This window comes from Enhydra lutris, unplaced genomic scaffold (assembly GCF_002288905.1).
Source record: "Enhydra lutris kenyoni isolate GAN:26980312 unplaced genomic scaffold, ASM228890v2 scaffoldscaffold24, whole genome shotgun sequence".
NCBI classification, from domain to species: domain Eukaryota; kingdom Metazoa; phylum Chordata; class Mammalia; order Carnivora; family Mustelidae; genus Enhydra; species Enhydra lutris.
In genome coordinates, this window is record NW_019154108.1 from 5607446 (window position 1) to 5678361 (window position 70916).

Consider the following 70916-nt stretch of genomic DNA (forward strand, 5'->3'; position numbering starts at 1 on the left):
CAGGACCCCTGCCTGTATAAATCATGTTGCTAGCATAGAGCACCTGGGGTAGCCCAAGGTCCTAGATAAACACTCTTATCAGGTGGGATAGTCCAAGGGCCTGGAGGTTATCTCCCAGGAGCTGGCCACAGGCCAAACCTTTCTTTGAAATGTGCAGGGTTTAGATAACCCAGACCTGCTAAGTTAATTCTTCACTGCACAGTGACCCAGTACTAGTGCAGCACCAGGGGTACTCAGATTGTGGTTTTTAAACAGTACTTTTCACAAAAGAAATCAGGGCTCTCTGGATAAATTTCTTAGTTCAGGTCTAGGGCAGGAATAATGTACAAGGCAAGCTTAGAACTTTTCATATTGTGATACCAGAGAGTAAGGAAGGTATCAAAGACCATTGGAATTGTGTCAGTACCATTCAGAAATCTATCTTTCAATGGCCAAAGAGGATGATTTGAGCAACAATAAAGATAACTACTAAAGTAGATTAAAACACATAAAAATGTGTGTATCTATTATTTATACTGGTATTAAAATAACTAAAACTCATTGGTCAACTTTGGAAGACACTAGGAGCAATGCAAATCGTTAATGTGAAAACAGATAAATGAAACATTTCTCTCTCTTTCCTAAATGATCAATGAAACCAGATAGTTGATGTGGGGGTGAATAGGGAAGGACTTCTCTTTGTGTAAGTATTTCAACTAAAAAGGGGTGGGGGGAGAATGTCACTATTTTTCAAATACTACTACACTACTAGATTTAGGCAATGATCATCACCCCTAAAAAGAGAGAGAGAGAGAGAGAGAGAGAGAGAGAGAGAAAACAAGAGATTGTTCCTTCTATTACAAGTACAAATACCACCAGTAAAGCAGGTCTGAGAAAAACAGAAGAACCAAAATGTGACCAAGCTTCTACCAGTTTACAGGTGACACAGGAGACAAAGGAACACATTAAGGGACACTCATGAATGCAGCCATGCAATCAGTAAAATCCAGACTATGAGATAATGCAATATAATTATGAGAAATTAGTACCATGGAGCTGGCTTTTCAACCAAAAACTTGCAGAATATAAAGAAAGAATGTGAATAATAGAAGAAGCATATCAACAAATCAGAATATCCTAATAGATCTCTAAGAAATTAGAATATCTTCATTTGTAGCCTAACTCAAACTACAAAAGTGAAAAACAAAACTGAAGCATTTATAACACAGTTGGGAAATTGTGAACAATGATTATATGATGATATTAAGAAATTAATTGATTTTTAGGTGTGATGAAATTGTGTTCTTTTTAAAGGACTCCTCATCTTTCAGAGATACATAATGGAATCTTTATAAATTAAAATGATATGATATTTGGGATTTGCTTCAGACTAACCTGCTGGGAGGTACAGGGAATGGTGGAAATAGAGATGAAACAAAATTGGTCATACTTGTATTGATATTTGTTCAATCAGGGTGAGAGGTACCTTATATATTCTACTTTTACATGTTTGAACATTTCTATAATAAAAAACAAAACCTCTGTATCAAATAACAAGATAGCCCCATTATTTTGATTGAAAAAAGGAATAATAGGCAATCTCATTCATTCATTCATTCATTCATCCAACAAATTATTATCAACTCTTGCCAGACAACATAAAAACAGTGATGAACAGAAGAGAAATAAAAATTCCCTGTCTCCATGGAGCACACATTCTAATGATGGGAAAAGACTATCATAAAAAAAAAAAAATGAGTGAGGTGAACAAAGTATGCCAGATGCTTCTAACTGCAACAGTGGCCTGTAAATCAGGCTAGGGAGCTAGAGAATGTGGGGGAACAGTAATTTTGAAGAAGTTGTCCCCAAGAAGATGACTTTTTTCCCCTTGTTTTTAAGTACTTATTTTAATTCCAGTTAACTACAGTGTTAAAATTAGTTTCAGGTGTACAGTATAGTGATTCAACAATTCCGCTCATCACCTGGTGCCCACACAAGTGTACCCCTCAATCCCTATCACCTATTTTGCCCATCCCCTGCCCACCTCTCCTCTGGTAACCATCAATTTGTTCTCTATGAGTCTGCTTCTTGATTTGTCCTTTTTTCCCTTTGTTCATTTATTTCTGAAATAAATTTCACATATGAATGAAATCAGATGGTATTGTCTTTCTCTGACTTATTTTGCTTAGCATTATACTCCCTAGCTCCACTCATATCATTGTAAATGGCAAGATTTCATTCTTTTTCACAGCTGATTGATATTCCATTTATGTACATACCACTTCTTTATCCATTCATTAACTGGTGGACACTTGGCTGGTTCCATATCTTGGCTATTGTAAATAATGCTGCTATAAACATCAGGGGGCATGTATCCCTATGAATTAGTGTTTTTGTATTCTTTGGGTAAATATCCAATACCAGAAGTGCAGCTCCTGGGTCATAGGGTAGCTCTATTTTTAACTTGAGGAACCTCTATACTGTCTACCACAGAGGCTGCACCAGCTTGCATTCCCAGCAGCAGAGCATGAGGGTTCCTTTTTCTGCTCATCCTCGCCAATACCTGCTGTTTCTTATTTGTTGATTTTAGCCATTCTGACAGGTGTGAAGTGATATCTCATAGTGGTTGTGATTTGCGTTTCCCTGATGATGAGTGATGTTGAGCATCTTTTCAGGTGTCTGTTGGCCGTCTGGATGTCTTCTCTGGGAAAATGCCTGTTCATGTCTTCTGCCCATTTTAATCAGATTATTTGTGTTTTGGGATTTTGGGTTATAACAGATATTTATGTATTTTGAATACTAACCCTTTATTGGATATGTCATTTGCAAATATCTTCTCCCATTCAGTAAGTTGCCTTGCAGTTTTGTTGGTCGTTTCCTTTGCTGTGCAGAAGCTTTTTATTTTGATAAAGTCCCAATAGTTTATTTTTGCCTTTATTTCCCTTGCACCAGGAGACATAACTAGAAAGAAGTTGCTAAGGCTGATGTCAAAGAGGTTCCTGCTTGTGTTCTTTGCTAAGATTTTTATGGCTTCAGGTCTCACATTTAGGTCTTTAATCCATTTTGAATTTATTCTTGTATATGATTGTTGAGGGTTTTTAACATGAATGGATGTTGTACTTCGTCAAATGCCTTTTCTGTGTCTATTGAAATGATCATACAATTCTTATCCCTTCTCTTACTGATGTGCTGTATCATGTTGACTGATTTGTAAATATTGAACCACACTTCAACCCAGGAATAAATCCCATTTGATCATGATAAGTTTTTAAATGTATTGTTGGATTCAGTTGGCTAGTATTTTGTCAAGGACTTTTGCATCTATATTTATGTTCTACACAAAGGATTCACAATAGGCACGTTTTGGTTTCAAAAAGAAAAGAAAACTTAATATTATTACTATTACAGAAGCCTAATAAAATCAGAGGAGGAAAGGAATCTATACAAGATGAAGTAACAGTACGCAATGAGAAAGAAGCAAAGTTACATCAAACCCGGTACTTGCGACATCAAACCTCCTCAGCTGGGGAGGCGCCATGGAAACAGCCAGGCTGGAGTCCTGACTGAGAAGCCTGGGCAGAGCGTCCTCCTCTCAGGTGAGACTTGTACCTGACCATCCCCATAAGGGCCACGTTTATAGGGCAAATAACAGGTTTTGAAATTAAACATTTGCTTCCCAACATGCAGTTTGGAGCGGGCTGCACTTTCAGGTTATCATGTTTCTATATTTTCAAGGAGCCTGGGCCATGTGTGTCTGCCTCCCCTCCCCGATTCCATTCCAGGGGGCCAGCCCAGCCTGCAGCAGGAGCGGATGTGAGACAAGATTTGTAGCTCTTGGTGTCCGGAACAGAAGGGCCAGTTCTGACCCAGAGGCCGGATATTATATTTTAAACAATTAGGCTCCCAAGGTTATTCACACAGCATGAGTCTCACAAACAACATTCCTTAGCCTGCCTGGGTACGTGCAGGTCCAGCCGGTCAGTTTTCAGGACAAATCATAAAAATACTATCCATACAGAACAGATACCAGGGATATTGGTCTGTAGTTCTCTCTTTCTGGTGATGTCTTTACCTGGTTTTGATATAGGGTAATGCTGGCCTCATAGAATGAATTTGGAAGTTTTCCTTTTCTACTTTTTGGACCCATTTGAGAATAGGTGTTAACTCTTCTTAAATATTTGGTAATATTTGCCTGTGAAGCCATTTGTCCTGCATTTTTGTTTGTTGGGAGGCTTTTTTTTTCTTTTTTTTTTTATTTTTTTTAAACTTTTTTTTGAATTTATTTTCAGCATAACTGTATTCATTGTTTTTGTACCACACCCAGTGCTCCACGCAATCCATGCCCTCTCTAATACCCACCACCTGGTTCCCCCAACCTCCCACCCCCCCCACCTCTTCAAACCCTTCAGATTGTTTTTCAGAGTCCATAGTCTCTCATTGTTCACCTCCCCGGGCTTTTTTAAGAAAAAAATTTTTATTGCTGATATAATTTCTTTGCTGGTTATTGGTCTGTTCAAATTTTCTATTTCTTCCTGGTTCAGCTTTGGTAGTTTGTGTGTTTCTAGGAATTTATCCATTTGAGAAGACGGCATTTAAGCAAACATGTAAAGAAGGTAGGGGAAGAGCTGCAGGATATCTATGGAACGAGCATTCCAGGCAGATGGACTGAGCGCATAGGCCCGAAGGCGGGAGTGAGCCTGGAGTGCTAATGCAACAGCAGAGAGTAGCGTGGTTGCAGCAGAGCGAGCAAAGGAAGGGGAGGGAAGCAAAGTCCAAGAGGCAGCGCAAGGTCTTAGTGGCTACGGAAAGGACCCTGTCACATGACTTGAGATGGAAATCACCACTAAAGGTTGATTGGCCTGTTTTTAAGTAGTTTATTGAAGTGCATATCAATTTCTTAGGACTGCCATACAAACCATACAAACTGGATGGCTTAAACCAATAGAAATTTTGTTCTCTCAATGTTTGGGCATCTAGAAGTCTAAAATCAGGGTGTCCGTAGGGTTCATTCTTCCTGGAGGCTGAGCCTGAGGAACTATAAAATCTAGAGGAAGCGAGATAATACAGCTAAGACTGAGAACAATTAGTAAGACAGGAACGAACCAAGAGAATGTGGGGTCTCTCCTAGAAACCAAGTGAAGAGCCTGTTTCAACGGTGCCGAAGAAATGTTGCTGGTAGGTTAACTGAGAGGAGGACTGAGACTGACCATCAGCTTAGCAGCACGAAAGTCACTGGAGACCTTGATAAGAATAATTACAGCTGAATGACAGGGGCAGATGACTTATTGAGTTCAGGAGACAATGGGAGGAGAGGAAAGGAAGAAAACACAATTCTTTAGGGACACTTTGATCTAAGAGCAGATAATGGAGCAATATAGAAAAGTATAGGGATTACTTGTTTTTACTTATTTGAAATTTTATTTCTTTTCAGAGAGAAAGGGTGGGGGAGGGAGATAGGGAGAGAGAGAGTCCCAAGCAGGCTCCATATGCGGGAATTGATCTCATAACTCTGAGAGCATGATCTGAGCCAAAACCAAGAGTCAGATGCTTAACTGGCTGATCCACCAGGCACCGCAATTGTTTTTATTTTTATTAATTAATTAATTAATTATTATTATTATTTTTAGATTGTATTTATTTGACAGAGAGATCACAAGTGGGCAGAGAGGCAGGCAGAGAGAGTGGGGGAAGCAGGCTCCCCGCTGAGCAGAGAGCCCGATGCGGGGCTCAATCCCAGGACCCTGGGATCACGACCTGAGCTGAAGGCAGAGGCTTTAACCCACTGAGCCACCCAGGTGCCCCATTGTTTTTATTTTTAATCGGAGAAATCATAACAAGTTTACAAGGTAGTGGGAATTATCAAATAGAGAAGGCTGCATGAAGTGTGCCACAGTAAAAAAGAATCGCAGGTGCAGTGCTCTGAGTGAGAGGGATGAGCTTTAGATCCAAGGAGTGGTGTTGACCTGAAGAATAAGTGTGAGCAAGTAATCCCTTCTAACAGGCTGAGGTGGCTAGGACACAGATATAGGACAGATGCCAGTGGCTGGGTATATGGCCCAGAAGGAGCTTGAATAAATTCTCTTCTGAATGCTGCTTCTTTCTCAGTAAAATATGAAGCTAGGCGAGAGGTTGGGATAGGAGATGTTGGAGTTTTGAGGAGAGAGGAGAAGGTATGAAGGAGGCATCCAGAAGAGTGGGAGAGTGAGGGACTAGGGTAACACAGTAGCATTAAGGGTGCCCTTGAGGTGATGATCATAAATTTACAGTGAGATGGGGCGGCCTGGTAACGTGTCTTTCTGCAGTTATTATCGGATGCGCCGGTGTTGACACAGAATTGGCAGAGTTGGGTTTAGCAAGGAGTGGCCTGTACCAAACAAAGAAAGGAAAAGATCAGCAAAGGAGATGAGAATGCCTGCAAGGGAATGACCCTTAATTGTGGATTTTAACATGGTAAAAAGCTAAATGAAGACTGTGTGTGGTAAGAGATGGGGGAAATGGTGATTGAATCAACAGATTGCAGGTCCCACATGCAAGAGCGGAACTGTTGAACTTGGGGTGCCAGGAGATATGAGCCAAAACACTGAGGTGGTAAGTGGAGCAGAGAATTTGAAACGAATGTATTCTAGGGTTGTGTTACTAATAATTATAAGGACCAGGATAGGAGTAGGAGACTGGGTAACTGAAGTGGGACGCAGGACAAGTTCACTGAGGAGACGATGTCAAAGAACTGAGACATCAGGGTTTGAAAAGATTCTCTCCATGGAGACTGAAATCCCCAAGAACCATGGCCGAAGTAGCACTGGAGAGCGTGACAGGGATTCCAGAGCTGAAATCATTGAAGAAAGTGTGTGTACAAGCACATGTAAATATAATCACCTGTGAAAATGCAGGGGGAGACTCGAGAGAATGATGTGGAATGAGTTCCAAGATCCATCAAGTACAAAGAAAGAAGGTGCAGACAGTATGCTACCATTTCTATTATTTTTTTCTGAGAGAGAGATTAAAGGATATATGAATGTATACATATCTGGTGTGCTTCAATGGGTGTAAAAGATGGAGGAAGTATACCCAAGAAACTGGTAATACTGGTTGCTTCTGGAAAAAAACAATGAGTCCGTGGGAGCAGTGGTGTGAGGCAGGTCATGCACACAGATGAGTGCATGCCCTTTCTATCTTTTGTATTGTACAGAAAGTACCTATTCCAGATAACTGTAGCAATATTAAAAAGAATGCCTTTTTGTCCTCAAGTTGGGGAGAAAAAAATATACGTACACTGCTTTACTACAAGATGAAAAATGTTAGGTGTCCTGATGAAATTGTCCAGAGACTAAATTATGTTCTGTTGGCTAAAAAGAGCTGGTAGAAATTTAACAGGAGTATGCTTGTATTTTATTTACATATACCCAAATGGAACTGGAATGACTATGCCTATTTCAATGTTTAGGTCATGTTCAGCAGCACTTTGGCCCCCAATGAGTTTTCTTCTGGTTAAAAGCAGGTGCCTGGGACGCCTGGGTGGCTCAGTTGGTTAAGCAGCTGCCTTCGGCTCAGGTCATGATCCCAGCGTCCTGGGATCGAGTCCCACATCGGGCTCCTTGCTCACCAGGGAGCCTGCTTCTCCCTCTGCCTCTGCCCGCCACTCTGTCTGCCTGTGCTTGCTCTCTCTCCCTCTCTCTCTCTCTGACAAATAATTAAATAAAATCTTTAAAAAAAAAAAAAAAAAAAAAGCAGGTGCCTGAAAATTCAAAGAATTGCCCAAGAGCATGGAGTGCATGTGGTACAAGCTAAGGGGCTGATGTTACTAAAGGCTTTTTAAGTGCTCATCACCCTCCTTTGTGACCTGTTCCGGCAGTAAAATAATCGTGCTGAACACCATTGTGTGCCAGTGCGAGACAGAAGATGTTCGTTATTTTTAGCAAATTCTAGTAAAAATGGTAGATGGTCTTTGGACTCTGCTGGCAGATTTGCCTCTGAGCTCCTGGGAAGCCAAATCTATTCAAATTGCCATCCTTGCCTATCATCTCAAATGGAGAAATGGACTTTCTAGGTTCCTCAGACTGAGATGCGGTGGGTGAATAAATTCCCAGGGTGGCACCTAACTGGGGCTGATAGAAAGTTTGGGGTTTGTTTTACTTCTTAAGGCCAAGGAAAGACACAAAGTCTCAGCTCAGCAGCTGACACAGACACCTAATTCACTGATGTATCACATAGAGCACTTCCTATGTTCTTTTCCTTTTTTTTTAAATGATTTTATTTATTTGAGAGAGAGTGTGTGCACAAGCAGGGGGAGAGGCAAGCGGAGAGAGACGGGGAGAAGCAGACTCCCAGCCAGGCAGAGACCCTGGCAGCACAATGAGCCAAACGCAGACACTTAACCACCCCAGCCACCCAGGTGCCCCCATGCCTTTATCTCCTAAAGTAGAAGTTTCATGGGCGCCTGGGTGGCTCAGTCGTTAAGCAGCTGCCTTTGGCTCCAGTCATGATCCCAGGGTCCTGGCATTGAGCCCTTCATGGGGCTCCCTGCTTGGCAGGAAGCCTGCTTCTCCCTCTCCCACTCCCTCTGCTTGTGTTCTGTCTCTTGCTGTGTTTCTCTCTGTCAAAAAAATAAAATATTTAGAAAAATAAATAAGGTAGAAGTTTGACGTGACTCAATAACTTTAGCCCTTTCCATATCAACTAGCAGAAACTGTCTTAAAGATTAAAACATTGTAACTTGAGACAAAGAACCTCTATCTCACTATTGCCTGAGTCACCAAAGAGTACAAAAATTTGCTTTGTACTGTCCCTTGAAATGGAATATTTGACACATGTATTTCTCTGCTTTCTCACTTTCATTCCCCAGCGGCAACCACTGTCCTGACTCCAGGCTTATAATTTCCACCCTGTGGATTGTCTTTTCACAATCTCTGTAGTTTGTTCTTGTTTTAATGAACACAGGTTCTTCAATGTAGTCATTTGTATCAGTATTTTTTTATAGTCTTCCAAAACTTGAAATTTCTCTTCGTATTTAAATCCTTAGACCAAATGGAATTACATTTTGGAATAAAGTAGGGAAGGGGTCTAATTTCAATTGTTTTCCCTTTATGCATTTATCAATTTTTTTCTAAATAAACAATCAGCTAAGTGGACAATTTTCTAAGCAGTCCCATTGGTCTGAAATGTCACTCCTGTCATACATTGGTTCCACAAACGCATGGGTTTTTAAATTCCGTTCCATTTGTTAATTTGTCCATCCTTATTGCAGTATCTCACAATCTTAATTATCATTATAATAAGCTCTATAATAAATTGAAGATCTGGCAGAGCAAGTCCCATCTTCTTGGGCACATCATTCTTCTACGGGAGTGTCCCTAGCTTCTTCCTCTATTTTTCCCAGAACTGACCTACCAAGTCCCACAAAAAGAACGTTGGGATTTTTTTTTTAAGATTTTATTTATTTGACAGACAGAGATCCCAAGTAAGCAGACAGGCAGGCAGAGGGAGAGAGGAGGAAGCAGGCTCCCCGCCGAGCAGAGAGCCCAATGCAGGGCTCAATCCCAGGACCCTGGGATCACGACCTGAGCCGAAGGCAGAGGCTTTAACCCACGGAGCCACCCAGGCGCCCCAAGAATGTTGGGATTTTAACTGAGATTGCATTTCATCTATAGATGAGTTCAGGGAGAACTGAAATCTCTATATTTTTTTTATAGCTAGAAAACTGATCTATACAGAGAAAACCTATCTATAGAAAGACTCAATATTAAAGAATTCTCTGTATAAGAATTTGTTTTCCACTAAAGCTGTAAAATTTTCTACATATGGGCTTTATACATCTTTTTTTTTAGTCAGATTTATTCCTTAGGTACCTCACAGTTTAATTTTTTGTTTTTTTTTTATTATAAATACTGTCTTTTCTTCTTAAAAATATTTTTCCAAACTGTTTCTTATGTATAGAAATGTATTTGACTTTTTATATTGATCTTATAGCCAGCCAAACTTACTATTTCTGCCTACTATCTGTAGGTCTTTTGAGATTTTCTGTAGACAACTGTACCTGTGAATACGGATAATTTATTCCTTTCCAAATCTTTTATTTTCCTTCTTATACTGTATGTGATAGAAACTCCAATACAATGTTGGATAGAAGCAAAACAGAGGACATTTTGTCTTATTCCTGGTTTTAAAGGAGATGCTTTTAAAGTTTCTCCATTAACAATATTTGCTGTAGAATTTTTGTAGGTGCTTTTCATCAGGCTAAGAAGTCCCAGTCCTATTTCTAATTTGCTTGGAATTTTTATCATGAATAGGTGTTGAATTTAGTCAAATGTTTTTTCTTCATCCATTCTAATAATAACTTGGTTTTCTCCCTTTGATATATTAATGTAATAATTGACATTTATAGATTTTCTAATGTTAAATCACTTTTGCTCTCCTGAATAAACCCAGATTGAATACAGACTACTTTTTAAAATATTGACAGATCTGTTTCTTGAAATTTTAAACTCCCAGTTAAACCATGTGGCCCTGACATTTTATTCTTTTTTTAATTTAAAAAAATGTTTTTATTTTAAACCCAATTAACTAACATATAGTGTATTATTAGTTTCAGAGATCGAGCTTAGTGATTCATCTGTTGCATATAACATCCAGTGCTCATTACATCAAGTACCCTCCTTAACGGCAATCACCGAGTTACCACATTCTCCCACCCACTACCCACCCTCCAGCAACCATCAGTTTGTTTCCTGTGGTTAAGAGTCTCTTCTGGTTTTGTCTTCCTCTCTGATTTCTTCTTATTTTCCCCTCTCTTCCCCTATAATCATGTTTTGTTTCTTAAATTCCACAGATGAGTAAATCATATGATATTTCTCTTTCTTGGACTGGCTTATTTTGCTCAGCATAATACCCTCTACTTCCACCCATGTCACAACAATGGTAGGATTTCATTTTTTGATGGCTAAGTAATATTCCATTGTGTATATATACCACATCTTCTTTATCCATTCACCTGTCAATGGACATCTGGGCTCATTTCATAATTTGGCTATTATGGACATTGCTGTTATAAACACTGAGTTACAGTTTCCCCTTATGATCACTATGTTTGCATCCTTTGGTTAAGTATCTAGTAGTATAATTGCTGGGTCATAGGGTAGCTGTATTTTCCACTTCCTGAGGAACCTCCATACTGTTTTCCAGAGTTGCATTCCCACCAGCTTGCATTCCCACCAACAGTGTAGGAGAGTTCCCCTTTCTTTGCATCCCAGTCAACATCTGTCATTTCCTGACTTGTTAATTTTAGCCATTCTGACTGGTGTGAGGTGGTATCTCATTGTGATTTTGATTTATATTTCTCTGATGCTAAGTGATGCTGAGCATTTTTTCATGTGCCTGTTGGCCATTTGGATGTCTTCTTGGAGAAATGTTTGTCCATGTCTTCTGTCCCGTTCTTGACTGGAGTTTTTTTCTTTGGGTGTTGAGTTTGATGAGTTCTTTATAGATTTTGGACACTAACCCTTTACCAGATAATACATTTGCAAATGTCTTCTCCCATTCTGTAGGTTGCCTTTTAGTTTTGTCAACTGTTTCTTTTGCTGTGCAAAAGCTTTTTATCTTGATGAAGTCCCAGTAGTTCACTTATGTTTTTGTTTCCCTTGCCCCATCTAGCAAGAAGTTGCAGTGGCCGATGTTGCCTACGTTCTCATTTAGGATTTTGATGGATTCGTCTCTTATATTTAGGTCTTTCATCCATTTTGAATTTGTGTGTGTGGTGTAAGGAAATGGTCCAGTTTCATTCTTCTGCATGTGGCTGTCCAGTTTCCCCAACATCATTTGTTGAAGAGACAGTCTTTTTTTCATTGGATATTCTTTCCTGCTTCATCAAAGATTAGTTGACTACAGAGTTGAGGGTCCATTTCTGGGTTCTCTCTTCTGTTCCATTGATCTATGTGTCTGTTTTCATCCCATTACCATCTGTCTTGATGGTTACAGCTCTGTAATACAGCTTGAAGTCCGGAATTGTGATGCCTCTAGATTTGGTTTTCTGTTTCAACATTCCTTGGGCTATTCAGGGTCTTTTCTTGTTCCATACAAATTTTAGGATTATTTGTTCCAGTTCTGCGAAAATTGTTAAGGTATTTTTTTTATATTTTATTTGTTTATTTAAGAGAGAGAGAGAGAGAGATCACAAGTAGGTAGAGAGGTGGGCGGGGGTGGGGGTGAAGCAGGCTCCCCGCTGAGCCCAATGCGGGGCTCGATCCCAGGACCCTGAGATCACGATCTGAGCCCAAGGCAGAGGCTTAACCCACTGAGCCACCCAGGCACCCCTGTTGATGGTATTTTGATAGGGATTGCGTTGAATGTGTAGAGTGCTTTGCGTAGCATAGACATTTTAAGAAGTTTGTTCTTCCAATCCATGAGCATGGAATGTTTTTTGTTTCTTTGTGTCTTCAATTTCTTTCACAAATCTTTTATAGTTTTATAGACTTTTTTAAACCTCTTTTGTTAGGTTTATTCCTAGGTATCTCATGGCTTTTGGTACAAAGGTAAATGGGATTGATTCCTTGATTTCTACTTTTGCTGCTTCATTGTTAGTGTAAAGAAATGCAACAGACTTCTGTGCATTGATTTTATAGCCTGTGACTTTGCTGAATTCCTGTGTCCATTCTAGAAATATTTGGGTGGAATCTTTTGCATTTTCTACACATAGTATCATGTCATCTGTGAAGAGTGAAAGTTTGACTGCTTCTTTGCCAAATTGGATGCCTTTTCTTTTCATTGTTTGATTACTGAAGCTAGGACTTCAGCACTATACTATATACATAGTACTATGAACAGCAGTGGTGAGAGTGGACATGCCTGTCATGTTTCTGACCCTGGGGGAAGAGCTCTTAGTTTTTCTCCCATTGAGGATAATGTTAACTATGGGTTTTTCACTTATGGCTTTTATGATATTGAGGTATGTTCCCTCTATCTTACATTGTAGAGGTATTTAAGAAAGGATGTATTTTGTCAAATGCTTTTTCTGCATCTATTGAGAGGATCATATGGTTTTTATCCTGTCTTTATGTGATGTACCACATTGATTGATTTGTGATTGTTGAACCACCCCTCCAGGCCAGGAATACATCCCACTTAGTCATGGTGACTAATCCTTTTAATGTACTTTTGGATCCAATTAGCTAGTATCTTGGTGAGAAGTTTTGCATCCAGATTCATCAGGGATCTTGGTCTCTAATTCTCCTTTTTTGGTGGGGTCTTTGTCTGGTTTTGGGATCAAGGTAATGCTGGTCTCATAGAATGAGTTTGGAAGTTTTCTTTCCCTATTTTTTGGAACAGTTTAAGAATAGCTATCTATATTCTTTAAATTTTTGATAGAATTCTCCTGGGAGGCCATCTGGTCCTGGGGGACCTTGCTTTTGGGGAGACTTCTGATTACTGATTGAATCTCTTTAATGGTTATGGCTCTGTTAAGTTTTTTATTTCTTCCTGCTTCAGTTTTGGTAGTTTATATGTTTTTAGGAATGTATCCATTTCTTCAAGATTGCCTAATTTGTTGGTCTATAGTTGCTCATAATATCCTTTATAACTGTTTGTGCTTCTTTGGTGTCCTTTGTGATCTCACTTCTTTCATTTATGATTTTATTTATTTGGGTCCTTTCCCTTTTTGATAAGTCTGGCTAGGGGTTTATTGATCTCATTCTTTCAAAAACCAGTTCCTAGTTTTGTTGGTCTGTGCTACAGTTCTTTTGAATTCTATTTCATTGATTTCTTCTCTAATTTTTATTATTTCTCTTCTCCTACTAAATGTGGGCTTTATTTGATGTTCTTTTTCCAGCTCCTTTAGGTGTAAGGTTAGGTTGTGTATTTGAGACTTTTCTAATTTTTTGAGAAAGACTTGTATTGGTAAGTACTTCCCTCTTAGGACCAACTTTGCTGTATCCCCAAGGTTTTGAACAGTTATGTTTTCATTTTCATTTGTTTCCATGATTTTTTAAAATTCTTAATTTCCTTGTTGACCCATTCATTCTTTAGTAGGATGCTCTTTAATCTCCATGTATTTGTGTTCCTTCCAAATTTTCACCTGTGACTGAGTTCAAGTTTTAAAGTATTGCGGTCTGAAAATTACAGGGAAGAATCCCAGTCTTCTGGTACTGGTTGAGACCTGAATTGAGACCCAGTATGTGATCTATTCTGGAGAACATTCCATGTGCATTCAAGAATAATGTGTATTCTGTTGCTTTAGGATGGAATGCTCTGTATATATCTGTGAAGTCCCATCTGGTCCAGTGTGTCATTCAAAGCCCTTCTTTCCTTGTTGATCTTCTGCTTAGATGATCTGTCCATTGTTGTGAGTGGGGTGTTGGAAGTGCCCTGCTATTATTATATTTTCATCAATGTATTTCTTTCATTTTGTTATTAATTGGTTTATATAATTGGCTGCTCCCATGTTAACATAAATATTTGTAATGGTTAGATCTTCTTGTTGGATAGACCCTTTATAATATAGTGCCTTTCTTCATGCCTGACAATCTTTGTTTTAAAATCTAATTTGTTTGATATGAGGATTGCTACCCCAGCTGGGTTGTTTTTTTTTTTTAATGTCCATTAGCCTGATAAATTGCTCTCCACCCCCTCACTCTCAATCTGGAGGTGTCTTTAGGTTCAAAATGAGTCTCTTTTAGACAACATATGAATGGGTCTTGGTTTTTTTTTTTTTTAATCCAATCTGATACCCTGTGTCTTTTGATTGGAACATTTAGCTACATTTACATTCAGAGTAACTATTCACAGATATGAATTTAGGGCCATTGTATTCCCTGTAAAGTCCCCATTTCTGTAGATTGACTCTGTTTCTTTCTGGTCAATGTTACTTTGAGACTCTCTCTTCACTTAAAGGGTCCTTTAAATACTCCTTGCAGGGCTGGTTTAGTGATCACAAATTCTTTTAGTTTCTGTTTGTCCTGGAAGCCCTTTATCTCTCTTTCCATTCTGAATGACAGCCTTGCTGGATTAAGTATTCTTGGTTGCATGTTTTTCTCAGTTAGTATCCTGAATTTATTATGCCAGTCCTTTCTGGCCAACCAGGTCTTTGTGGATAGGTATGCTGCCAGTCTAATGTTTCTACCACTGTAGGTTAAGGAGCTCTTGCCTTGAGCTGCTTTCAGGATTTTCTCTTTATAAGGATTCTCTCTTTATCTCTATCTGAAATTTGCAAGCTTCACTATTATATATTGGCATGTTGATCTATTTTTATTGATTTTGAAGGGTGTTTTTTCTACCCTTTGACTTGAATGCTTGCTTCCTTCCCCAGGTTAGGGAAATTCTTAGTTATGATTTGCTTAAATTTATCTTCTCTCATCCAAGTACTAACCAGGCTCAACCCTGCTTATTAAATATATCTTCTGTCTCTCTCTTTCTTCTTCCTCTGGGACTTCAATAATTCTAATATCGTTTCACTTTACGGTATCACTGATTTCTTGAAGCTTCCCCTCAAGGTCCATTAGTTGTTTTTCTCTCTTTTCCTTATCTTCTTTCCTTTCCATTATCTTGTCTTCTATGTCACTGACTCGGTCTTCTTCCTCATTTACCCTAGCTGTTAGAGCATCCTTTTTTTTTTTTTTTTTTTTTTTTTTTTTTACTATATCTCAGTTAAAGCATTTTTAATTTCAGGCTGATTAGATTTTATTTCTGCACTAAGATATTCTGTAGTGTCTTTTATGCTTTTATCAAGCCCAGCTATTAACTTCATAAGCATTACCCGAACTCCAGCTCTGAAATTTTACTTACATCCATATCAATTAGATCAATGGCAGAGAGTATTACCTCTGGTTCTTTCTTTGTTGTGAATTCCTCTTTCTAGTCATTTTGCCCAGAGAAGAATGGATGAATGAGAGAATAAAATAAAAAAATCTACCACAACCCAAGCAAAATACATACTAGACAAGTCCGAAGAGGTCAGAAACCAAAAAAGAAAAAAAAGGGGGAGAGAGAATATAATCTCCCAGGTGGACCAAACAGGGTGATCCACTTTGTCCTGGGTGTATTTTGGTCTGTTTGTTAGAAGAGAGTAAATCCCAAAATTGTAAAGAAAGCAATATATATATATATATATATATATATATATACACACACACACACACACACACACACACACACACACACACACATATATATGTGTATGTATATATACATATATACACACAAATAGAATTGAATACAGTTAAAGGAAGCCAAAAATGAAGGATGTGTCTATAAAATGTAAATGTAAAAATGAAAGTTAAAAATTTAAAAACAAAGAGTTGATAAAATAAGAAGCCAGTTGAAAAGGGAAAAAAAAGGAAAATTTTAAACTGAAAGATAAAAGAATCATGAGAAAAAAACCCTCAAATTCTATATATACTGTTTTCCCCTAGCACTGGAGTTTTGCAGTTTTATGAGCTCTGTAAACTTGGTATTCACCTGATGTTCCAGGTGACCTTCTGGGGGAGGGACCTGCTATACTGATTCTCAAGTGTATTTGCCTGGGCATAGTTGAACCACACCTTACCAGGGGGCTACACTCAGTGTAAGCTGCTTTGGTTTCTTCTATGTGGTTTTCGTTCATTCCCTAAAGGCTTTCTGCATTGCTTTAGAAGATGGAAATAAAAATGGCCATGATCTGTTCTCCAGCCCTTGAGCTGAAAGATCATGGCCCCCCTCTCTTCAGTAAACATCAGGGAAAAGCAGTCTTCACTTTTGTGTGCACTAAACTCTGCAAACTCCTGTGGTGCACATCCACACCTATCCTCTGAGGAGAGGGATGAGTGTCACTGTGGTCTGCCACTTGCAGGGCCCCTGGACTGAGAGCAGTCACCACCCCTCCTGGATTTAAGATGCAGGGCCCCCTCATGGAGAACGGTTGCCCATTGTGCTGCTGTTTGTGGTTTTGTGGCAAACTGGGCTGACAGCCCATTCCCTGGCTCACTGACCATAGTCAGTTTCCCCACTCTGATGCTTGAGATCTCTGGTGGTTTAGGCACCTCTGTTCTTTCTCTGACTCGGGTAGATCCTGAGATCACATTGTCCCACCTAGGATTCTGCCCTACTTTACCACCTGAGCACTTTCCAAGCAGGGACATCTCTCACTAGAATAGACTTCTAAAAGTACTGATTTTGTGTTCCAGGGCTATATCACTTTCTGGTAGCAGGCTTAAGAAGGTTCCCTCCCCCTACTATTTATCTTCCAATATATCTCCTCTGATTCAATTCTCCACACCTCCTATCTTGCAAAAAGTGCTCGCTTTTCTATTTGTAGAATTCCAGCAATTCTTTTCCTATATCTTAGGTTGAGTTCATAGGTGTTCAGAGTGATTTGATAGTTATCTAGCTAAATTCAGAGTACCCGATGATGATCGCTTCTCGGCCTTTTGGCTAAGATCAAGTGCAAAGTACCCGATGATACAAGGTTCCCTAATCTTCCACCATCTTGCCTCCTACCCTAGAACTATATTGTTAATCGAATAGTGGAGAAAGAAAAGGACTCGGTTAGTTGAAATTTGAAGCTTATTTTGCAGTTTTGTCCTTTACCATTTTTTGAAAAAAAGTCCATATGTTTTTAAAATGAATGCAGTCAACAGACTACTAATTTGAGTTTGTTACAATTATATTTCTAAAGACTATATTTAAAATTTCTAGTATGCTTATGAATAAAAGTCTTGTATTTAAATCTTTCAGTGTGATGTCTATTTCTCCTTATGCTCTACTGCTTTCTACTTTGCAGTTGTTAAAACTATTATATTAGTTGCATGTAAGAAAAAAATCATTGAACAAAGAAATATTAAAAAAAAAGTCTAATGGAATGATTTTTAACCTAAACATTCTTTTGTTTGATGTTAATAGAACAGATTTCAAGCAAGTTTTTGTCTGGTACATATATATTTTTTATCCTTTTATTTTTCCTTTTTTTCCTGTCAAATTTGCTGCCAGTATATTTATAAACAGTATATAACTGGGTTTTTAAAAATCCAATCTGCAAACTTTTGACTGGCTAGTCCATTTACATTTATTATAGTTATTAACATACTGCACTGAATTGTATCGTTTTACATTGTAATTTCTATTCTTGTTTCTCAACTCTATTCTCTTTCTTTCTTTTAAAGGGAAATTTATAGCATTCAATGCATATATTGGAAAAAGAAAGAAAGAACCAAAGTCAATAATCTAAACTTCCACTTTAGGTAACTAGAAAAAGAAGGGTTAAATCCAAAGTAAACAGAAGAAAACAAAAGTAGAGCAGAAATCAATGAGACTAGGAACAGTAAAGAAAATCAGCAAACCACAAGCTAGTTCTTCGAAAACATCCATAAAATTTATAAGGCTCTAGTCAGATCAAAATAAAAAGAGAGAAGACACAAATTACTTCTATCAGAAATGAAAGAGGAGACATTGCTGCAGATCCCACTAAAAGGATAATAAACATTAAAAGAATAATAAATGAATTTATGAACAACCCTACACAAATTTGATAACTTAGATGAAATGGACTAATTCCTTGAAAGATACAATCACCAAAACTCACACCAGAAGAAATAGACAATCTGAATTAGCCTGTACCTATTAAAAGAAATTGAAACATAATAACCTTCCAAAAGAGAAAGCACCAGGCAGATTTATTTACTAGAGAATGTTAACAAATGCTTAAGAAACTGTACCGATTCTCTACAATTTCCAGAAAACAGAGTCAGAGGGAATGCTTCTTAATTCAGTCTTTGCAGCCAGCATTAGCCTAATACCAAAACCAGCTACAGACATTACAGGAAAACTACAAAGCAGTATCTCTCACATACATAGATGTAAAAATACTGGCAAATAAAATATTAGCAAATAAAATCTAATATTGTCTAGAAAGAATTATGCATCAGAACCAAGTGGGATTCATCTCAGGTTTGCAAGGCTGGTTCAACATGTGAAAATAAATTAATGTCATCTATCACACAACAGGTTAATGATGAAAAATCACTTGATCATATCAAGAGATACAGAAAAACAAGTGAGTAAACTGGGGGTAAAAAGAGAGAGAAATCTAGAAACGGACTCTTAATGACAGAGAACAAGCTGATGGTTACCAGAGGGGTGGTTGGTGGAGGGATGGGTAAAATAGGTGAAGAGGATTATAAGTACACTTACCTTGATGAGCACTAACATACAGCAGTGTTGAATCACTACATTGTACACCTGAAACTAAAATAACACTGTTAACGATACTGAATTAAAATTTTAAACAATTTTTAAAAAGAGTATCTACCAAAAACTTTCAGCTAACATCATACTTACTGGTGAGAAATTCAAACGTTTCTTACAAAGATTAGAAAAAAGCAAGATGTCTCCTCTTACCACTGCTTTTCAAAACTGTACCAGGAGTCCTTGCTGATACAGTAATATATGAAAAGGAAATAAAATGTACACAGATTGGGATGGAAGAAATAAAATTGTCTCTGCTCGCAGATGATATGATCATCTATGTAGAAAAGCCAAAGATTAAAAAGCTCCTGGAACTAATAAGCAATTATAGAATATACATATTAATTTGTTTATTAAACATTAATATTAAAAAGTTAATACTTTCCTATATACCAGCAACAAACAAGTGAAATTCAAAATAAAAACATTACCAGCAGAGCACAGAGAATTTTTAAGATACTATATCTTTTTTTTATTTTTACATTTCTATATTTCTATATTTTTAAAATACTGTATCTTTCTATAATGATGGATACATGTCATCATGCATTTATCCAAACCTACAGAACATACAACACCAGGAGTGAAACCTCGGGTAAATATGGACTTTGGGTGAATACAGTGTCTTAATTGTAACAAGTGTACTGTTCTGGTAGGGGATGTTCATAATGGGGAAAGCTATGCATGTGTGGGGGCAGGGGACATATAGATCTCTGTAGCTTCCTTTAAACTTTGCTGTGAATCTAAAACTCCTCTAACAAAATACATTCTTTAAATACTTTATAAAAATTATTTCCATTAGCAACCCCTAAACATGAAATACTTAGTTATAAGTCTAATGAAATATGTACTAGATCTATATGAATAAAACTATAAAACTAATGAAAGACAACAAAGAAGAATTAAATTAATGGAGAGATATCCCATATTCTTAGACAGGAAGACTCAATATTGTGAAGATGTCAGTTCTTCCCAAGTTGATCTACAGATTTGATACAATTCCAATCAAAATCCCAGCAAGTTATTTTGTGAATATTAACAAGCCAGTTTTAAAGTATACACATGGGAAGCTGAAAGATCCAGAACAACCAACTCAACATTGAAGAACAATGTCAAAGGACTACTTCGAGACTTTCTATAAAGCAACAGTAATCAAGACAGCATACTACTGAAACAGACAACAGATCAGTGGAACAGAAAAGACCCACCTAAATATGGTTAATTGACTTTTGACAAAAAAGCAAAGGTTAACACGGTAGATAAAAGATGGTCTTTTCAAAATGGTGTTGGAACAACTAAACATCCAAATGCAAAAATAATGAATCTGTCACAGAATTTATATTTTTCATATTTAACTCAAGCTGGATTATAAACTCAAATGTACAACACAAAACTATAAAAATCCTAGAAGAAGAAATCTATATAACCTTGAATATGGAAATAACTTTTATAGAAATCAATAAGCTGGACTTCATTAAAAATTCTGCTCTGGGGCACCCAGGTGGCTCAGAGGGTTAAACCTCTGCCTTTGGCTCAGGTCATGGTCTCAGGGTCCTGGGATTGAGCCCTGTGTCGGGCTCTCTGCTCAACGGGGAGCCTGCTTCACCACCACTCTCTGCCTGCCTCTCTGCCTACTTGTGATTTCTCTATCAAATAAATAAAGTCTTTTAAAAAAAAATCTGTTCTACAAAACACAATATAAAGAAAATGAAAAGCTACAGACTGCAAAAAAGTATTTGTGAAAGACACGTGATACATAACTTATCTAAATAGTATTAAGAGCTTCTAAACCCTAAAAAAATGAACCACCCAATTAAAAAATGGGCAAAAGAACTTAAAAGACATCATAGCCATTTTTATTTTTTTTAAGATTCTATTTATTTATTTGAGAGAGAGTGAGAGAGATTACAAACCAGAGGGAGAGGCAGAGGAAGGAGAAGCAGACTCCCTGCCAAGCAAGGAGACTGATGTAGGGCTCAATCCCAGGACTCTGGGATTATGACCTGAGCCAAAGGCAGATGCTCAACTGACTGAGCCACCCAACACCATACCAATTTTTAAATTAAGATGTCCGTTTACTGTTGCGTAAGAGTTATTTATATATTCTGGATTCCAGACCCTTATCAGATAAATGATTTCCAAATATTTTCTCCCATTCCTGTGGACTGTCTTTTGACTTTGATAGTGTCTTTTAATGTACAGAGACACTTCTACTAGGCTTAATTTTGATGATGTCCAATTTACCTATTTTTCTCTTTTGTTGCTTTTACATTTGCTATCTTAAGAAACCAATGCCCCATAAAATGTCATGATTTACTCTTATATTTCCTTTTAAAAGGTGTATAGTTCTAGTTCTTAAAGTTTTTCAACCATTTTGAGCTAATTTTTATAAATGGTAGGGTCCAAATTCATTCTTTTGAAGGTGAGTATCCAAATGTCCTAGCACCACTTGTTGAAAGACAATTCTTTTTTCCCCATTGAATGGTCTTGACACAAATGTCAAATCAATTGTCCATAAATAGGAGATTTATTTCTGGATTCCCAATTCTAGTCCATTAATCCATGTATTTTAGCACGTTGAGTAACAGGTTAATCATTTATTACATCCATGAAACAAAGTTCCTTGAAGGCAGGGAAACATCCTTATTCACCGCAGTAGCTTTTACTCAGCACTTAGCACACCCTCAAAACATGCTCATTAAACAAGTGAAACAAATCGTTTACATCAGCAGTCCACAGGAAAGGTGGGCTTCTTTCCTCATACAGTACTTTACCGTTGGATGTGGATTTGGGATTTTGGCATTCCTTCTCCATTATTTGAAATGGAATTTTTTTTAAAGTTTCAGGTGTACAATTTACGGATTCAACACTTACTTACAACACTCAGTGCTCCTCACAAGTGCACTCCTTAATCCCCAACACTTATTTTTTAACCCATCTCTCTATCCCCTCCCCTCTGGTAACCATCAGTTCTTTTCTCTATAGAGTTAAGCGTCTATTTCTTGGTTTGCCTTTTTTCCCCCTCTACGATCATTTGTTTCTCAAAATCCACATATGAGTGAAATCATATGGTATTTGTCTTTCTTTGGCTTATTTCGCTGGCATAATACTTTCTAGCTCCAACCATGTCATTGTGAATAGTGGTAGTTCATTCTTTCTTAGGGCTAATATTCCATTGTGTGTGTGTGTGTGTAAGCAGACATTTACTGAACATCTTGTACAGCAGTATGGGCATCCTAAAGTTGGCAACTGAGGAAAAGATAGGTCCTGAACTCAAAGAGCAACAATTAAAAGCTCTAAGTGCTGTCAGAGAACACAAAGAAAATGCCCCTGAAGATGGCACAGGAACCACTTTCAACCAGGATTGCTAGTAGTATCCCCCGCACTCATGGTCTTCTTGAAGGGTAGTTAATACCTCAGATTTGCTGCCAGAAGAATTTTGGGAGGGAAAAAAGGAATCTGAATTTTACTAATATGGTTTGGAAGTTGATTAGCTCTCAAGAGAAAGAACAGCTATTCTTCTAAAGTAAATTCCTGGGACCTACTGTTTTGGTTTATCTGACACATGTACCTCAAAAGTGTAACATTTCCTATAAAATTTTAAAAATATAAGTTTTAGAACACAGGATTAAATTCAGATGGCACAAGATTTAGGCACCTAAATCTGTGGATCAAATTATAATTTTAGTCCTTTCCTTCACTTCCTCAGCCAACCCTATTATTGTCATGCTAATTTCCCCCCCCACAGAGGAAAAGAGGCGGGGGTGGGGGGCAGAGAAAGAATCTTAAACAGGCTCCCCACCCAACATGGGAACCTAAGGTAGGACTTGATCTCACAACCCTGAGATCATGACCTAAGCCAAAAATCAAGAGTGGGAACACAACCGACTGTGCCACCCAGGTGCCCTTCTGTCATGCTCATTTTGAAGAAAGATACGTGTTCAAAGTTTGGATGTAAGATTTTTTTAAAAATCTGCCAGTAGAAAATGTAATATAAACTTACATTGTGTGAGCTGTTTCTTATTCAAAGATTACCAAAAATAGATGAAAAGGAAGTAGAAGACAGTGCCATATATAAGAAAGTCTTTGGAGTCAGTTAACAGTTTCTCCTGAATATGACCTGAATCTCTGAGCTTGTGTGTGTGTGTGTGTGTGTGTAAAATGGAGGTAATCTCCTTCCTCAGAGTGGTTGTAAGGATTTCACAAGAGGATATATATGTCCATAAAGTAGGTACTCATTAAGGTTCCAACATTTCATAATGGGAAGAAAGAGATTAACACCTTATTTAAAAACCCTTTCCTTTCAATACCTTTATTGTAGAGGGAAAGATTATCAAAATATTCCCAAAAGCACAACTCTCAAATGCCAGTTTTGTTCTTAAAGGACTCAAAACTTTAATGGTGTTCACATCATACAGTCAGGAAGTAGAACCACCCCTCGGAAAAAAAATTTAAAAAAAGCAAAAATGCCAAGATCTTCTCCAGCCACAATTATTTTTACTATGAAACAGAAATTCCTTACAAATTAAGTAGTTTTTACAGTGGTGACACTTATCATTGATGTGATCTGTTTAATATGACTGTAGTCAGAAGGGAAGTTGGGCCTGTTATTTTTCCAGAAATTGAAAAAGTACCATCATTAAGATAAGGAAGAAAAAGATTTGTATCCATCTTTTTGGGACATGTAAGGCGAGAGTGCAGTCTCACAGTTGGCGAATCTGTGGATATTGCTGGAGGAATTGGAGATGCTCTCTAGCAAGCGGGTAATCCCTCTTCCCCGAACACTGCTGTTTTGGCCAGAAATTCTCACCCCAGATGGATAGTCACCTAAGGACATTGGAAATACAAGAAGAGAAATGTGGCAGTTTTAAGGTTTTATTATATAGAGATCCCTTGACTGACTCTTATTCCACTGTAGACCTTTCATGAACAGGACAGAGATTCTTAGGAAAAGATGCTCAGAGTAAAGGCATTAGGTTGAATTAAGAATATTTTTGTTTTAGCCGCAGAAACCTTAATTGAAGTTCTTCAGGCACCACTTGAAAGTTCATGTCCCTAGGTTTTAAATTTTCCTGTCTGCCCAAAGACATCACAAAATTATAAAACTGTAACTGCTACTGGACGCCTGAGTGGCTCAGTTGGTTGAGCGACTGGCTTCAGCTCAGGCCATGATCTTGGAGTCCTGTGATCAAGTCCTGCATCAGGCTCCCTGCTGAGTGGGGAGGCTGCTTCTCCCTCGGACCCTCCCCACCTCTCATTCTCTCTCTCAAATAAATAAAATCTTAAAAAAAAAAAACAACTATAACTGCTACAAGAATAACATGCTTTATTTTAAACACCTTGAACAAAAGTCTGGAGGCTAAGTTAAATTATGTTAAAGTGATACAAAAATGTACATATCCAAATTGTTTCAGGTGCTAAAAATGCCAAGTTAAGCTCTCAATTCAACAAGATCCTGTATCTTAAAGCTAATTTAGAGCATCTGTTTAAGTACCATACTGTACCCTACACTTGCTGAGGCTCATTCTTAGGAAACAGAAGATGCTTACCAGTGGGTGTGTTTGGTCTTTGTTCCTGATTAGAAGGGCTGAAATGAGAAAATCCTGGACTCCCAACCTTTAGCTTCTATAAGTAACAAAGAAAAATACAAGGGGAGAAAGTTTTATTTCTTATCAATTATTGGATCATCTACTTCAATTTCAAAGTATTCTTTATAAAATACCAATTAACACCCATTTTTCCAATGTGTAATCAACTTTTGAAGAGTACTGCTGTACAGGGAAGCAGAAGGCAGTGTTTGGAGGGGAATTACAGGATCAGGAGAGGGTTATTTTTAAAGATGAGACTGTAGCATGTTTCCTGATAAGAAGGATTCAGAACGGAGAGAAACCCTGATGATGTAAGAAAGAGAAGTAAATTGTTGGAGCCGTATCTTTGAGCAGGTAAGAGAGTAAGATCTATAACATAAACTGAAGGTCTTAGAAGGAGCACAGACAATTCATGCATTAAAACAGGAGTCAAAGCAGAGTACGTGGTAGATGCAGTGGTTGGCAAACGTAGCATATCTCTTCTGACTGCTTCTGTTTCCTCAGAGAAGAGGAGGCAAGGGCATCAGGTATGTCAAACACAGATTGAAGCAACACTTGGACAATGGACAGTGTTCCACTAACAGCTCACTTGAAGTTGGCAGTAATATTTAACAAGACCAGTCAGTATAGACAGTTTCTTTTCAGCTTCATTTAGCTACAGGAGTATAGGAATAGAGCAGGTGAAGAGTTAGAGTTAATCAGGGTTAGTGTTTGTCAACCAACTATCGATTGTTATCAGTTTTGGGGGTTTCCTTTTCATTGTTTTATGAACCGTTTTTAAATAACAATAGTTTATTTATTACCTACTATGTTCCAAGGCAGAGTTCTTGGCATTTTCATATACAGTAGCATTTAATCCTACAACTGCTAGCCCTTATTACTGTTCTTGTTTTACAGATAAGGAATCAGCACAGAAAGTTCAAGTAATTTGCATAAAGTCACACAGCCTGTACGGAGCAGGCCTGAAATCCAATTCAGGAATTCTGACTCCAGAGTCTATACTCTCAGCTGCTGTGCTGTTGTAGTAGACGAAGTCTACTAGTAAACTGCAAGCACGGAAGCTGCTAGGGAAATTAGATAGCTTTTAATCAAACCCTGAATCAGGTCTCATACATTTTAGAGGTAAATATTTTAAATGTTTATATTATCTACATTCAGATATTAATTTCTGGAATGAATTCTGGATATGATTTGTATAAAGACTAACTGCTAATGTTAACTTTCTTAAAACGTCATTAAATATAATAGAAAATACACCAGGAAGGAATAAGATTTATGCAACTGGGTCCCACTGGATTAAGAAGCATGTGACATCCCAGGGGTGCCTGGGTGGCTTCCGTCAGTTGAGCAGCCGAGCAGCCGGCCGACTCTTGATTTCAGCTCAGGTTAAGATCTCAGAATCCTGGGATGGAGGCAGGCCCATCCTGGTCTTACTCTGTGCTCAGCCGGGTAACTGCTCCCTCTCCCTCTGCCCCCCCCACTGTGTGCTCTTTCTCTCAAATAAAAAAAAAAACAACTTTTTGCAACATGGGGGGTTAAGGGGGTAGGAGAAGAGTAAATGAAACAAGATGGGATTGGGAGGGAGACAAACCATAAGTGACTCAATCTCACAAAACAAACTGAGGGTTGATGGGGGGAGGGGGGTTGGAAGAGGGGGGGTGGGGTTATGGACATTGGGGAGGGTATGTGCTATGGTGAGTGCTGTGAAGTGTGTAAACCTGGCGATTCACACACGTGTACCCCTGGGGATAAAAATATATTATATGTTTATTAAAAATAAAATTTAAAAAAAATAATCTTTTAAAAAAAGTGCTTGACATTCCATAAAAAATCTTAAAAAATGGGGACACCTGGGTGGCTCAGTTGGTTAAGCAGCTGCCTTCGGCTCAGGTCATGATCCCGGAGTCCTGGGATCAAGTCCCACATCGGGCTCCTTGCTCGGCGGGGAGCCTGCTTCTCCCTCTCCCTCTGCCTCTGCCTGACACTCTGTCTGCCTGTGCTCCCACATGCTCTCTCTCTCTCTCTAACAAATAAATAAAATCTTTTAAAAAAAAAAATCTTAAAAAATGTTTTAGAAAAAAGAACGGAAGTCCCGATCTTTAGCTGCTGCTGAGCAGGAGCTCACTGAGCAGCGCAGGTAAAGTGATCAGTAGCTCCGAAAAGTCAGTTCTTTACCTGGTAACGCCCTGCATCCAATACAACCATTTTGGGTGTCACACTGTTGCTGGCCTGATAATCCTGAAGCGGTACATGAGTCTCCGTAAGCTGGATTCCAAAGAGAGTGGCTAGAGAATTACTGATGCAGTACCTTCAAAAGGAAATAAAAGCTCATTATCAGAACCTGATCTAATTCATTTTAAAATGATTCCTATTTTAACAATTTCTAATATAAAGAAAAAGCATGTAAGATATACAGTTCTAAATTGGGGAAAAAAGAAATTGAGAGATTTGGAGAAGACCTGGGGCTGGGTAGCATACATACCATAAACCGGCCATTACTGGGAAGCAATACTCTGAGTACCACATAAAATTTCAGATTCATTACAAGGGAATAGGATTAAAAGTAAAGATTACCAGAATTCTCAAATATTTAAGGCAGGTAAAGGGCATAAACAGAAATTAGGCTACAACTTTAAAGCACTTGTTTATCTCAGAACCCACTGTAACCAGCATGTGAAGGGACCACCAAAGCACCCAAAGATCTGAGGCTCCAGGTACTTTCACTACTAAAAAGAGAAAAGTGTCTATATTTTTTGAGCACTTTAAGAAGGAAATGTTGTTGTTCATGATATTAGGGAATTTCATGTCCTACAAGGAAAATTTTCACTAAGTGCTTCTGAAGGTTCACCCAAATTACTCAGGTGGGAACTATACCAAGCAAGTATGACATGGACAGAATAAAAGTAACATGAAGTTAAAAAACAAACAAACAAAAAAAAACCCCAAAAAACCAAAAACCAAAACAAACAAAAAAAACCCACAGAAAACCAACCCTTTGTCTTAGAAGGGAATTACGGAAATAGAGGTCAACAGTATTTAACCCTGTTTGCAGAGGCAACAGCAAGCAAAATGGCAAAGCACTCAATGCAGAACAGAGCATTTCGACGAAATGCCTTTCTCCAACTTACGCAATTTTCTTGCAAACAGCTAAAGCACAGAAGAGAATATCATTTTCTTCATGCCACTTGCACCTGTACGGAAAAAGGATTTAATATCCTCAATGGCAGTAGCACTGCTTAAAGATTTTTATATGCCAGATTTCTAACTTCCCTAGTTAAAATCATTTAAGAAAAACTGACACTGTTACTCAAAAATTAAGGTTTTTCATTTAACAAACAAAAAATGGATTTTTAGAAAAGATTTTTTTAAAATGTTATCTCCTCTGATGCAAATTCATGATGCTATGCAAACCATACACAATTGGAACAGGTAAATTCTACCTTGAAATAAAATGAGCATCTTAACACAGAGAGACACATTAACAACTACAGTTAATGTCAAGTTGTCGGACAACTGTTTACCGGTGCACACTATTTACCAGGTACTGTTCTTGGCACCAGGGATGCAGTATTGAATGAAACATGGGCTCATGGGTGTGGAGCCTAGTTTTAAAAAAGAGGAAGAAGAAGAAGGAAGAAGGAGGAAGGAGGAAGAAGGAAGGAGAAGAAAAAGAGTGAAACACAAACTCCTGCCCACACAAAACCTACTTTCTAGTAAGGAAGACAGATCAAAAAAAGATGTAGGCATAATACACAGTAAATTAGATAAAGACAAGTTCTGAGGAGGAAAAAAATGTGAAATGTTGGAGAGGTGACATTTTAGATAAGGCAGCCAGGAGAGGGACCACTGAGAAGCTGATGTTTGGCGGGGGGGGGGGGGGGGAGCTCTCAGAAGGTTAATAATTGAGAGGAACAAACAAATAGCATATTTTTCAATGAAAATCAGTACAAACCTATATCTTTTCACCGAGTACAGTGTATTGAGACTCAAAGGAATAGTACCCGCATAATTCAAAGCTTGCCGGAACTTAGCAAGAATCATTTAAAATTATAAACTTGTTAAACCTAAGTGTAAAAAATCAGTTATCTACACTTAAATTATTTAACCGAATGGAAGACTACCTAAATATAAGATTAAGAATTTCTCTCACTGCTTTTCTAAAAAGTGATGCAGTAAATAGGATTCACAAAACTCTAACTCTACAATGAAGCTCAGGTTGACACAAAGCCTACGTTCTTACATACGCACACAGAATCAGGTAATAGTTAAAATTCCAGTTAATTTGGCTCCTTTTCCAGAACTTAAAACCCAAGTTTAGTACCTCATATACACATTTCCATTGCAGATCATATTTGAAATAAACGCAACTGAAAACCCAACAATGTATTCCAGAATTAAAAACAAACCCAAGAACAAAGCTATGGAAATCTGATCCCAGGGAAAAATGCTTCCAAACCTACAGTTAAACTGTTAAAAATGACATTGTTGGTCATCTGTTTTTACTTAATTTTTTATTTAAATTCCAGTTAGTTAACTTAGAGTGTAACATTAGTTTTGGGTGTACAATTTAGTGATTAAAAAGTTGCATACATCACCCTGCACTCATCACAAGTGCACACCTTAATCCCAATCACCTAGTTCACCCATACCACCATCCCCCTCCCCCTGGTAACCATCAGTTTGTTCTCTATAGTTGAGAGTCTGTTTCTTGGTTTGCCTCTCTCTTTTCCCCCCTACAATCATTTACTTCTTAAATTCCACATATGATGAAATCATATGATATTGGTCTTTCTCTGACATTTCTTCTTGATTCTCTTCCCGAAAATCATCCCACCAATCCCCCTAAAAATAGGAGTGTATTTTCTAGTAAAGGAAGATTCATTCTAAAAATTTGTCAAAAATCAAAACTGCTTTGTACACTTTGTTAAGCTATTAATATTCACTTTGGTGCTTCAAATCTAGCTCTAGCTTTGACACATCTTAGATGGACTTCTTTTATGAAATTCTACTCTAAAGTCATAAGGTCACAAGTGAGTCAGGTCTTTTGGGTAATTCTGTCCAACACTATATCTCATTCACTCAAATCATGTCTAAAGGCCTCGACACTCCTCTTTGCTTATCTGAAAAGGTCTCAATGATCTCCTTTCCTCCTGTTTCAGGGTTAAGATTCCTCCTCCTTTTCAAGGATAGCCCAGCCTTTACCTTGCTCAGAGCCACTATCACCTGGCAGCTACACAGGCTCTATACTCTAGTTAAATGGAGTCTCTAGTTTCTCTTCAAGGTTCTGTTCTTTCAGTCCTTTGAGTCACTGTTCAGGCCATTTCCGTCTCTTAGAAGGTTCTCCTTTCAACCTAAATCTCCATTCATAGAAATTCTATTCATCTTTCCAGGAGAACCATATACCCCATAAAGTATTTCATATATTTCCAGCCCTTACACTGAAGTGATTTCTCCCTGATGTATCATCTTTTGAAATGCTTTTAAGAGTTATCAGAAATTATCATAGACAAACTCGAGCATCTTTATTGCTCTTGCTAGACAGGGGGCATGGAGGGCTAGGACAATCATGCCACTCTTTCCCATATTTCCCACAAAACCTAGTCTCAGGCCTTATGTACAAGAGCTGCCCCAATACTGGTTAAAAATAAACTCAATAAATTGGGCTAAGAAAAAACGATTCTAAAGGGACATCAAAATATAAAGTTGCACCCTTTAAAACTATAATTCTGGTGCTTCTGATTTAAAAATGCATAAATTTATCTCCTCTTGCTCCCAAGACTCCACCAAATGACAGTCAAAGAAAAAAAACAGTAGCAGTCCACAACAAAGGGAAAAGAGAAAGAGGCCTCCATGGAAGAGAGTTTAACAAATGTGTGGGATACAGAAAGTAAGTGAAGGAATGGTAACCAAGGAGGCTAGACAAAGGAAGTCACAGCCTTCAGTCCTCACAGACCCAGCCACACAAGAGATCTGCCTACTGGAAGTCAAAAGAGGCTGTGAACCCACGCGCATGTCCCTGGCCAGAGAGCAGAGGTAAGACAGGAAGCTGAACTACTTCTGAACAAAGAATGGTCAATTCCCTGATGCTGTACAAAGAAGTGAACTGTTTGTAGGAGAACCTGGCAGCGAGAATGGGTGCTGGTACCTTAAGGCAAAGCCCTCAATATCGTGGCATTCAGGATTCTCACTTAACATCCAGCTCCCTCATCTGCTTTCCCTATAGTAAAGCCCAACTGGTTGATTATCCCCACAGAATACAGAGCACTTAAGTCAGCTTTGTAGCCCAACTTCTAAGCATGAACATAACCAAGGACAATCAGACATTTAAAGAAAGCATACAAGACAGAAACACCACAACTCACAAACCAAAAGAATGAGATAATCCAGAGAACAAAAGCGAACAAACATCCCTGCCCTACCATGTACCCCCATGAGATCTGTGAAATTACTGCATCTATGATCCTAGTTTTCTTCCTCGTATCTTCATCCCAAACCGCACTGATGGCGGCTCGGACGATATGTAACACGCCGTAACTGCCGGCTGAGGGGCTGAGACCACCACAAGTCAGTCTCTGCCCAGTTTTAAAATGTCAGAGCTTGCAGGGCTCTGTGCTGGGTCTCTTTTCGCCCTCTGCCAAGTGACCTCGTCGATATGCTGTAAGATCCATTAAAGGAGAAGCCTGGTCTCTCTTCATTGTATTTTCAGTGCTGAGAACAGTGCCTGGCACCTTGCGAAATGAATGCTGGTGTTATCCTAACCTCTCCACTGAGCTCTAGGCCAGGACCACCAGCTGCCTGCTTTGTTATTTCTAGATCTTACCTCACAAGGGCCTCAAAAAACATTCTAAACTTGCTCCTCTCTTTCCTCCCCGTCTACTAACCTAAGCATGGTCTTTATTTCTTTTCAATCCACCAGCAAGGTCCACTGGTTTTTACCCAGGTGAAAACTACTTACTCCTCTCCATTTCTACTGTCACTCCCCTGCAAGCCATTTCTTGCCTAGACGAGAGAGAGAGTCTAATAGTTATAGACTGTACTTCCTTTTTTGCCCTTTCTCAATATAGCCATTAAAAACTCAGGAGATCTTTTAGAAACTTAATCAAATTCTGTTAATTGCCTGCTTGATAAAATTCCTTCCTGTACCCCCTAAATACAGAGAACTGATAGTTGCCAAAGGGGAAGTGGGGGTGGGATGGGGAAAATAATTCCTTCCTGCAGCTAAGAAGGCTCATGGTATTTATGGTCCTTGCTTATTTCTCCAACCTCACCTGGTGTAGTCTCCCCTCTGCTCACTCCCTTCCAGTCACAATGACTTAATTTCCAGTGAACACCAAGCTTTCACCTCCAGGCTTTTACACCTCTCTACCCAGGATGCTATTCCATTTTCACACGGCCGCATCACTCTCTTGCTTCAGATCTCAGTTTTAATTTTACATTCTCAAAAAGAAAGTTTTCTTGACTACTCTAGAAAGTAGTCTTTCCACACACTCTTCTCTGCTAAAGGAGGAGCAATATCCTGTTGATTTCCTTCTTAGCACTAATCACAAGCTAAAATCACCATTTTGTCATTTACTCCAAGTTTTACTTTACCATTAAAATGTAATTAGCTTCAGGGCACCTGGGTGGCTCACCTGGTTAAAGGACTTTCTTCAACTCAGGTCATGACCCAGGAGTCATGGAGTCCCAGAATCTAGTCCCGCATCAGGCTCCCTGCTCAGTGGGGAGTCTACTTTTCCCTCTGATCTTACCCGCTCTTGGTGCACTCTCTCTCTCTCAAATAAATAAAATCTTAAAATTAAAAAAAAAATGTTAGCTTCATGAAGGCAGAGACCTTCAGCACTGTGCCTGGGACAGAGGAGATGCTCAACAAATACTGGCAGATTAAAAGCTGCCGTGGGACACCTGGGTGGCTCAGTGGGTTAAAGCCTCTGCCTTCGGCTCAGGTCATGATCCCAGGGTACTGGGATCGAGCCCCGCATTGGGCTCTCTGCTCAGCAGGGAGCCTGCTTCCCTCTCTCTCTGCCTGCCTCTCTGCCTACTTGTGATCTCTGTCTGTCAAATAAAAAAAAAATAAAAATCTTAAAAAAAAAAAAAAGCTGCCTTATTTCATCCATAGGTCATACACAATTATGACAAGAAGCAACAAGGAGATGGCAGATCTATAAAATCTGTAAATATTCTAGCTTTCAAAATACCAAGATAGTCATCAATAGCCTGTTTAAGATTCTGATTCTCACTTTGTCTAACTATTCTCAATTTCACCAATACCTATCCTTTTCACCTATTTCTCCTAAAGCTACAGACAAAAAATTATTACAAACTTTCATGTAAAAGCAGAAGTTTAAGACAAGTGTTTGAAATGAGACCCGTTTGCTTATATTAACCGATTCCAACAGTTCCTGTTGGCTACTAAACCAATCTCTCTTCTAAAACGCTATATATTGGAATCTTACACTAGGAAGCTCAGTAAAAGGCAGATCTATCCTGTTCGAAACAATTTACTGCCAAGGTGCTTTACAGTGCTATGTAATTGTTTCATCATGAACAAAACCCAAGACACAGCCCTTAATGTCTTACACCAAAGCTACTCTTGTCACAGCCTGTACTTACTCAACTGAACTCAACAATATTTCTTCAATTTTAAAACTTTTTTTCGCATTTTAACTTAAATTGGAATGCATCTTACAATTGAAGGTATTTTACAATTGCTATTGGTTAGTCTAGAATTAGTTGCATTACCTGAACATGTACAAATTTGGTTGTTCTTGATGATAAAAAACTATACCTCAGTTTAGTCAATAAACCATTTGAAGATTATTTGAGAAAGTATTGATTTGTCTCTGAACACTTTCCGCTGACATTATCTGATAAGATCAAGAAAGAATCAAAACCCACAGAAAAGGTGTTTGTCAGGGGCAGAAGAAGTATTTTAACAGACCGGCGTATAAACACACATGACATTACGTAGGTTTCATTTTAATTCATAAAATTCACTTTCTTTGTAGAATACTGACTCAGTCTATGCTGTTTCTTTGTTCTCCTAATAATCATACATTTTATCCATCCCCTAAAATTGTTTTTCATTTTTTTAATTGAAGCATAGCTGACACACAATGTTAAGTTAGTTTCAGGTGTACAACATAGTGATCCCACAAGTCTATACATTACACTCTGTTGACAAGAGTAACTACCATCTGTCATCAGACAACACTATTAACATACCATTGACTATATTCAGCTAGGCTATATATTTTTTTCTTTTTCAAGATTTTATTTATTTATTTGACACCCAGGGAGGTGGGGGAAACACATGCATACACAAGCTGGGAGAAAAGCAGCAGCAGATTCCCCACTGAGCAGGGAGCCTGACATGGGGCTCGATCCCAGGACCCTGAGGTCACGACCTAAGCCAAAGGCAGACGCTTCATCAACTTAGTCGTCCAGGCTCCCTTATACTTACCATCCCCAAAACTTAGTCATCCCGTAACCAGAAACCTGCACCTCCTACTCCCCTTCACCCATTTTGCCCACTTCCCCGCCCTCCTCTCCGGCAACCATCACTTTGTTCTCTGTATTTATGAGCCTGTTTCTGCTTCTGTTCTGTTTTTTAGATTTCCCGTGTTGAGTGGAATGCTATGGGGTTTGTCTTTCTCTGACCTCATTCACTGAGCATTACACCCTGTAGATCCATCCATGTTTTGCAATCGGCAAGATCTCAATCTTTTTTATGGCCAAGCAATGTTCTAGTGTGTGTGTGTGTGTGTGTGTGTGTGTGTGTGTGTGTTCACAACACACACATATGACAACTTTTTTATCCATTCATCTATGTATGGACATTTGGGTTGTTTCCGTATCTTGGCTATTGTAAATAACGCAATAAACACAGGGGTGTATATATATCTCTTTTCCAATTAGGTGTTTTCATTTTCCTTGGCTAAATACCCAGTAATGGAATTACTGGATCATACGGTATTTCTATTTTTAATTTTTTGAGGAACTTCAAACTGTTCTCCACAGAGGCTGCACCAATTTACATTCCCACCAAAGATAAACAAGGGGAAAAAACCTCCTGATTTCTGAAGGAGTAACTTCTTAACTTCACACCTGAGACTTTATATGGCTTCTAGGGGGAGTGGAGTCCACAAAACACTGTGGGGGAGGGGAGACGGAAGGGAAATGCAGAGTCTAAGATTAAATTATAATCATTCCAAAATGAGAAGATCTATTCAAAATCTTGATAGTTCAGAGCAAAGAGACTTAAAATTGCCTGTAAATCTCTAGGAGGCCATGTGGAGGGGAGGGAGGGAGAAGAGTCATTTAGAAACTCTTTGGAGGGGAAAAAAGGAAAAGGAAAAGGGGAAAAATTCAGGATTTTTCAGGGCAAAAGAAAACAAAGAAAAATGGGAAGCCCCACAGTCACACCCCTGCCACCCTGAAGTATTCAAAGAAACCAGTTTGCTGCACTGACAGAAGAGGGACCACTTGAACTATGAATCTCACCCCTCCCCAGATCACCAGCCCTGTCCAAGACAGACAAAGGAACAACATACCTTCATCTACAGGAAGCTACCACAGGAAGAAAACTGAAAATAAGGCTCAAAACACTCTAACTGGTAACTCCTCCCTTTACCTTCTTCCCTTCACCTGCCAAAAAACCATGAAGGGAAAACTGTGTGTTGAATTAAATATCCTCAAACAAGAATTTTAAGAAATGAAAACATGCCTTGAATGAGAAATTCCAAAACTAAAATCAGCCATAAAAAGAAATAAGAGTTGCTAAAACTCTGGAAATAAAAATTATATCAGAAAAGAACTAAATTACATACACATGCTGGACTCCCTTCAGAAGAGAAATTAAATAAAACAGAATATTAAACTACCATCACAGACAAATTTCCAGAAATAAGACCTGATTCTGCATACTGAAAGGGCTCACCGAACAGTTGAGAACACAGCCTGCAATAATATACTCAGAAAAATACCCTAATAAAACCATTAGACTTTAAAGATGAAAAAACATTCTTAAGGTCTCCAGGCAAAAAGATCAAATAACTTAAAAGGCCAAAAGAATTAAATGAGCAAACTTATTAAAAGCAGCACACACAGACATAAAATACAGCTGTATTTTCCAGAAACTCAAGGAAATAAAGGTCAAATAAAAAGTGTTCAAAAGGCAAGAACACAGGGACTGCTGGTTCCCACAAGCCCTAATCAATCTACCAGATCAAGAGTCAGCAAATTTTTTTTCTGTAAAGGCACCAAATACCACAGTAAACAGCTTAAAACTACAGAGATGTAATGAAACATAAAAACACAATAGTGGGGTTCCTGGGTGGCCCAGTGTTAAAGCCTCTGCCTTCAGCTCAGGTCATGATCCCAGGGTCCTGGGATGGAGCCCCGAGTCAGGCTCTCTGCTCGGTGGGGAGCCTGCTTCCCCCCTCTCTGCAGGCCTCTCTGCCTACGCGTGATCTCTGTCAAATAAAATCTTAAAAACACACACACAAGATAGTTACAACAAACTTTTAATGAACCATTCTCATTACATGACAGATCAAGTAGACCTAAATCAAGCAACTAAGACAATTTTTTTAAGTAACTGCAGAATCCGTTTCTCTTTCTCTCCTTCACCTGTTTAGCCCATCTCCTCCCCCACCTCCCCTTTGGCAACTACCAGTTTGTCCTTTGTCGTTGAGAGTCTGCTTGGTTTTTTGTCTGTTTTGGTTTTCAGTGTTCACATTTCTGTGACATCATGGTCTCGGCCTCTCTGACCTATTTCACCGAGCATAATACTCTCTAAGTCTACCATGTTGCCTTGTTGCAACATTTCCTTTCGGCGGCTCGGCAGTGTTCTCCGTGCGCACGCGCGGGCATCAATATGCTTGATCCAGTCATTTGTCAAGGACCGTGTGGATTGCTTCCATACCCTTGCTATTATTCTAAACGTGTATTTAGGGGCGCGTCTATCTTTCGAATGAGCGTTTTCATTTTCTTTGGATAGATATCCAGTAATGGAATTAAGTGGATCTTGTAGTATTTCTATTTTTTAATTTTTTGAGGAACCGCCATACCGTTTTCCACAGCGGTTGCACCAATTTACATTCCCACAAGCGGTGCACAAGGGTTCCCTTTTCTCCACATCCTCACCAACTCCGGTCTTTCTTAAGAGATAAAACAACTTAAACCACACAATCAAAGTAGACCTCATGGATAATAAAAACACCCTTACAATATTCTCACACACCCACAGATCATTCACAAAAATTGATTATATATTAAGTTAGCAAAAAACTGCAAAACTTTCATAAAGTAGAACAAAACTGATCACAATGCAAAGACACTAGAATTTACTAACAAAAACCAGAAAGGCCTTTACCTCTGGATATTTAAAAGCCTCATATTAACTTGTGAGTTAAAACTACAGAATTTTTTTTAAATGACAAAATACTGTATATATCAATCTAGGAGATGCACTGAAAGCAGTGATTAGAAGAAAACTGACTCAACTAAACACAAGATATTACAAGCAGAAATTAATGAGAGAGAATTTTTAAAAATCTACATCTAATGAAATCCTGTTGTTTTGAAAAAAAAGAGAGAGAGACCATAAACTAGCTTTATTTAAGGGGAAAAAAAGGCACAAGTATACAAGAACAACCACTGAAACAGAAGGAATTTTAACAATTATAAGAGACTAACTTTGCAGACTTTTAAGCAAATTTAGAAGCATATATAAAATGTACACTCTCCTTGAGAAATACAGATTACCAAAATCGAGCCCATTAAAGTTAGAAAGCCTAATCAAACAGACTTTCATAGATGAAACAGAGAAAGTTGTTAAAGAACTGCCCCCCCAACAATTTGCCCAGTCCCAGATATGCACAACTTGTGTGAGAAAATTTTGAAAGTCCTGAAAGACTCAAAAGTAGATTTGAGAAATGGAAACACATCTCTTATCTTTGGATAGAATTCAACATTATAAACATTTCAATTCTCCCCAAATTAATTTATAAATTTAATGCAATCTAAGGAGTTTTATGGAGTTGGATTGAAGTGAAATGATACTGCTGACTATACTTTTTTGTTTAAACACATTAAAAAGGTAAGAGAATCAACAAGGATTGGGAAAAAACAAAATGGAATAAAACAAGAAAACGGACTGAACCATGTTTCAAAGGAATAATTCAACCACACTGAAGAGGGAAGAACCAACCCAGATAACTTTTGAACAAAGTGTTTTGACTATCTGCCTTCAGACTAAGAAAAAACTGAAAGTGAATTCTGAACTATTATTTTTTTTTTTACAGGGTATCACTTAACAATTCTCTAACTGATTTTTAATTAACATATTCTAAGATTGAACAAACAAGAAAGAATATTGAGTGCCAGGTTTTTCTCTCAGAGAAGGGAAATATAAAAATAGAAAAATGGAAAACTAGAAAACAGTATGTGTTGAACTGGAATTATAGGTACTTAGTATGAACTCATGGTGAGACAGACATAAAAATGTGTGTGGAGGCTGTGTATATACGTAGCTCTCTCCACTAAGGGGAACTAGAATGAGCACACCTAACACCCACATCCTATCTTCTAAATACTGTCCTCCGTTTAAAGGAACCAGGGCTCCATGCAGAAATGGGTAATCCAGAACTGAAGCAGGGAAAGCAAGGATGAGCCTGGAACATATTAAGCCAGAAAGCAAAGAAGCATTCAGAGAACAATGAAGAAATGTCAAAAGGACACAGAAACCACTGCTCTGAAGGGATGCCCACTGGCCATAAAATCAAACTGAGCATAAAAAGTTGATAATAATAGATAACAGATTATAAGTTGATAATAACAGATTACAGCCCATTTATAGGATTCCAAATAAGAATCCATGAATCCATACTCACAAATTATTTTTTAAAAATAAAAGCTCTCTTGGGGTGTCTGGGTGGCTCTGTCAGTTGAGCAGCCGAATCTTGGTTCCGGCTCAGATCATGATCTCGGTCCTAGGATCAAGCCTTATGTTGGGTTTCCTGCTCAGAGGAGAGTCTGACTGAGGATTCCCTCCCCACTCCTCTCTCTCTAAATAAATAAATCTTAAGAAATAAAAGCAAAGCTCTTCCTTACAGTAGAATGCCAACTAACAAACGTAAAGTGAACTACATTAGAAAAATCACCATTTCACAAATATAATAATTACTGATCCAGGCAAAGTCATCAAAAGGATATGAAATTAAGATGCACACTGAAGTTTGAGAATATCTACCAAATCTCAAAATATTTCCCTATAAATATTAATTACAAGGTGAAAACCAGTAGCTTTTCAATGGAGAAATCTGGGAGGCATTATCTTAAGTGACCAAAGTTATCAGTAATGGAACAAATGGATAACATATACAGCCAGATATGACACACTGAGAAAACATATAATTTTTGTGGTACTCCTGCCAAAAATATATGAACTCAAATTAATCATGAAAAAATAAAGGCAAACTAAAACTAAGAAACATTCTATAAAGTAACTACCCTGCACCCTTCAAAAATATCAAGATCACAGAAGTCAAAGTAAGTAATTCACAACTATCTTCTCCCATTCTGAAGGCTGCCTTCTAGTTTTGTTGATTTTTTTCTTCACTATGCAGAAGATTTTAGGTTGAAGTCATCCCACTAATATATTTTTCCTTTTGTTGCCTTTGCCTCGGGAGACAGATCTAGTAAGGAAGTACTCCACCTGATGTCAAAGAAGTTACTGCTTGTGTTCTCCTCTAGGATTTTGATGGTTTCAGGTCTCACATTTAGGTCTTTCATCCATTTTGAATTATTTTTGTGTATGGTTTAAGAAAGTGGTCCAGTTTACCCACACCATTATATATTTTTAAAGAACTTATAAAACTGAACACCCAAAAAACAATCCAGTTAAAAGATGAGAAGATATGAACGGACATTTCTCCAAAGACGACTTATAGTTGGCCAACAGACACACGAAAAGATGCTCAACATCACTCATCATCAGGGAAACACAAATCAAAACTACAATGGATATCACCTCACACCTGTCAGAATGGCTACAATTAACAGCACAGGAAACAACAGGAGTGGTGAGAATGTGGAGAAAGGGAACCCTCATGCATTATTTGTGGGAACGCAAACTGGTGTAGGCATTCTGAAGAACAGTAGAGAGATCCTCAGAAAGTTGAAAATAGAACTACCTTACAACCCAGCAAGTATACTACTAGGTATTTACCAAAGGATACAAAAGTACTGGTTCAGGGGCACCTGGGTGGCTCAGTCCATTAAGCCCCTGCCTTCAGCTCGGGTCATGATCCCAGAGTCGTGGGATCAAACCCCAGGTCAGGCTTCCTGCTCAGCGGGGTGCCTGCTTCTCCCTCTCGCTACTACTCCCCCTACTTGTGTGCTCTGTCAAATCAACAAATAAAATCTTAAAAAAAAATTACTGATTTGAAGGGATACATGCACCCCAATGTTTATAGCAGCTTTATGAACAATATCCAAACTACCGAAAGAGCCCAGATATCCATGAATGAATGAATGTATAAAGAAGATGTGGTACATATATATAACAGAATACCACTCAGCCATAAAAAGAATGAAATCTTAAAGGAGGGGGGCAAGGTGGCAGCAGTGTAGGGGACCTTGTTTCATCCGATCCCTCAAATTTAGCTAATCAAACCATTCTGAACACACACAGATTCAACCTGACATGTAAGACTTATCTGGATCTCCACAAGCAGAAAAATGACTATTCTTGCAAGGTACGAGGTGTGGAACCTTGAACTTTGGGAGAAATACCATAAGATAAATGGAGGGGGCAGTGAGCCTCCATAAGCTGGCCACCTGGAAGTGATGTAACACCGGAGCAAAAATTTGGGAACCCTGGAAATTTGCCGTAGTGAGAGGCACCTCCTTCTGAAAAGGGCATAGGGGATGAATAGGGCAGAATTCTAGGGGAATCACTATGGTCTCAGGATTCCAGGAGACTCAGAAAGGGGTGAGCCTAAACGGATGGACTGCCCAAGCAGTAGATGGGGAGAATGGTTATGGTTAGCGAGCCCAGAAGGGACTCTCAATTCCCTTCATCATAAACTGTGACCCAAGCCAGTAGGGAGGCTGCCCTCTGCCTGACCACCCTGAAAGGACTAGAAGGTACAGGCTGTTTAACACCCTAGGGGAGTTATAAAACAGCTTGTACCCATGACAGAGACAGCTCTCTGAGCAGTGTGACCCATGAGATGACACTGGAGCAGGACCCAGCATGACCAGGGAGCTGTGGAAGAGGGTACATGCTTGAGCCCACGGCTAGTTGCAGAGTTAAAGCACAGAGGTGTTCGTGGGTCCCCATGACTCCCCCAGGAGAGGAGCAGTGGGCATGAAATGCATAAGTCTATGCAGTTTGGTATGTGCAGAGGTAGAAACAAATCCTGGAGGATTTGTTGTGGGGTGGCAGGAGGGTGGAGGGGGCAGTCCGCGACACTGCTGCTCTGGGCGAGATTCCTGAACAGCCATATTTGCTCCTACCATCTAAAGGCAAGCCACCAGAGAACAAAAGTCACACAGTCAACCAGCTCACATTAAGCCCATCCTGCTGACAAGGTATAGGAAAACTCCACCCAGGGAGAGACACCTGAGAAGCCCAGCAGCAGGCCTCTCCCGCAGAAGGCAGACTGGAACAACAGGTGAATGACAAGCTTATTTCCCACAGGACTATAAAACTCCAGCACCAGGGGAAAATAATACAGGGAGCTCCAGGTGTTCCCTCATGACTCATTTATACTGCAGGCTAAAATTTTATATTTCTTTTCTTGGTCTTTTTTTTTTAATCCTGTTCCTATTTCAAATAGATTCTTTTTTCCCAACTTATGTTTTTTAAGTTGCTTAACTTTTATTCACATCTATGTTTTATACATTTATGACCCACACTAGCCCACTTTCATTCTATTCAATTTTATCTTGATATATATAAGTTCTGATTTCTTTGCAATTTTGGGATATAGTGTCTTCTAACACAAAGAACAAAAATCCATCAGGAACAGGGAGATCACCTTGCGTTGTCCACCTGAGAGATTATAATCTCTTTCCCTGCCCCCCTTTTTAAATGAGTTTTGCTTGGGTCATGTTTGATATTTTGGACTCTGTTCATTTGCTCAACCATCTCTTGACAGAATGACTAGGAAGAAGAACTCCCAACAAAGAAAAGAACCAGAGACAATGTCCTCTGCCACAGAACTAATGGATGTGAATATAAACAAGATGTCAGAGATAGACTTCAGGATAGCAATTATGCAATCAACAGCTAGGCTTGAAAAAAGCATTAGTGACAGTACAGAATCTCTACAGGCAGAAAGGAAATCTAATCGGACCAAACTTACAAAAATGCTCTGAATGAGATGCAGTCTAAACTGGATACTCTAACAGCAAGGGTAAATGAGGCAGCAGAACGAATCAGTGACCTAGAAGATAAGCTGATAGGAAGGAAGCCAAGGAAGAGAGGGATAAGCAGCTAGTAGCCCATGAAAACAGAATGAGATCAATGACTCCACGAAACCTTCCAATGTTAGAATTACTGGGATCTCTGAGGGGGTGGGGAGAGAGAGAGGACTTGAAGGTATATATGAGCAGATCACAGCTGGGAACTTCCCTAACCTGGGGAAGGAAACGAGCATTCGTATCTAAGAGGCAGAGAGGACCCCTCCCAAGATCAAAAATAGATCAACACTGATGTGTAATAGTGAAGCTTGCAAATCATTAAGACAAGGACCTTAGCTATCCTGAGAGCCGCTAGAGGGCAGAGATTTTGTACACATGGAGGGAGGAATATCAGAATAAGAGAGCTATCCACAGAGACCTGGCAAGCCAGAAAGGGCTGGCAAGACATATTCCGGGTACTATATAAGAAGAACATGCAGCCAAGAATACTTTATCCAGCAAGGCTGTCACTGAGAATGGATGGAGAGATAAAAAGCTTTCAGGACCAGCAGAAGCTGAAAGAGTATGTGACCACCAAGCCAGCCCTGCAAGAAATATTAAGGGGGAGTCTATAAAAGAAGACCCCAAGAGCAATATAAACCAGATATTAACAGAGACAATCTACAGAAACATGGCCTTTCCAGGCAACACAATGGCAATAAATTCATATCTTTCAATATTACTCTCAATGTGAATGGGCTGAATGCTATCAAAAGACAAGGGTTTCAGATTGGATAAAAAAGCAGGACCCACCCATATGCTGTCTACAAGAGACTCATTTTGAACCTAAAGACACCCCCAGATTCAAAGTGAGGGGATGGAGAACAATTTACCATGCCAACAGACCTCAAAAGAAAGCTGGTATAGCAATTCTCATTTCTGATTAATTAAATTTTAAATCAAAGACTGCAGTAAGAGATGTAAAGGGACACTTAAAGGGTCTATCCAACTAGAAAATCTAGCAATTGTAAATATCTATGCCCCCAACATGGAAGCAGCCAGCTACATAAACCAACTAATAACCAAAATAAAGAACAATATTGATAATAATACATTAACAGTAGGCGATTTCGACACTCCACTCAGAGCAACAGACAGATCATCCAAGCAGAAGATCATCAAAGAAACAAGAGCTCTGAAGGACACATTCGACCAGATGGACTTTGTAGATATACACAGAACATTCCATCCTAACACAACAGAATACTCATACTTCTTGAGAGCACATGGAACTTTCTCCAGAACAGACCACACACTTGGTTAAAACTCGGGCCTCAGTCAATGCCGAAAGACTGGGACCCTTCCCTGCGCGTTCTCAGACCACAGTGCTTTGATGCTGGAACTCAACCACAAGGAAAAATTTGGAAGGAACGTAAACACTTGGATGTTAAAAAGCATCCTGCTAAAGAAAGAATGGGTCAACCAGGAAATTAAAGAAGAACTTAAACAATCCATGCAAACCAATGAAAATGAAAACATGTTGGTTCAAAAGCTATGGGACACTGCAATGGCAGTCCTGAGAGGGAAGTACACAGCCATCCAAGCCTCTCAAAAAATCAGAAAAATCCCAAATGCACAAGCTAACCTTACACCTAAAGGAGACAGAGAAAGAACAGCAAAGAAAGCTTAAACCAAGCAGAAGAAAAATAGCAAAGATTAGAGCAGAAATCAATGAAACAGATTTCCGCTAGAAGAGCAGTAGAACAGATCAACGAAACTAGAAGCTGGTTCTTTGGAAGAATTAATAAGAATGATAAACACCTAGCCAGACTTATAAAAGGAAAAGAGAAAGGGCCCAAATTAATAAATTCATGAAGAAAGAGGAGAAATCACAACCAATACCTAGGAAATAGAGACAATAATTAGAACTTATTGCCACCAGCTGCATGCCAACAAACTAGGCAATCTGGAAGAAATGGATGCATTCCTGGACACTTATAAACCACTAAGACTGAAACAGGAAGAAATAGACAATCTGAACAGATACATAACCAGCAAGGAAATTGAAACAGTAACCAAAAACCTCCCAAAAAACAAGAGTCCAGGACCAAATGACTTCCCAAGGCAAATTCCACCATTTATTTATTATTATTATTATTTTTTAAAGATTTTATTTACTTATTTGTCAGAGAGGGAAAGACAGCATGTGCATGCACAAGCAGAGGAAGCAGCAGGCAGAGGGAGGAGCAGACTCCCTTCTGAGCAGGGAGCCCAGTGTAGAACTCGATCTCAGGGCTCTGGGATCATGACCTGAGCAGAAAGCAGACACTTAACACACTGAGCCACCCAGGCCTCCCTCTACCAAACATTTAAAGAAATCATCATCCTTCTCTCTCTCTCTGCCTGCCTCTCTGCCTACTTATGATCTCTGTCAAATAAATAATAAAATCTTTTTAAAAAATTAAAAAAAAAACAAAACAAGGTGCCTGGGTGGCTCAGTGGGTTAAAGCCTCTGCCTTCTGCTCAGGTCATGATCCCGGGGTCCTTGGATCGAGCCCCGCATCGGGCTCTCTGCTCAGCGGGGAGCCTGCCTCTCTGCCTACTTGTGATCTCTGTCAAATAAATAAATAAAATCTTTAAAAAAAAAAAAACTCTTCAAAATATAGGGATAGAAGAAACATACCTCAATACCATAAAAGCTGCTATGAAAAGCCCACAGCAAATATCATTCTCAATGGGGAAAAACTGAGAGCTTTTCCCTTAAGGTCAGGAACAAAACAGGGATGCCCACTCTCACCACTGTTGTTCAACACAGTACCAGAAGTCCTAGCCATAGCAGTCAGACAACAAAAAGAAATAAAAGGCATTCAAATTGGCAAAGAAGAAGTCAAACTCTCTCTTCGCAGATGACATGACACTTTATGTGGAAAACCCAAAAGATTCCACCCCCAAACTACCAGAACTCATAGCAGTTCAACATGGCAGGATACAAAACTGACGCCTGGAAATCAGCCGCCTCTCTCTGCACTAACAGTGTGGTGAAGAAAGAGAAATTAAGGAATCGATTCCATTTACAATAGCACCAAAACCCATAAGGTACCTTGCAATAAACCTAACCAAAGAGGTAAAGGATCTGTACTCGAGGAACTACAGAACCCTCAGGAAAGAAATTGAAGATGACACAGAAAGATGGAAAAGCATTCCATGCTTATGGATTGGAAGAATAAACACTGTGAAAACGTCTAAGCTAGCTACCGAGAGCCATCTCGGTAATACTTGTTTCAAAGTAATCTCTATCTAAATACCATTGACTTTTCACAGAGTGGAAAACAAACAACCCTAAAATGGATGGAATCAGAAAAGCCCCTGAACAGCCATGGGATTGTTGAGAAAGAAAACCAAAGCTACAGGTATCGTCCCTGACTTCAAGCTGTATCACAAAGTTGTGATCATCAAGACAGCATGGTATTGGCACAAAAACAGACACATAGACAAGTGGAAGAGAACAGAGAACCCAGAAATTTCTGTACTATTTTTGCAACTTTTCTATAAACATGAAATTATTTCAAAATGAAAAATACGTTCCATTTATTTCACTTATATATTTCTTATATGTAAGTCTAAGTCATAAAACATCTCTTTAAATAAATATATTCTTCCATCAGTACAAAAATTCTAAGCGATAAAGCACCATGCCAGTTATCTGGTAGTGTGTTTTATTTTTAGTTGTAGACAAAATGACAATGTATCAGACAACCAATGGAATCTTATTATTCAAGGAAATAATGATTCCAAAGTTTCATAGGAAAATACTGCCTGTTGATGAAAAAGGAAAAACTAATCCTGCCATATTTTCTCAGTACAAAGAGTCAAAATCACAATCACAAAATCATCATGAATACCTTGTGTTGCTAGAATAATCCCACATGGCCACATCTAGGAGGCTCCGAACCCAGGTTTTAGAGGGCTCCTTAAGAAATTTTTGTTGGTAGATCCCCACAACAAGATCTTCTACAGTGAGCAGTTCTAGATCTTGCCTGATTTCTTCCATTGGTAAAAAGAAAAAGACAAACAATTACTGAATTTAGGCACATAGAACACGTACACCAAAATGGAAATACAGATGTTATAATGCACTTCAACAGTGACCTAGTTTTACTTACTTGATGTCTTTGCCATATGCTTCAAACACCAGTTGACTCTGGCTCTGTCATCAGACTGGAGAAGGGAAAAAATTTACTTGTATTTTCTCCTACACTGAGTTAATTTTAATCAATTGCTGTCCTTTCAGACTGGGGAGGTGGGGGTGGCAGGAAGGGAAAGACTAAAGAGTTTGTGACAACTAAATGAGAACCATAAAAAAGAGCATCATATATTTTAAAAAACTGCTGCTTTTAATAACCAGTTACATTTATAAAGCAGTGCTAACAGACTCTGTGAAAAACAAAGGAAATCTAGGGTAGGCACATGACGAAACCAATGCTCAGAAAAAGATAAGGTAATCTGTTCATGGTTACACTAAAATAGGTTAAAACCCAGTTCTTCGACTCTTAGCTTAAAGAATTTAGACAAAATAAAGAATAAAGGCTCTCCAAAGATTACAAAAGAGGATCAAGAGATTGCTACAAAAACAGTTTTAAATAAACAGTAATCTTACTTAGAAGGACAGATGTACAGATTAGAACACACTTTCAGAGTAAAAAAAATACTGAGAAGATATTTCAGCAGGAGAAACTAAAAACAGGAGTTCAAAGTAGAAATGCATTCAGCTTTTGCAGTGTTCAGAATCCCTCTAATGCCACAGAAACTATACCTAATCCCATTCTAAACAATTCAGAATGAACATGTTTTAACACACACAGCTAACAAACAAGCAAACTCACTTTCTTTGGGTACCTTTCATGGATCTTTCAGTATCTAAGTGGATGCCTTAATAAAAAATTCTAACAATGAAATTACCTTGCAGTAGATAGGTGGCCAGTTTCCTGGGTTTGGGTGAATAAACCTATAAAGGTTTTGTAACACAGCTGCTTGGTCATGCCCAGATTCAAAGTTTGAAATAGGAATCTTGTGACTAGAATCACCTGAAGGGAATAAAAAGGAGGAAGCAGTTCAAAATTTGACCAAAACAAGTATTACAAAGTGGGTAAGGAAGTAGGGGTACAGGAAGACAGTACTCGGTAACTCATATTTAAGCACTTGTACCAAGCCTAATTATGGTTATGTAAACTTTACATAATTTATGCCATCATCTTATGAGAAAGGGGATATACACATATTAGAGAAGACACAACTGACAATCACAGAAGTTAGCACAGTAGGTTAATAGTTGGCAAGCAACAGAGTCAAGACTCAAATCCAGATTTGTGACCGAGCCTATACGTTTTCACTATTCCCATCTGCCTTTTATGAATCTGGTTTATATATAAAGCTGGAGAACATTATAGCAATGGCTGCTTTTTAAAAGGCTGTATGGTTAAGATTTCCACTTCCAGTAAAAAAATAAAATAAAATAAAAGAATAAAAATAAATGGACCAAGTAATTCAGACTAACCTCCCACAAACATTTAATGTATCTGAGGATATCAAGAGTACACACAGTAGCAAGAAATTATTAGATCCAGATGCAAGAGAATACAAGAATCCAGAGAGGCTCTCCAGACAGCCTCCTTCAAGGGCAGTTTTTCCCCAGCAGCTACCTCCCAATTCCAGAAGAGGAAATTGATTAGCTGAGAGGTGTGCTTTTTTTTTTTTTTCAAAGATTTTATTTATTTATTTGACAGAGAGAGAGAGATCACAAGTAGGCAGAGAGGCAGGCAGAGAGAGAGAGAGAGAGAGAGAGAGAGAGAGAGAGGAGGAAGCAGGCTCCCCGCTGAGCAGAGAGCCCAATGCGGGGCTTGATCCCAGGACCCCGAGATCATGACCTGAGCTGAAGGCAGAGGCTTTAACCCACTGAGCCACCCAGGCGCCCAAGAAGTGTGCTTTTGACAGCTTTTGGGACCTGGTCTGCTAGGACCCCAGCTATCTAGCAAAAGCAAATATAAATCCTCTCTGGATGAAGAGGACATCATTCTAAGCCTCAAGTTACTTTAAAATCTTTTTTTTTTCAGTGTGGCAGGGGAAAGACTGGACAGGAAGATGGGAGAGGAGAAACCTGAGAAGCCATGGTAAGCTGGGCCCCCGGAGTAGCGGAGGGGAAAGCTCGTCGCGTGCTGAGAAGCGAGCAGCTAAAGCAGCAGCTTGCAGATGTCCCAGTAAAGCCTACAAAGATCTCCAAGTTTGGATTTGCCATAGGTAGACACAAGACAAAGAAAGCCTCAGCCATATCCATCAAACTTGGACCAAATAAGCCTAAAAAAATGGTTTTAACTCTTGGTCCAAAAACCTTTTCAGCAGCGGCAGCTTTTAAGGAAGAGGAAGACTGAACCAGAGGAAATGCCTCCAGAAGCAAAGATGAGAATGAAAAGTATTGGAAGGGACACACCTACATCAGCAGGACCAACTCCTTCAATAAAGAAAAAGGATGATTTCTCTGATAACCAGAAGCTATGGGAGTGAAATATAAAATCTCACCTCAGAAATGTCGATGACCAAAACAAATGATGTTTCGAAAGTGGACTGTGGTATGGATGTAAAGTTAAAAGGAAGAGTTTCTTTTTTTAAAGGATGGTAAAAGAATATTCTCGGAGCCACTTTTTTTTTTTTTTTTAAAGATTGGGTGGTGGTACACAAATAAGAGTTTGAAATTAGAGTTAATTTATGTTTTGTATTCAGATTTCAAGACATTTGCTAATTTTGTAGTATCATGTGATTAGTTTCCAAAAGGTTACAGATAAGGAAAAAAAAATCAAATGGTACTTTTCTAAGAATTACATATTTTTAGACACAACTATTAGCACATTAAAAGGAAAAGTTATTGTCTACTTAAACTGCAGAATTACTCTTAACTCCCTTATTAACCCAAACCGGCTCCCAGGAACAGCTATATAGAGAGGGAGTGTTGTACTGGAAGGAAAATGTTGCTGGAATATATTAGATATAATTAAAGTACAGCTTTTTCCTAATAGCCATTTGTTTTAAGTCAACACAAACAAGGTATTGCACTGCTATCAGTTGGTACAGATGCTTAGCTCTTTAAAATTTTTTTTAAATTTTATGTAAATTGTTGAGTATTTGAAATAACCCACTTCACCTGAATGGGTCTTGTCTACCTTCATTAGTGTTTAAAGACCATTTGCTACCAAAGTAAATCAGTATTTTTAATGTGCTTCCCTTAGTTTTTGTTATTAGCTAGTTCTTGTAAGCATTTCCACCGAATCCTGAGGTGAATCACAAGGAAGCTTTTTTCAAATACAAATCACCACCAAAAATTTAAATTTATATATAATAAATATTTGGCTCTATTTTTTTTAAAAAGATAAAACCAAAAAAGTAACATTTTATGAAGATGAAAAGGAGAATGATTTACTTTCTGCAGCTCTGTTAAAACTTAAGTTACTAACTTGAGAAAGTGAATTTGGACTTAATACAAAAATTCTTATTTTAGCACAGTAATATGCTTTGAACTGTATACATATTAATCAATGGCCTCTCAAAAGTATAGTTTAGGTACTAAAGATAAAAGAAAATGCATCTTTAAGCATATCTTATGGAATCTTTGACCACATATATGTTGTTAGATCTATGTATTATAGGGCTTTAAAAAATTTTTGTATATGAAATTTTTTCATGTGATAGTTAAACACATCTTTAAAAGCACAGTCACAGATAAGAAACAGTATAGGATTTCCTTGAAAACTCCTGCAATGTTTAATTTGGAGGCAGCTTCACACTATTTTATTGGTGATAACTACTGGCTGAGCTCTTTTAACAAGTAATTGAGAACAACTCATATATATTCCTAACACTTTGTTCATTTGCATTTTAGAGTAAGCCCCAAATAAAACAATGGAAATGTATATAGAACTATTAGTTCTTACATGGTTTAATTATATCAAGATATATGAACTTAACTTGCTTTAAGATAAGCAAACTTTCCACTTTTGTCCAATTCACTGTTTCTGTTAAAATAACATCCCTCCATGGGTGGAAAAAATAAATAAATAGAATAAAATAACATCCCTCTCCTACGTGCTCTTTTCTTGACTCAAACAAAGTATTAACCTAAGGTCAAAACGTGAGAGAAACGACTGATACCAGTGTCTTTACGACAATACCAGTAAATCTGGGGCACCTGTATGGCTCGGTTGGTTATGTGTCCAACTCTTGATTTCTTTGGTCATGATCTTGGGGTCCCAAGATTGAACCCCATGCTGAGCTCCAAACTCAATGGGGAGTCTGCTCAAGATTCTCTCTCTCCCTCTCCTCCCTCCTGCTCTAAAATAAATCTTAAATACCAATAAATCGGTCATACTCAAAACCAATTTTTTTCAGTCTATATGAATAAACAGGTATATGAAGAAAAAAGGATGAAACCAAACCAAATTTGACAGGAAGAGATCCAAAGGTATTCCAGCTACCCAAGTTATTCAGCACCAGTTTTAAATAATTATATCTGAGGAGATCAAATTATTAATTTCAGCATATAGTTATAAAAAAAGGATACAGAACATACAATTGCTGATAATGACAGATTAGAGAAAAGCTGAATAAATGAAACACCTGCTTGAAAGCACTGCTGACATAAAACTGCAGTAAGGAATTAATTACAGGTCCAAAATCCAGGAGAGGAAGAAATGCTAGAGAGCTTGATTCTGGCATTTGGGTTCATTGGTAATCTGGGCATTTACCAGTTCTGGAAGAGGAGATTTAGAGTCCAAGAAAATGAGCAGTTCTCAACAGACCTAGACTTGAAAGAATTAAAAATATTACTCCAAAGACCCTTGCTGGCTACATCGGTGGAGCAGGTTTTGACTCTTGGTCTTTGGGTTGTGGGTTCAAGCCCCACGTTGAGTATAGAGATTACTTAAAAATAATATCTTCAAAAAATATTACTCCAATATTACTTAAATACCTTTTCATTACATACTTAATATATACAATTGTCTTCTGTTTTCCATTGTTTATGCCATGAAGTCAATTCAAATTTCACAGATGATCCTTTGGTGGTAATCTACTATTCCCCATTTTTTAGAGATCAACTAGGAATAGATGGCATTCTTAAAATATCTAAACCCAATTTTGTATTATCTCAATCTCTGAAATTGGATTAAGGTACTCTCAGATGGCTAGCGGCAGCAGCCTTCTGACAAAAATCAATCATAATTTTTTTAAGAAGAATAACAAGTTTTTATATCTACTGTTCAGCACTCAAAAATAATGAGACATAGGAAGAGATCTGATACCTTGACTGAACATCAAGATAACCAACAGATCCATAAAGAAGATCTCTATAATAGGGTTATCAGACAGAAGACTTTATATGTTCAGGAAAATAAAGAATATTGATAATTTCAGCAAAACCGTTAAAAAATAACCCAAGGTAAATTAAAAAAACTGAAGACACATTCTCTAACCCATGTTAGGATGGCAAAATATTAGCAAACCAATTTCTTTAAGAGCTATATAGGGACTATGCTCAGTTTACCGCTGGAATGGAAGACTGGTTAGCAAATTACTAGATGAACAAATCATGTGAGACACCAAAAAACCACTCACTATAATGTGCAACTGGTATCTCTAACCAAACTGGGAATAGAAGGGAACTTCTTTACCAGGATCAAGAGTACATACAAAACATGAGAAGGAAAAAAACAAAAAGCACAGTGAACAGCATACTCACTGGTGAAACATTAGAAGCTACAGAGTTCTTAGCCAGCACCTTAGACAAATTTTTAAAAAAAAATTTTAAAAGTTTTAAATAAAAAATAGATTAGAAAAAAGTCATTTCACAGATAGGACTATATAAAGAATTCACTAAAAACTCAATTATAGCTTAGCAATGGCTAAATAAAACTAAAATGCAAAAGTAAATAAAAATATAATTTTAAGAGATATCACTTATAACAAAATTTATAAGCTATAAATTTAACAAGATATTAAGATCACTGTGAAGAAAATTTTAAGTATTGTAAGGCATTACAGATCTAAAAAAATAAGAGTAGACCCCTGTTCACAGATAGAATATCAAGAAGCTGCCAGTTTTCTCCAAAATGATCTGAAGATTTAAAGGTAATCAAAAAGTCAAGAATAATGTTCTAAAACAAAGTCCAGAAGCTTGGCTAAGTATTAAAATATTGTGTTTAACAGTATAGATACCAAAAACCAAGTAGACCAATAGAACAAAATAAAAGATACGGAAAAGACACAGACATCAAGAGAAATGTGGCACCACATACTGACAAACAAACTGATTATTGGATAAATGATGTGGAGACAATGGATTATCCACGTGAGAAAAAAAAAAATCTCTACTTCACACCATACAGAAGTCAATGTCAGGTGAATTAAGAACTTGGATATGAAAAACAAAACTTAAAAACTATCTTCTACGGCTTTCAAGTAAAAGAGGATTAAGACACCAAAACCCCTCAAAACATAAGGGAAAAGATTGATACATTTACTAAATTAAAAAAATAAAAACTATTTTCATTAAAAGACACCATAATGACATAAAAACAATAAAAAAAACACAAGGCACAAACTGAAACACAGGTATCTGCACGTAAATCAATAAGCAGGTACATAATAAAATTCCACAAACCAATATAAAGGACAATCCAATAGAAAAATTGCGAAAAGGCAATGTTGAGTTTAAAAAATACAGGTACAGAAAGAAACACATAATATTAATTAAAAGTTCAAAAAAAGCAAAATTAAATACATAATTTAAATATGTATTCGCAAGATGGCTGTCGGGCTCAGTTGGTTAAGTGTCCAACTCTTGATTTCAGTTCAGGTCACGATCTCAGGGTCATGAGTTTGAGCCCCAAGTCGGGCTCCACATTGGGCACAGAGCCTGCTAAAGATTCTCTCTCCCTGGGCCCCTCCCCTCCACCGCCCCCAAACCTCTGCTCATGCACATGCTCTCGCTCTCTCAAAAAAAAAAAAAGTATTCAAAATAAAACTATTCAGAAAAGAAATGACTAGCACAAAATTCCAAAAAGTGCCTCTGTTATAAAGAGGGAGGGATGGAATCAAGGAGAGAGAGAATGGCCCTCACTGATAGCTCACTGCTCTCGGTATCATTCTTTGTATATGAAGATTCTAAAAGCTGCCAGACCTTTTGTAGAGGAAGCTGCAATCAGTTTTCAAAGCTTTGTTTTAAAGCAGAACCTCTCTCAAGAAAATTAAGCAATAATATGGAATCAGAATTCTTGAAGTGGGGGAGACTGAGGACAAAGACCTCTCAACCCTACAAATTCATACAGAACACGAAGTACCGCTTCCAAGAAAAATATGGCAGTGAGGGTGGGGAGATCAATAGATTCTATATCAATACCTTTTCCAGATTTGAAATTCTTTGATTCGAACGTGCTAAACCTAACGCCCATCTATGAAGTCTTCAGTTGCTCTCACTTACGCGATTTCATAAAAGGTCAGAGAACAGCACGGGAGCATGTGAAAGATCTACACGCACATTCCTTAGCTTCTACTCACTCTTCATCCACACGTACATCTGCTTCAGTGTATATTCCTCTATGAAAAATCATCTTTTCCTAAGCATCAGGCTGATTACATCAGCATAAGCATTTTTTTTTTAAAGATTTTATTTGACAGAGATCGCAAGTAGGCAGAGAGGCAGGCAGAGAGAGAGAGAGGGAAGCAGGCTCTCCACCGATCAGAGAGCACAATGCGGGCTCGATCCCAGGACTCTGGGATCACGACCCGAGCTGAAGGCAGAGGCTTTAACCCACTGAGCCACCCAGGCGCCCCAGCATAAGCATTTTTAGTTATTATGTCAACATGGCCGTCCCTTTAATACAATCATTTATTTACCTTCTTTAGCTGGCACACTTCCGAGGGTTATCAAGTTGGCAATTTAAGGCCTGTCTAAATTGGTGAGCTCCAAAGTGGCTTACCAATGAGCTTTCCTGAGTGAGACTGTGATCAATTTTAAGTAGTTTGAAAAATAAGTTAAGAAAACATTCCTAGAATCTTTAATAGGTTTCTGTTAAACTGGTTAACTTGAAAATGTAAAAATAAGCCTTAAAAACTGTTTTAAAATCAAGTATTTATCAGAACCAAAATAATAAACAGTAAAGCCAGTGGCATTCTCACAAATGAGTCTGGCAAATAGCAAGGATTCCAATGCACTCAAAGATGAACAAACCAGAAACAGCTTAAGTAAAATGTAGTTAATTCACCAGCTAAACTTCTGTTTTTGTCTTATCACCACCTATTTGGTGAATAACCTCAGAGGATGTAACACATGGGGAGATTAGCTCGGTTCACACTTCAAAATCTACAACGGAATTTTTCTTCTGTATTATAAACTGTTTTTCACTCAAAGCTATAAAGGGACCAACTAAAAAAATTTGCCCTTGCCTTGTTCCAAAGTCTACTGCCCTGATTCCAAGCAGGCAAGCAAATAAAAAGGTCTAGTACATATTTTTCACTAAGACCAGTAAAAACTCAAAAGACATAACCAAAGGGATTCTAAAATATTCTCTTCATTTGTAAAGAACGGCATTACAAATAAAATAGCTGCTTGTTACAGCAGATTTGAAAAACTGACTTCTAATTGCTGTCTAACTGCTAGTTGTCTACATTTTTAAGTTAAAAAAAACAACTTATTAAAACAATGACACTTTTGAATGTAAGTTAAAAATAAAACTATTATGATTTTCATTCTAATCACAGAGGAAACTAGTTAAAACCTAGTTCATAGAAGAGTTTAGTTCAGAGCTTAGGTACACAGTCATATACTTTGGTATCCCATAAGTCTATTTAATTTTAAAGTTTTAAAGTTTTTGAAGTTTTTAAGGATCACATTCACCATCTACCATTTCTATGAGGATTCTCCAACAATAAGGATGTTATTCTCCCAACTTAAGTTTTATGTGTCCATGTAAAGCAGTAACTTTTTTTTTAAGATTTTATTTACTTATTTGACAGACAGAGATCACAAGTAGGCAGAGAAGCAGGCAGAGAGAGAGGGGGAAGCAGGCTCTCTGCTAAGCAGAGAGCCAGATGCAAGGCTTGATCCCAGGACCCTGAGACCATGACCTGAGCCAAAGGCAGAGGCTTAACCCTCTGAGCCATCCAGGTGCCCTAAAGCAGTAAGTCTTAACCAGGCACGGACGCATTCAGTGCCTATTATTCTACCCCATTCCCTTATACTTACTTGCAGCTTGACAATGAAACCGAAATCCTCGTGGAATTTCACCTGTAATACAAAATATTTTATTGAGAGAAGCCCTCTGGTTTTGCTATAGTCATGTATCATAGGATGACCAAATCATAACGCAGATAGGTAATGGCTACTGCTATGTGAAAATACAAAAAAATTAAACTTTCATAGAAGTTATTGTTTTTCTTCACAAAAGAATGAGAACTATTAAAAAGAATTTTGGTATATTATCTAAACTACTTTAAAAAGGAAGTTACTCCTTACAGAAAAGAAATAGTAGATAAAGAGGCCCCTTAACATGACACGTGCACCCGAATGTTTATAGCAGCAAAGTCCACAACAGCCAAACTATGGAAGGAACCTAGACGTCCATCAACCGATGAATGGATAAAGAAGACATGGTGTATATATATATAATGAATACTATGCAGCCATTAAAAACCCCGAAATCTTGCCATTTGCAATGGCGTGGATGGAACTAGAGGGTATTATGCTAAGCAAAATAAGTCAATCAAAGACAGACAATTATCATATGATCTCTCTGATATGAGGAATTTGAGAGGCAGGGCGGGAGCTGGGGGGGTAGGGAGGGAAAAAATGAAACAAGATGGGACCAGGGAGGGAGACAAACCGTAAGAGACTCTTAATTTCAGGAAACAAACTGAGGATTCCTGGAGGAGAGGAGGGTGGTAGGGATGGGGTGGCTGGGTGATGGATACGGGGGAGGGTATGTGCTATGGTGAGTGCTGTAAATTGTGTAAGACTGATAATTCACAGACCTGTATCCCTGAAACAAATAATACATTATAGGTTAATAAAGTAAAAATTTAAAAAAATTTAAAAAGAGGCCCCTTAACATAGGGCCTCATGTACGTATAGCTTTAAAAAAAGTCTCTAAATTCAATCTTTTTAATGTGTTACAACTGTATAAAAAAAAGCAGTTATTAATTTATCCTAAGCAGCAGCTCTCACAAGTGTGAGCAGGATGATTAGTTTCTCTGTCATGAAAACACAAGAAAAAGCACTGGATTATTCTAATGAATTTTAAAGCAACTGACAAAACTAAAGATGAAGTTCTTTTTTTCCCCAATCTCTACCCTCCCTTCACTCTTCTCCCTATAGATTTCTCCTACTTGCCTTTAAACGTATACTGGTCCTGTAACTACCCTCTTGGGAACCTAACTGAATCCTATGCCTTCACTACTACTTGGTTTGCAGGGGTGGAAAACCCTGAAGAGCTGTTGAGAACATCTGAGAGACTCTCAAGTATTAGACTATTTCCATACCTTCTCTTGTACTCCTTAGATCACTCAACAATAGGTATTATTTCCACTTTACAGATAAGCTAATAAGTTCAGAAAGGTTAATAACTTTGCTCAAAGTTACAAAACAACCACAAAACAACAAAAACAAAACAACAAAGTTACAAAAGTGATGTCCGAAGTGAGGGATGGATTAAAGAAATAAAAGAGCAAAGGCATAAAAAACTTTTAAAAAATTCCAAGATGCAAGGCCACAGGTAAGCAAACAACAAACACATTTTCAGGCATACTATCCACCCAATTCTAACACTCTCTTGAGGTTAAAAACTTAAACTAAAAAACTTTGTGTAAACACCTAGTTCAACCAATTAGGATGAGGTCTTTATTACACTTTAAGAACTATATGTCAGCTCTTAAGAAAACAAATACTGTTAAGTAAAGTCAAGATCAAATGCATGGTGTTTTAAGATTTAGCATCTAGGGACACCTGGGTGGCTCGGTTGGTTGAGTGGCTGCCTTCATTCAGCTCAGGTCATGATCCCAGCATCCTGGGATCCAGTCCCACATTGGGCTCCTTGCTCAGCGGGGAGCCTGCTTCTCCCTCTGCCTCTGCCTGTGCTCATTCTCTCTGAGAAATAAATAAATAAAATCTTAAAAAAAAAAAAAGATTTATCATCTACTCACTCCGACTACTTACCAGGATTTATAAACCTATGGAAATCAGCCATAATACCTTCCTGGAGAGAGTATTTCACACAGCCTATTTCACAAGGGAGGAAGCGCTGTGCACAGTGCGGAGGTAGCTCGCCATGGCTAAAAATGTTCAAAAAATAGAAAATGCCTCCAAGGAGAGCTAAAAAGAAATAAATAAAAAGAAAAAAAAAGGTAAGACCACACAAACAGTTGTGAGTTAACTCCTCCACAAAAGCAAAAGTTTTAGAACCATTTTCCTTGTGTTCCTATAATCCTAAGAGCTGGAAAAGAGAAAACTGATCATTTGTACCAGATAAATGAATCAAAATTTTTATAATGACACTTATCAAGAATTACAGTGGTAACCACTCTGCATGAAGCAACAAAATTATTCAAACTTGCAGCCAGCTCTACATAATTTGGCTAAACATAAGCCCTGAATTTTAGGAATGACTTGAGAAAAGCTGTGACCCATATTCAACAAATATGAGAGGTTCGGGAAATAAAGCCAAGTAGAATCAGTATAGAAAAACTCTGATATAAACTATGGACAACTTAGTTCACTCTTCATCTTTAGCCAATATACACAAGAGCACCAATAAATACTCTAGAGGAAGGAAGAAATATGAGAATGTGAAGAGTCTTACTTAACAGGATTGGCCACGTTTAAGACTATTAAAAGTTTATTAATCTTCAACAAATTCAGAACACAAAACAGCCAGAAGGAATAACGAGGATTCTTATTAGGTAAGTTCTTTTCTAGGCTAGCTCAATAGTTCAACCTTTTATAATTTATATGTATTTAAGGGTCTAGCTATAAACACTTAAATACATGAAGTATATTTATTAACATAAAAAGCGGTTATTAACCAAGAGACCAGGTTTTTGTATAGAACACAACAAAATCTCTCCACTGTTATTTCAACAAATGCAAATTACCCGATCTTTCACAACTTTAGCTCCACCATATTCGAACACTTGTAGTCAATTACTCTGAAATGCAGGATCAAAATGAACAGAACACATAATTACTGATCACTATATCACAGTGTCTTGAGCACCCACATTTATCTAAGTGTTTTGCTTTTAGGATTACTCTACCTTGATCACTTTTTAGAGACAAATTTGAAATATCAGGGGGTGAAACATTCTGCCTTGGTACAAGCATGCCTGGCCACTTCAGTGGAGTGGAAACAGGTTTCTAAAGAGGAAGAAAATAATTTGTCACATACCCAAACTCTTACTGGGCACTTTATACAAATATTTAAATTTAGCAAAATAACTGAAAAACAGTTCACAGATTACTTCGGTAATGAATGAGCCCAATGAGTAAACGCGCACGTATTTGTCAATGACACCAACACCCAAAGACAGACAAGGGCAAAATCTATAAATATTCTGAATCAAAAGGTGAGCGGTAAACAACAGTTCAGCTACTGCTGAAAACCATTTTCCCACTACCGATAATCTAAATTAATCCCACTGAGTCACAGAAGTGACCATGTGATTACAGATTTGTAATCTAAAATAATCCCACGGAGTCACTGAGCCCAGTGGCCAAAAGGACATCATTCGACAAAGTTCTCTAAATTGTTTTTCACTTAAAGTAACAGCTCAGTCATGCTGACCCAATGAGGTACATATACAAGACTCAATGAGGTACGTATACAACACGGCTTACATTTTGAGGGGAAATGTCTTATAAGAAATTACAGTTAAAAAAAAAAAAAAGGCAAGGTTCCCCTATATAAGTACAGTTCAACCGATTAGAGCTTCTACCCAAACATACACCTACAAAATAAAAATCTCTCACACCAAAAGCAAGCAAAGCTCTCTTGAATTTCAACCCAATGTTGACAGTTTAAAGAATGGAATTTCACTATGGGAGAATGGAAAGAACACAGAGGGAGGGGGGAAAGTCGACAATTACACTGAATTTCCCGATACAAATCAAGACAATTTTTATTGAGTACTTTATCCTTCTACTACGTGTGAGTTTACTCAAATCAACTTCATTGCACTCTTACCCATAAGGCACACTAGCATTCGCCAGCATGGGCAGGTTTTGTTATTTCAATATTTTAAACACAACAGCGTGCCTGGTTCCAGGTTCATTGAAAGAGAGAACGGTCCAAGCTACTTTTAAACATAAAATAAAGGGGGGGGGTCTTTAATCATAAAGGGGTTTGAAAGGAACCCTTAGAGTTCATGTAGTACAAACCTTAAAACCAACACTCTCATCATTGACCATGATTTATTGGATGCAGGTTTCCCAACAGGGATTCCCCCAGCCTTTCACCACCAAATAACAACACGTGCCCCAGTTAGGGAACCTGCTGGCTTTTTAACAGGCGCCCTAACACCAGGGTGAAAAAGAAAAGAAAAATTCTTCTTCGCACTCAGCGGAATCACCCACCAGCCCACCCTTGGCATTCACCGGCTCGCTCGCTCAGCATCTGGCCAACACGCCTGTGGCCCAGGCAGGGAGCGGCTCGTCTCGGGCCAACCTTACCTGCTTCTCCGAAGGCCCAGCGTCCCTTCCCTGGGCTGCTCTCCACTCTCGAGCCATTTCTGCATATTTCTCCTTTTCCTCCTCCCTCAAAAGCTTGGGGACATTTAAGGGGGTTGAGAAACGAGAGAAACAGCAATGAGTTCCGAGCGCCCTGGGCCCCAGAGGCGGAAGCGTAGACATTACATGTGGTCCCGGCCTTGGTTTGCCCCAGAGCGGGAACAGGGAGGCTTCCCTTCCCTCCAGCAGGGGCCAAGGCGTCACTGGCCTCCTCGTCGCCTCGCCCTCCCACTGCCCAACTGCCTGGTCTGCCCCCCGCCCCCCGGAGCCCCCCTGCCCCCCACTGCCCCCAGTCTTACCGCCCAGTCAGCAGAGCAGTAGGGGATGGCATCAGCTACGCGAGCCACAGGCAGGCCTCGCCTCCGTAACTCGGGGATCTTCTCCTGCACAAAGAAATAGTAGGCATTACGGCTGGCCCTGCGGTTTGGCATGGCGAGCGAGGCCAGGATTCGACGACGCGCGCCGGAGACACCACAAGCCGCCGGCGCCCTCGCCGGGCTCCCGCCCTTAGTAACCGAGGCCGGCGCCTGCGCGCGAAGGCCTCCAGCCCTCGACCAATCAGGGCGCGTTGCGCAGCCGCACTGGCCTCGCTGGGAGGAAAACAGCCTGAGACTGACTCGTGGGGCCGTGGGGGTGGGGTGGAGGGGGGGAGTGTGGTCACAGGTGCAAAGCATTCTGATTGGCTGGGATGAGGCGTTGGTGGGCGTGCTGTCACGTGGAAGGTCTGTACATTATTGCGTAATATGTGTCAAAGCCGGTAGAGGAAAAGAGGACCAGAGAGTGGTTCAAGGTGTTTCGTGTTTTATTACTGTAAAAGGCCGACTCTGTGCCGAGCACTGTGAGGTGTTGGGTGGTGGACAGAGTGAGGAGCACGATAAACAAGATCTTTTCCTTTCGGAAGTTTACAGTCCGGTGGGGAGAGTTTGAGGGGAAGATGATAAAACAAGTGCAATCAACCAATGGGGGCTTTTGTTGGTTACTGCTTTTTGTGTTTCCCCCATTCTTAAGTTACACTAGTTATAGTTGTAAAGAATATGTTTTTTTTTTTAAGGCAAATTTTAATGTGTTAGGAAGAAAATGTACAATAAGAATCTAGATTTAAATAATGTTCTTGAATAAAATTTTATAGGTTTCCTCATAAAGGTTGTGTCATTTTTTTTGTTAGTTTTATTCCTGGTATGTATTTGGAGCTACTATGAAAGTTTTTGTTTCCACTGCATCTTGTTTTCTTTTTATTCTTTAAGTTTAATTGAGTTAACATATACTGTATTATTAGTAGAATTTAGTGGTTTGTCTGTTGCATGTAACACCCAGTGTTCATTACATCAAATGCCTTCCTTAATGCCCATCACCCAATTATCCCATGTCCCCAGCCACCTCCCCTCCAGCAACCCTGTTTGTTTCCTAGAGTTCAGCTTCTCTTATGGTTTGCTTCCCTATTTTAATCTTCTTTTATTTTTCCTTTTCTTTCCCTATGTTCATCTGTTTCATTTCTTAAATTCCACATGAGTGAAGTCAAATGGCATTTATCTTTCTCTCACTGACTTATTTCACTTGGCACAATACCCTCTAGTTCCATCTGCATCATTGCAAATGGCAAGATTTCATTCTTTTTGATGGCTGTGTAATATTACATAGTATATATACCAAAACTTCTTCATCCATTCATCAGTTGATGGACATTTCACCTCTTTGCATAGTTTGGCTATTGTGGACATTGCTGTTATAAACATTGGGGTGCATGTGCCCCTTCAAATCACTGTGACTGAATGGGTCAACCAAGAAATTAAGGATTTAAAAAATACATAGAGGCAAATAAAAATGAAAACATGAAATTTCAGAATGTTTGGGCTGCATCAAAGGTGGTCCTAAGAGAGAAGTATATTACAATACAGACCTTTCTCAAGAAACAGGAAAAGTCTTAAATATACAAACCTAACATTACATCAAAAGGAGCTAGAAAAAGAACACCAAATAAAGCTTAAATCCAGTAAGAGAAGAGAAATAATAAAGATTAGGGCAGAAATCAATGATACAGAAAAAAAAAAAAAGAACAGACCAACAAAACTAGGAGCTGGTTCCTTGAAAGAATTAATAAGATTAATAAACCCCTAGCCAGACTCACCAAAAAAAAAAAAAAAAAAAAAAAAGAGAAAGGACCCAAATTTTGAAAAATCATGAATGAAAGAGGAGAGATCACAACCAACACCAAGAAAATACAATTATAAGAACATATGAGCAACTATATGCCAACAAATTAGGCAATCTGGAAGAAATGGATGCATTCCTGGGAACTTATAAACTACCAAAACTGAAACAGGAAGACATAGAAAACCTGAACAGACCCATAACCAGCAAAGAAATTGAAGCAGTCATAAAAAGTGTCCCAACAAACAGGAGTCCAGGGCCAGATGGCTTCCCAGGGGAATTCTACCAAACATTTAAAGAACTAATACCTATTCTGAAGTGGTTTCAAAAAATGGAAACGGAAGGGAAACTTCCAAACTCATTTTAGAGGTTAACATTAGCTTGATCCCCAAACCAGACAAAGACCCTACCAAAAAGGAGATTTACAGAGCACAGATGCAAAAATTCTCAACAAGATACTAGCCAGTGGGTTCCAACAATGCATGAAAAGGATTATTCAGGGGCACCTGGGTGGCTCAGTGGGTTAGGTCTCTGCCTTCAGCTCGGGTCATGGTCCCAGGGTCCTGGGATCGAGCCCTGCATCAGGCTCCCTGCTTAGTGGGGAGCCTGCTTTCCCCCTCTCTCTCTGCTTGCCTCTCTGCCTAGTTGTGATCTCTCTCTGTCAAATAAATAAATAAAATATTAAAGAAAACAAAAGAAAAGGATTATTCACCACACCCAAGTGGGATGTATTCCTGGGCTGTAAGGTTCAACATCTGCAAATCAATCGATTTGCACAATCGATTTTCACTACATTAATTAACAAAAAGACAAGAGCCATAATAACCTCTCAATAGATGCAGTAAAAGCATATGACAAAATACAGCATCCTTTCTTAATTAGATGATTCCACAGTGTAGGGATAGAGGGAACATACCTCAATACCATAAAAGCTGTATATAAAAAGCCCACAGCGAATTTCATTCTCAATGGGGAAAAACTGAAAGCTTTTCCCCCAAGGTCAGGAACACAACATGGATGTCCATTATCACCACTATTGTTCAACATAATACTAGAGGTCCTAGCCTCAGCAATCAGACAACAAAAAGAAATAAAAGGCATCCAAATCAGCAAAGAAGTAGTTACAATAACTCTTACTGTCCTTATCTGTTGAGTCCATCATCTGTGTCGTTTCTGGGTCTGGTTCTACTGATTGATTTTTCTCCTTACTGCTTCTTTGCAAGCTGGTAAAATTTGATTTGATGACAATTGTAAATTTTTCCTTTTTGAATGCTGCATATTTTTGTATTTTTATAAATATTCTTGTGCTTTTTCTGGGACAGAGTTATGTTATGGAAACAGTTGGAAACCGTTGGAGTATAGTTTTTCCTTCTTTTTGAGTCTTGCTTTTATGCTTTGTAATTTGGTATCAGAGCAACCTTTAGGGCTAATTTTCTCCTTTGCTGATATAATACCCTTCTTAGTACTCTGCCTGACAACCCATGAATTTGGAAGTTTTTCCGTTTTGGCTGATGGAAATACAAACTATTTCTAGCCCTGTGTGAATTTCAAGGATTGTTCCTTCTAATCCTTTCAGGTTGTTCTTTCTCTGGCACTGTGTAGTTTCCTCCCACACATGCACAGATCAGTATTAAGAAGGGAGATCCTTAGCACATTTCCAGAGCTCTTTCTTTTTACTGTTCTCTCTTTTCTGGTACTCTGCCCTGCAAATTCTAGTCACTGTGGCCTACCTAGACATCAACTCCATCTCCTCAACCCCAGGGAGACCACAGGGTTCTACCTAGGTTACTCCTCCTGTTGCATTCTGGACACTCCCTCCAGACAGCATCCTGGGGCAATCACATGGCTCACCTTGTTTGTCTCTGTTCTTTCAGGGATTAGTCACCTTGGCTCCTTGATGTCCAGTGTCTGAAAACATTGTTTTATATATTTGATCAAACTTTTAGTTCTTTAAGATGCTGGATAAAGTCATTCCTTGTTATTCTACCTTGGCCAAGATTGCTTTACCTTATTTTGACATTTTAAAACAATATGTAGATTTAAGTGCTAAATTTTTCAATGTGTAATCAGGACAGATCTCTCTGAGGAGATGCCATTTAAAACAAGAAAGTGTGTGAAAGAATAGAGCTAATCATGTAAGGAATTAAAAAAGAGCATTCTAGGTGGAGGGAACAATATACGTAATGGTCTCAGACAATAAATAGTTTGGTGTATCATCAGAATAGACAGAAGATTGGTTGATGTTACAGTGTCCTCTCATGTGGAGAAGGCACATGCTGAGGACGGAGTGATGAGCAGGAATTTGGACATGGCAGTGTCAAGGGTTCAAGTATTACTAGTGTGTGGGTGGTCTTTGAAGGATATTTTTTAAAAAGTGTCATGATATGGTTTACAGCTGAAGACCAGTCTTGTTACCATTTGGAGAATAGGTTCAAAGCAGTAAGAGTGGGCATAGGGTGACCAGATAGGAGATCCCTTCAGAAGTCCATGTAAGAGGGGATGGTGACCTAGAACAGAAAAGAAGCAGGAGAAATGAAAGGGAGATGATGGCTCCAAATTATACTTTGGGAAAAAAAGAACTAACTGATGGATTAGATGTAGAAGTGAAAGAAGAGGAGGAATCCTAGGGTTTTGGCTTGAGTAACCCAGTGGCAAGTGGTGTCTAGCAAGAGCAAGAACTGGGGGAGGGAGGACAGTGCTGGTACCAAAAAGGGTCCGATGCTCTTCCTAATTTCTATTACCTGCTCCTCTCCTTCTTTAATACAACTGATGTTTTCATCAATCTTGCTTAAAGTAAAGTTCTATGTGAATGGATCAGTTTTCCCTCTTTCCACCCAGATTGATCTTCTTATTCGGAAATTCTAGAGGGTGGTAAGTCTTGGCTGGGGTGTGAATGGCAGGGGAGATCAAGAATTTAGTTATAGATATGTTAATTTTGAAATGCCTCTTATACATTCAAGTGGAGATGTCAAGTAGGCAGTTGCGGTCTACGTCTGGTAGTCTGCACTAGAGACAGAATTTGGAAGCAATTTGGACATAAAGTTGGTGCTTAAATTCATAGAAATGAAATAGATCACCTAGGCTGAGAGTGAAGAGAGGAAAAAAGTTTCTAGGATGGAGTCCTGGAGAGCACCAGCATTTAGAAGTCAGAACAGGAAAACCCAGCAACGATGACTAAAAAAGAATGTCTGAAGAAGCAAGGAGAAAACCAGGGAAACCAAGACAAGAGGGTATTTACAAGAAGTGCCTCATTTATTCAATAAATATATATGGAAAGCCTATGGAGTACCAAGCTTAGTTTTAGGGCCAAGAACACATTAAACATTACAAAGCTTATAACATAGTGAGGCATGCAAACAAGAAAGAAACAAACAACTATGTATATAATAAGATGTCTGAACATACTATTGGACAATAAATCTAGTGAAGAAAAATAATGCAGGATAAGGGAAGAGGCACTGATTGAAGGTGAAATTGAGGGTGGTCAGAAAAGGCCCTATTTGAGGAAATGAAATTAAGCAAACAGTGGAAGAAGTGAGGAAGCAAACTGTGAAGATGTCGGGCAAAGAGCCTTCCACGCAGAGGGAATAGCACAGGCAGAGACACCAAGATGGGCACATGTCAAGAATGAGTGAGGAACAGCAAAGCAAGTCTGTGGGTGCAGTGAGACAGGCAAGTAAGAAAATAGAGACGGTTTTGGAAAGGGGATTTGGGCCGAACCATGTGGTGTTACAAGACCATTGTAAGAAATGTAGACTTCACCTATATAGGGAAGAAGCCACTGAAGACTTGGAGGACATCTACTATTTTTTTTTTTTTAACATGAAGTATAAGAGATTTTCAACCGGTTTTTATGAAACCAAGAACACATGGCATTTTAGGAAAATAGTTTTCCTAATGCTAGTTTTTCTTCTGATGCTCGTTTAAGTTAAGGCCCTGACATTGTTCAGTGTGTATCCTGTGCTGATAATAATAGTAATCCTAGTTCATGTTCCTCGAAAGCTACTGTGTCAGACTCTGCTAAGCACTGCACGAGGGCCATCTCCTTTCTCCTTCTCACGGCAGTCTTGTGAAACAGATTATAGAATCATCCCCATTTTGCAGAACAGGAAATTGAGGCTTAGACTAGTAAAGTGACATCCCCAGCTTGCGCAGCCCACGAGTACCTCTGAACTCTATGAGATCCCTGCTTCTTAAGCGTTCTTATTCCAAGCTGTTCCTTATCGATACTCAAGGATGTTTATTATATAATGCTTTGCCAAAGCAAAAAGAGGGATTTCCAAGTTCCTCATCACCTCCAAATGTTGCCCGAGTGCACAACCATACTCAAGTAACTCCACCCAAAGCCTCGTTGATTCCTCTGCCTTGCTCACTCAGGCTATGTAGATTCTACCTTGTGTCTCCCTGCCTTGCCTTTCCCATTTAATGTTTGCTTCCCATTTCTGCTCCCCTGTAGCCTAGTTTTGGTGCTCGTTCCTTTTTGGGCTCTTGTAATGAGCTCTCACATGGAAAAGGTTGTCTCTCTTTCCATGAATCCATCCTACACCCTGTGGCCAGAATAACTTGGCTGAAACACAGGTCTAATCTTGTTCTTCTCTGAGAAATCCTTGTGTGGTCCATAGCATGTGGAATTGAGTTCAGACCTGGTAGCCTGGCTCCCCTTGGTGTGACCTCAGCCTCCCTTTCGGGCCCTATTGCTGACCCTGCCCTTTGTAAAGCCATGTTACAGGCAGCAGAGCCCCTTCTGCGCTGCACCTGTTGCTTTTGTCTGCATGATCTCCTGCTCCATTTCTGCTTTTAGAAATTCTGCCCAGATCATGTTTGAGACTTAGCTCAGGGATTACCTTTCCTTGAAGAGATCTCTGACCAGCACTCCTAGTGAGTAATTGACCCCTCTCTCTTTGTTCCAGCACCATACCTGGCATTTGTCCTAAAATAAGTCCTGTCACACCCTCACAGTTAAAGACCATATGTCTGTGTCTTCCCCACCCCAACACACACACACATTGCTACATCTCACCTATAAACTCTTTGACATAAGGGGCTGTGACTCATTCATCTTTAAATTCCTTTCATCTTCAATCTCTAGACAGCGTGGTATCTAGAATATAGTAGGTGCTCAATAATGTGTATGGACTAAGTGAATGAATTCAGGGAAGAGAGAAGAAAAGATAAGGAAAAGCGAGGAAGAACCTAAAACAGTTTGCAACTAATTAGACAAAAATCCACATGGTTCCTCTCAGTGTCTAAGGCACCCACTGAGAACCGGGGTGGGAGTATGATATTACCAGTTCTATGGAAGATCTTCAGGGAACAACGCCAATGCAAAGGTCAGGGCTGCTGTTCTTTAACACTAGCTTTTGAGAGCCCACAAATGACCCCTCTTATGTTTGAGCTGTTTCCTTTTATGCCCCGTGTTCCGGCTCTCTCATTCTAGCTCCCTTCCCTGCCTGTTCTCCGGGGGTGAGGTCATCAAATGACATACATCTTCTGGCTCACTTCCCTCTCTTAGGTCCCAACTTTGACCTGTGCCAGGGAAGAAGGGCTCTAGGAGAATGCTTAGGGCTGAGAAGCAATCCTCGGGCTTAATCATCAAGGCCTTGATAAAAATACAGGAAGACAGGCCCTCTTTCATCTTACCCTCTTTGGGCCAAAGGATACTGCTCCATCACTGAAATGGTCTCTGCTGCTGATCTGGGGGGCTGTTAATGTTGTTCAGGTCTTTAAAGGACACTAACATTGATGCAAAAAGAAACAAAAGGGGGTGCCTGGGTGGTGCAGTTGGTCTTGGTTTTGGCTCAGGTGGTGACCTTGGGGTCCAGGGATCAGTCCCAAGTTGGGCCGTGCACTCAGCACGGAGTTTGCTCAAAGCCTCTCTCTCCCTCTGCCTCTTCCCCTTACCCCCGCATGCGCTCTCTCTCAAATAAATAAGTAAATCCTAAAAAAAAAAAAAAAAAAAAACCAACAAAACAACAAACAAACAAAAACAACAATAAAAAGAAACAAAAGCAAAAACCAGAGAAAGGGCTCATGAAAGAGAAGGAAGCTTACTTCATCTTTGGCTCTGTAACTCACAAAGAAATTACAGTTGAACCCTCAGTCAGTAAGGGCTCCCAGGGCCTCGACTGCTCATAATTAACTTGATTAACTGCTTAAGATTGAGACAGAATGAGAGCAGGTGTACGTTTGGAGGCTTTGTATCTGGCCAAAGATACAGGCCTGACAAAACACCTGTCACTTCTTCTTTGTGCCTCTCTCCTTCCTCTAGGGATGTCCCAGAAACAGAATTGTGGCACAGTTGTATCTTTTGTCCAGCAACTTTTTCTATGTTGTATAAACATTAGAGGGTCTAGAAAATTAGGTAGAAGATAGAAACGAATGACAGTCCTACCCAGAGGTAACCATTCTTAGTCTTCTGTTGTTTCCATTACCTCTTTTAATTGCATTTCCCATATTTTGGACCATGCTGTAATACAATTTTATGTTCTGCTCTTTTTTCTGTACATTATCCTTGGAAATTGTCCTCTGCTGGGGAATTGTCATTAGAAAGCTAACTCAGGTGGAGGCTGCCCACTGTCAGTGGGGTCTGGCCTCCGGATGGGGCAGGCAGACACCATCTAATTCAGCACCCCTACACCACTGTCACTGCCGTTTGCTCTGAAGCTTGAGACAGTAGGCCTTTGGGTTAAATCTGCTTCAAGTACATGGAATTTTCAGCACATTTTCCCAATCTTTTGCTTATTATATACTTACCACTGTTCTTCGCAGTACAGCTTTTTAAATTTTTTGGCTCTTGCATTCCACATTTGCATTTCCTTTCTTTAAAGCATTTTCTTAATGAAACAATTTATTCCTCAATCTGAAAGGGCTTCCAGATTGAAAATGTTTCTAGTTTCCAGGATAGAACACCTAGAATCTCCAATTTTTTTCAGTTCTTTGCTTCAATTTGGATTTTTTAAAACTTATAAGTCACTGAAGTTGGTTTGGAAGATATGGGAGATGGGGGAAGATAGCAAACCTGAAAGGTAGCACAAGGGAAGGAAAGCTGAACAAAACTTAGATAAGAAACATGGTATCTATTTCCAAGTCACACCTCATAGATTCTTCCTGGAAGTCAAGATCAGAGAGGAGAAGTAGAAATGTGGTGTTATCTGTGCGCTTTAAAAAGACCTATGTTAAGCAGAATTCACGTACGTGCATGCCTGGGTGCCTGCAATGAAATCATGTTTTAAAGAGGATTCAGCTGAATTATATTTATAACAGTGGGGTTGCTACCAGCTACCAGCATGTCTCCTTGTGGTGGTTCACTTCTCTTCATGTCCTAATTCTGTTCTAAAGTGGGCAGCCTTACTGCAGCCGTTGGCTAGTCCACTCCCCGCTGTATCCCTGTGACACAGGATTCTACCATGGCTTCCTTCGAGTCCTGCTCTGGTCCCATTCAGGCCGGTGTTCTGACCCGTATGTCTCTGGTTGCAGGAGAGAGTTTGAAGTATTGGGGCTTCAGATCCTGCCAGGGCTGGGAAAAACCAGTCTCTGCTGGGGGTCCTGTCCTATCTGGCCAGGAGAAATGGATAATCAGAGCATCTCCAGATCTGAATCTGAGCTCATTTGCAAGCAGCAACAACAATTCCCCGGGGAAACAATAAAAATAAATAGGTAGTACCTCTTAAACCCTAGAGGGCTTCAGAAGTGCTGTTAAGATGGAGAATTTTCAGGTCCCACCCAGAGTTTCTGATCTTAGTTTTTTACGAGAACCAGGGAATCTGCATTTTAAGCAAACACTTTAATGTGATTTTGATGCTGAAAGTTCAAAAACCACACTTGGACGAACACCAGGATTCTGATGTCGTACTGGTACCTCTACCATCAACCCTACAGGAAAATAATACCATCGCTCTGCCTTTTTTCTATTACCATCCCTCAGGCTGCGTGTTTTGAATCCTTAGGTGTACCCTCAAAGTTTCTCTTAACCTTCCATCAGCTCGGTAGTAACGTGCATTTGGGAGGGACACGCACTGTGATTTCTGGTTTGGCACCTCCTTAGCGATGGCTGGGAGCCCTAGCCACTCCAGAAGATGCAGGCTAGACCAACCGCTCCTCTCCAGCTGGAAGGTAGACATGCAGAGCGATACACAGAAAACAAATGCCCAGGTTGGTGGACAAGGTCCCGGGGTTCTATGACTCACTCTAGCACAAGTTCCTCCCCCAGTCTCTTGAAACCACGTTGACGTGCACACAGACGCATACTTAGAGCACACATCCAAAGCTCACTTCTTCAGCGGGCACTCACTTTCCACTTCCCGTACCCTTGCAGGTTCTCTTTGCTGAGTCCCTCTCCTGTTCCCAATTTCTCAACTCTCTAAAGTTGTCCAAGGGTTGCATAAAAGACTGTTGTTCTGTGGGCTTAGACACTAAACACGGCTCACACTTTTGGGCATTATGTGCGCCTGCCCATGCACACACAGTCACATGCACGCATACAATAAATGGCAGAGCATAATACAAATGCGCCGTCCCATCAACTCTCTGGTCTAGGTGGTCCTTTCATGGTGTAAGGGCGTATGCGTTAGCATCAAAAGATGTCGTTTCAAATCCTACCTCTGTCATTTACTGGCTACCTAATCTTAGAGAAGTTAATTAAGGCTTGTGAAACACCTAGGACTGTGCTGAGAACCAAATAGGGAATGTTTGGTACCTCCTTTACTCTTATTTTCTATTTTAATTTTATTTTTTTTCTTTATGAAAGGAGAGAGTCCTCCAAATCTCTCTCACAAAGC

General features: G+C 39.0%; 1 protein-coding gene across 3 annotated transcripts; it reads right to left on the reverse strand.

Moving 5' to 3' along the window:
- Nucleotides 1-23581: 23581 nt before the first annotated feature.
- Nucleotides 23582-60484, reverse strand: LOC111150845 (maelstrom spermatogenic transposon silencer). 3 transcript variants are annotated; one of them, XM_022508475.1, is made up of 12 exons: nucleotides 60291-60484; nucleotides 59935-60027; nucleotides 58524-58623; nucleotides 57427-57582; nucleotides 55462-55503; nucleotides 47136-47260; nucleotides 46340-46394; nucleotides 46079-46220; nucleotides 27896-27958; nucleotides 26943-27075; nucleotides 24729-24804; nucleotides 23582-24006 (listed from the first exon to the last, which is right to left on the reverse strand). In XM_022508475.1, exons 1-12 carry the CDS (start codon nucleotides 60420-60422, stop codon nucleotides 23819-23821), a joined length of 1305 nt encoding a protein of 434 aa, XP_022364183.1. In that variant the 5' UTR covers nucleotides 60423-60484; the 3' UTR covers nucleotides 23582-23818. The 3 variants fall into 3 exon arrangements, with proteins under 3 accessions (XP_022364183.1, XP_022364182.1, XP_022364184.1); XM_022508474.1 differs by having other exon boundaries at nucleotides 60279-60422; XM_022508476.1 differs by lacking the exon at nucleotides 59935-60027 and having other exon boundaries at nucleotides 60291-60422.
- Nucleotides 60485-70916: the final 10432 nt, after the last annotated feature.

Excerpts from the sequence above, each read along its gene's own strand:
- LOC111150845 (XM_022508474.1), bottom strand. The coding sequence starts at position 60,422 with ATGCCAAACCGCAGGGCCAGCCGTAATGCCTACTATTTCTTTGTGCAG. Across the intron at positions 60,028-60,278 it reads ACTGGGCGGTAAGACTGGGG|CTTTTGAGGGAGGAGGAAAA; the intron begins GCAGTGGGGGGC and ends AATGTCCCCAAG. Across the intron at positions 46,395-47,135 it reads GGCCACCTATCTACTGCAAG|TCTGATGACAGAGCCAGAGT; the intron begins GTAATTTCATTG and ends TCCCTTCTCCAG.